General features: G+C 40.8%; 1 protein-coding gene across 1 annotated transcript; it reads right to left on the bottom strand.

The window, feature by feature from the left end:
* Positions 1-11,771: 11,771 nt before the first annotated feature.
* Positions 11,772-60,007, bottom strand: IRAK3 (interleukin 1 receptor associated kinase 3). Its single transcript, XM_059080282.2, has 12 exons — positions 59,702-60,007; positions 45,650-45,832; positions 40,158-40,222; positions 39,489-39,531; positions 37,877-38,028; positions 33,673-33,737; positions 30,322-30,436; positions 29,534-29,652; positions 16,378-16,576; positions 15,984-16,046; positions 15,725-15,889; positions 11,772-14,434 (listed from the first exon to the last, which is right to left on the bottom strand). The coding sequence occupies exons 1-12, from the start codon at positions 59,847-59,849 to the stop codon at positions 13,919-13,921; spliced, it is 1,833 nt and encodes a 610-aa protein (XP_058936265.1). The 5' UTR covers positions 59,850-60,007; the 3' UTR covers positions 11,772-13,918.
* Between the last annotated feature and the right edge of the window lie 10,245 nt (positions 60,008-70,252).

Genomic DNA, 70,252 nt, shown 5'->3' with positions numbered 1-70,252 from the left:
ATTTCTGCCTCTTCCACTGACAAGTTCTTGATTAGTCACTCAACCCTTTTAGGTCTTGTTGTCATCAAACAGGGCTGGCAATGAGGTGGAAATATAATTGTCCTTGGAGTTAAATTAGTTAAATCTATACACAGTAAATATGAACAGGAACAAACCAGAAGAGTGTCCATTATTATATAAATGGGAAGAATGGGAACTCAGATACAAACAAAGCTTTGTCACCAGACATTTAGTGAAATTTCTTTAAGTCCTGTCTGGGCCAAGAGATGTTGGTTGACCAAAGCTGCACAGGAAGTGGAGAGTTAGTTAGCAGACATGTTGAAGGTGATCACCCAGGCCCTGCCCAGGTGTGGCAGTCTTGGTTAAGCACCAAATTTCCTCGGAGAGACTACTTCTCTAGTGCATGAGACAGTCTCAAACTTCCTTCATTGAGGAATACTTAAGATCAATGAATTCCCCTGGGCCATATCATATTGCTTCAAATATAACTTGCCTCCAGGGGGACAATGCACTAATAGGTTGACTTGAGGATTTCAGTTCTCTGGACAGTTATATTTTTTCATTAGAAAGTAGAGAATTAGTATGTTGATTTTTATAAACCTCCATGGACCTGATCAATGCAGCTCTGCCACTGAGAGTAAGTCTATTCCAAACGGACTGAGGAATTGAGGTCTCTGAGATGGCAAGGCTAAGCTGGATCCCAAAAAACTCACCAATGTCAATGCCATCCTTGATGGAAGCCAGTCCTACTGGGCATGACCCGCTTTTTTTTTTTTTTTTTTTTTTTTTTTGCATTACGTGGGTCTCTCACCGCCGCAGCCTCTCCCGCCACGGAGCACAGGCTCCGGATGAGCAGGCCCAGCGGCCATGGCTCACTGGCCCAGCAGCTCCACGGCATGTGGGATCCTCCCAGACCGGGGTACGAACCAGTGTCCCCTGCATCGGCAGGCGGACTCTCAACCACCGCGCCACCAGGGAAGCCTGTGACCTGCTTTTTAAAAGCTGTAACAAGCAATGAACTAAATATTTCATTATGTTTTTCATTTATTCAGTAGATATCAATCAGTATCTAACTTCATACCTGGAGGAGGTCAGCATCTTAACACTGAAGAGAGACATAAATAATATGGTAAAGATTACAAACAATAAGCAAAATGCAAAAGTGGACAAACATCTAAATGACTGAGGGAGAACAGAGGAGTGGGTGATTAATCACCCAGGGAAGTTTGGGAAGGATTCATGGAGAAAGTGATATTTATGCTAGGTCATGGATGGCGTATAAGGATGCACCTAGCTGAAGGTGGAGATGGGAGAGGAGGGTATTCCAGATAGCTGGAACCTCATGTGCTAAGGCATGGAGATGAGAAGGGACGTGGTATGCTTCAGGAATCATAACAAGTTTAGTGGGACTAGAATGAAAGATACAAACTCTATGGAAAGAAGGCAGGAAGCAGGTAGTGATGGGATATAAATGACGGAAAAATTGTTTGGGACCAGTTTGTGAAGTCCCTCTTGCACTACTTAAAAAACTTGGATCATATCTTGCATTCAAGATAGAGAAGTAATTGGAAAATGAGATGAAATCAGAGTTCGTTGAATTTATTCCTAATTAAAAGAAAATTATTGGAAAGACATTAACCTCAAACCTCAGAATGTGGTACTCTGTGGAGTGCCACATGGTTCTGAAACTGGCCTTATCCTGTAGAGCACTTTTTATCAACAATTTTGTGCATAGAGAAATCAATCTCATCAAACCGGCCAAGGATACAAGTCTGAACAGAACTTAAAGGTTGGATAATAAAATTAAAATTGTTTTTATTTATTTATTTATTTATTTATTTAATTTATTATTTTTATAAAAATTTTAAGAAAATATTATGATATCACTTATATGTGGAATCTAAAAAATAATACAAATGAATTTATTTACAAAACAAAAACAGACTCACAGACATAGAAAACAAACTTATGATTACCAAAGGGGAAAGGGGAGAGGGATAAATAAGGGGTATGGGATTAGCAGATATAGACTACTGTATATAGAATAAACAACAAGGTCCTACTGGGAACTATATTCAATATCTTGTAATAAACTATAATGGAAAAGAACCTGAAAAAATATATATTTATAAAACTGAATCACTTTGCTGTACACCTGAAACTAACACAACATTGTAAATCAACCATATGTCAATTACAAATTTCTTTAAAGACTAGCTAGTTCATGTATTCAAAAAATGTTTATGGAGCATCTGTTATGCTTCAGGAAATTTTCTAAGTGTGGCAGGGATCCATCGGTGAACAAGCGAAAGTCCTTGACCTTATGGATTTCATATTCTAGAGAAGATTGATGATAAACAAACAAATATATAATGTCATGCACTGACAAATGAACTGAAGGAAACAGATACGGTGTAAAAGTGATAGAGAGTAATAGCAGAGGGAGAAATTCTTGGGGAAGAGAGTTCCAGGCAGGGGAACAGCGAGTGTGAAAGTCCCGCATGTGAACGAGCTTGGCGTGCAGCTGACTGCCGAAAGGCAGCGTGATAAGCTCAAAAGGTGGGATCAATAAATCAAAACAAACAAGATGGCACTGAAGCACGAGGCATATAAAGTCATTTAAAAATGGTTGGATAGTGTTATAAAAATGCAAATGTAATATACTCTGGGTTTTATTTCATAAAAATCAATTACACAAGGAAAGGATGAAGGAGAGGTGTGCTATCAGCAGTTTATGTGAAAAAGACCTCAAGACCTTGGTAGATCCACAAGCTCAGTGAGAGCTAGTATAAAGTGATGAATTCGAGACACACACACACACACACACACACACATACACCACAGACAAGCACATACACACATGCATATGTGCATGCATGTATCTCCACCCAGCACAACCTTGGACTAAATTAACAGTAACATACCCAAATTAAATGACAGAATAAACTAATATTCTTTTTACCTACCATATTGAAAGGATTACATTTGATTTGACTATATATTTTAAGAGAGTTATTGATGATTTAAATTTTTCCCCAGTTTTCAATGACCAGGATGCTATGAAAAATAAAAATACCTGCTCACATTTTTTTTTTTTTTTTTTTTTGCTTCCCATCTCTTCTTCCCAGACTCAGGACTCTGCTAAATTAAAGGTCCTGGATCTCAAGTGAGAAATGATCCCTGTGGACACAACCATGGTTTCACTGAACTGGAAGTTGAGGGACTGTCTTTTGGGGCTCTTTGTGCCACTGAACCAAGAAGAAAGAAGTAGGTTATTATACTGACTCTGGGGATTGATTGCAGTTTTCAAGGGGAAATCAGATTGGTGAACACAATGGGGGCAGGAAGGTCTAAGTTGGGAATCCAGGGAACTCTGCTTGCTAATAGTTCCATATCCAGGGGTAAAAGTTAATGTGCAGTAGTTACACACTAATAAAGGCAGGGTCACTGAGGAATGACCCTTCAGGAATGAAGGTTTGGTGCACGCCATCAGGGGAGGAAACGTAGACAACCAGGGTGCTGGCTGAGGGCAAAGGGAACATGGAAGGAGACTAAAAAAAAGCACATTGTTGGGGCTTCCCTGGTGGCGCAGTGGTTGAGAATCTGCCTGCCGATGCAGGGGACACGGGTTCGAGCCCTGGTCTGGGAAGATCCCACACGCCGTGGAGCAACTAGGCCGGTGAGCCACAATTACTGAGCCTGCGTGTCTGGAGCCTGTGCTCCACAACAAGAGAGGCTGCGATAATGAGAGGCCCGTGCACCGCGATGAAGAGTGGCCCCTGCTTGCTGCAACTAGAGAAAGCCCTCGCACAGAAACGAAGACCCAACACAGCCATAAATAAATAATAAATATATCATTTTTTTTAAAAAAAAGCACATTGTAAATACAAATTGCAGCCTCGTGACAAATTATAGAAACAAAGACCACAGCAGCCATACATATTTCCTTTGTTTTGTATTTCTGTATATTAACCAATTTTTATTTTTCCCTCTCATTTCTTCTGTACAAGAAATGTTGGTGATGATTACCTTTATTCTTAGAAAATCCAGGTGGAAGATAAATTAAGATCATCTAGAAACGGAAATGATGACGGATGAGACCTTGTGTCTCCTCTTTTGGGAGAGTGACAGCATCTTGAATTATTTAAGGGTTATTTGTATGATACTATTATTGTTACTGCAAGGCTAAATATAGGGTACAAGGGTGAGGATAAATGCTGAACAGCTGAAGAGTAGGATTTGTCTTTTGGCATTTAGCTCCATGCTTGCCTGCCTGTGCTTTCCACTATAGTTCAGACAAAACTGTATTTCTAGGACTTCCTTGGTGGCGCAGTGGCTAAGAATCCTCCTGCCAACTAAGGGGGCACGGGTTCAATCCCTGGTCCGGGAAGATGCCACGTGCCGTGGAGCAACTAAGCCCATGCACCACAACCACTGAACCTGTGCTCTAGAGCCCATGAGCCACGTCTACTGAGCCCACGTGCTGCAACTACTGAAGCCCGCGCACTCTAGGGCCTGTGCTCTGCAACAAGAGAAGCCACCGCAATGAGAAGCCTGCGTACCTCAATGAAGAGTAGCCCCCACTCGCCGCAACTAGAGAAAGCCTGCGCACAGCAAAGAAGACCCAAGGCAGCCCAAACAAACATCTGTATTTTCTAGATGCCCTTGGCAGCTAACTTCTCATAATGGGATGTGGAAGAAATAGAGATTTTTCTTTCTCTGCTTCTTACTGGGCCCCTGGCAGTGACAGTGGCAGCAGCACAGGTGGTGGTTCTGTCCACATTCCTGCTTTTCTCCTTGGCAACACTATTCCAGAAGCATCGGCAGCAAGCTGTCAGCAGCCTCAGCAGTACAGTGGTCATGGGCTCCTAGTAATAATTTTTTCCTTTTTTCTCTTTCATCCATAAGAGTGAGAATGGCTTCCTGTAGTTATTAATCTCTGGATAACTTCACATTTTCCTCTTTTCGCTCTTCTAGGCTTTCCAACCCTTTGATAGCCAATTCCCAATATTAAATTTCATCTGTTTGAAACACCTAGTAAGGGTTCTATTTCTCCATAAGCACAATCACTGATACAGATGAAAGCATGGCCCAGCCTATGCAAAGGAAATCACATGGAGCAGATGGGAGAGGAAGAGGATGGTCACTGATAGGCCCAGACGAAATGGAGAGATCAGATAATGGGAGGTCTTTATAAAGTCAAGGACAACATACTGTGATTTCTGATGTGTAGCAGCTTCAGGTGGCGATAGGGTCCAGTGTGGCCATGGGAACAGTGGCTGAAGGGAAGTTTAAGTGTGGCTTCACTGTAATCAATGAGATCTTTTAACTGTGATGCAGTAATGCTACTTGGTTCACTCACATGACTATTGAAATCAGGAGCGATGATGCCAAGATATGAGATGGGGAGAAAGAAGACATGTCAGACTATGCCTTCTAAAATATGGTGATAATATTTTTATTAGGGAAATACATTTTAATGGCCAAGACAGGATACTAGCAATCACATGAATTATTCCTCCTGCTTCAAACTGCCAGACAAATGCATAATGAAAATGTCAGAGATTGCTCTGCCTCCCATCACAAAGCAAATGGCCTTAGAGCTGCAGGTAGTGAGTTAACATAAACATGCATATTGGGCTTTGTAAGCATACTGGAAGGTAAGCACACACTTTCCTCCAGGTATATACAATAAAAACAATAAAAGGTCATTGATTAATATTTGCCCTGGGCTGAAGTCACTGCAGCCCTTTTTAAAAATCCTGTTACAAACATTTAAAAACATCAAAAGATCCAGTGGTTTAATGGTCCTGCAAGTACACCATAATTTGCCTGTACACTTTCAGAAGGACATGAAGTTATCATTAGTGAATAATGGAACTAAGAAGACCACCAGAAGTTATTTCTACCTCACTCCAACGTGCTGTTCAGCATGATTCCATTTTACACTGTATTTATGTACTGGATTCCTTAACTTCTCTTTTATTGAAACCTTTGTAATGATGGTACCATTGGGATTACCTGGCATTTCCCTTCTAGGAAACACAAGAATAGCACCAACACATTAATTTAGTATAAAAGAACAAAATTTGTGGCTATGTTATGCTCTTAAGAAGCCAACATTCATTTATCTTTTAGCTGGATTTGCCTAGGAAGTGTTTTTATCATATTTACACACTCCATAACTTCGTTATGCCCACAACAGTCCCAGATAGAACTCATCAGAATTGGTATTTTACCCTAGAGTATACTTTGCTTTTTCCCTTTATAATTCATGTGTTATTGTGGATCCCGTTAGCATTATATATAGCCTCCATCTCTATCTGCTGGAGAAAAGCACGGTATTCAGCCATTCTTTCTCTGCACTGTTGCAAGTTTTATTTTCAGTTGATAATGCTAACCAGAGTCTACTAAATTCAGCAAGTTAAAATTTTTGTGTAGCCTAGAAATGTATAGTGGGGCACAAGTCTGGGGTATGGATACTTAAGGGTAAAAAATTTATCTCCCCAAAGATCTTTAATTTAACTGTAGGTTGCTTCTTGAAGTACCTGAAGCAAATATAGATCTTAAGGGTAACTTTTAAAGATTTTACCAAAATCAACTAATATTTAATTACAGATATTCTCAGTTGTGTACTGTGATCTCTTCTCCACTCTTCTGTATTTCAGCTTGTCTGGTTTTCGCCTCTTGGACTGCTTTATTATAAGCCCTCTCATAACTTGTTACTCAGGGGATACCAGACGAATCTATGCGGGAGCTTCAGTCACTAAGGCTGGAAGACAGAAGTAATAAAGGGCATTGGAATAAAAGCATTATTACCAGTTTCCATTTGTTACCAAGGGCACAGCTGAGCGAAGAGTCAGGCAAATGTAGAAATCTGGAGAACATTTTTTTCCAAAATAAAAATAGCTTTATTGTTTTCTGATAATAAAAGTGATACATGCTCATTATAAAAACTTCAAATACATAAAAGTCTAAAGAAAGTAAAGAGCACCCAAACGCCACAGCCCAGAAAGAAACCATCATTAACTTTCTAGCGAAGATTTCTCTATGAAACACATATTATTTTAAAATATCTAATGTTATAAATGGGCCCATATTAAACATACTATCGGTAGTCTGCTTTCTCATTCAATAATATTTCAGGGACACATTTTCTATAGCAATAAACACAGATCTAAACAATTTTTAATTAGTTGCATACAACTCAATTGTATATTTGTGCTGTAATTTATTTAACCCATCTTCTATTGAAGAATATTTAGGCTGTTTCCAATATTTTAATATCCAAACATTAAAAAGTACATTTTTGCCCTCATGTTTACACACTTGTGAAATTTTTACTCATTAGGATAAATTCCTAAACAAATTGCTGGGTAAAAGTGTATCACCATTTAAAATTTTGGCATACTACCTTCTAGAAAGGCTGTACTAATCTCCACTCCTGCCAATAGTGAATAAGAATGCCCATTTGCCCATATTCCTGTCAATTGGTTTAATCTTTGCCCATCTGTGAGGACAAAATTAATAATAATGAAAAATAATAAAAACATTTTTTAGCTGTTTTCATTTTCAAATAGGGGATACTTTTAGTTTTTTTAATTTACTCCTTTTCAGAGCAGATATTTCCTGGGCTTAAAGAATTTTCAGTTTGTATCCCCATCAGTGTAACTCAGAATGAGAGTCAACTTCTTTGAACCTCATTTTCCTTGATCTTATAGTAACAGAACCCAGCTCAATAGCTTAGATGATGTGTGAATGCAGCTAGCATAGTACTAAACACACCAATATTAACTGAGTCTGAATCTCCTGGAAGTACACTCTTCCTACCTTCTTACCCTCTATCCCAATTAACTAATGTTCATCTATAAGAAAATTTTAAAACTAAGGAGCCACTGAAAAACATTGTAAATACTTTCTTGCTACTTATAGAGATGACCATAAAAATTTGCAATTAGGCAGATGACATCAATAAGAAGGCTCTTAAGTGAAAGTCTGGTGGGTAATGCAGGTTTGGTAGGCATCTTTGGAATAAAAATGCCTCCCAGGGAAATACCTGCAATAAAATCTAATGGACCATCAAATACACATAAATAATGTGGGACAGAAAAATGGAAACAAAATACAACAAACATCAGTTTATTCCCTGTCAAAATGTTGGCTTAGCATTGTGTAGACATGGTTTGGGAATGTTTTTCACCATGAAGCAAATTTATAAGCAACATATACAATTTCTAATTCCTCTTTTCAAAGATATCACAGATATTAATATTTGAAATTAATAACTTTCATCCAAGAATGGTGAAATGGAACCATTTAAGCAAATGACTGATGACAGTCTGGTATTAGAAAGACAGACATTGGGTGCAACCTAGATGACCGTGTTGAGACACTAGATACCAATGACTCTGAAGAGGTTTTGAAGGATTATTCAATTCATTCATTTTACAAATATTCGTTGGGCCATAGTATGTGCCAGGTACTGTGCTAGCTGTTAGGGATACCAAAAGGAACAAGATATAGCCTCTGCCCTCAGGGAAGTTTCAGTTTTATGGAGCAGAGAGAAGTCAACAGGCAGTTCCAGCTTGGGGTGATGATGCAGTGAGGCATGTGTAGATGCTTCAAATTTCTTAGCAGAAGCCTGCTGAAGATGGCATTAGTAGCCCAATGAATGCCCTGAAGAAGTCATAGGTTGGTGGAAGAACAGGTGCTGTCATGATTGCCACAAAGTATGCCACAGACACAAACAGCGAAGCAACAGGCTAGCATGGAGACATGAGCTATACCACAGGACAAGGAGAAAACCTCTCTGAACCCTGACAAAAGAGCTGGCAGAGAGGCCAGGGTCTATGTCTGGAGAATACTCTTGAGACGACTCAGTTTGGCTGGTCCCACGGAGATCTGCTGGTTAGTGTTAGAAATGAGATTACAACTCTCCTACAGCATTTCCTGTTCATCCACTCACTCACTTTTCACTCACATGTTAAGTTCCATGAGGGCAAGGATTTTTGTTGGTTTTGATCTTCACTGTATCCCCAGCTCTTAGAACAGTGTCTGACACAAAGGAGGCCATCGATAAATATTTATTCAATGAATGAATGAATTCATTGAACTCATATCAAATGACTGCAGAGGTGGGTGCCTGAAGCAGAGGAACAGATTAATGAAAAAGGCAGGAAACGTGGTGAGGCTTCTGTGCCTACTGAAAAGTTTTAGAGTCAACAAATGACCTTTGAATAGGGGCTTGAACCTGCAGTGGCTTCTTTGTGTCATGTCAAGTACAAGAAAGACCATGGGCTTTGAAGTCAGACAGATGTGGGTTCAAATCCTGGCTCCTCCAGATCTGGGACGACCTTAGGCAAGTTACATACCCACCCTGAGTCAGTTTCCTCGTCTATAAAATGGGATTCGTACCTTCAGGTTGGCTGTAAAGGTTAAACGGGAAAAAACATCCACAGCTCTGGACCCAGTTCCCTTCGCCCTCATGCTTAGCCCCAGAGATGGGGCTGTGCAGAGGTCTGGTACAGCTGTGGACCCCTGGTTCCCTGGGTATCCATCCTGGAGTGCTTCTTGGGTGTTCTTTTCTATTTCTCTTAACCCCTTCTCTCTTTCCAGGAAGCTTCTCCAAGACACCTTCCTCGTCCTCTCGAAAGTGCACAGTAAAGGGTAAGCCTCCTTCTCACCCTTTCAGCTCTTACTTTCGGTTCCAATGGTTTATGGTTCAAATAACAGATGTCACTGAACAGTTAACTTGGGTAGATGCCTTTTCGTCCTTTCTAAAGTGTTTGCTCCTTACTTGGTACCCTAGTAGCTAACACAGTGCCTCGATTCTTCATAAATGCTACTCTCGTAACCCTCACTTCCTAGACTCATAATACCTCAGGTCATAAAAGCTGTTTTACACAAGCTGATGTACCACCTTATGACTTCACAATTATGCAGTGGGTCACAGATCATTATAACAATTATCCAGAAGCCAATAAAATTGATTATGTCAGAAATCCCATACCTAATTTCAAAAACAACAAAATACTTTCTTCATGTTTTGGGGATTGTAAAATGGCACAGAAACCTATCAAGTAAATAGGATCTGCCTGGAGGATTGCCCATGGTGCTTATAAGGATGAAGGTGAGTGAAATTCTTTACTAATTCACCTTTGCTGATCAGAGGAAACACCTGGGGGGCTCATTATTGGTTTATCCATGTGTCTTAGTCTTTACATCATGAAGCCACAAAGGTATCCTCTTATTGCCTGTAGCAGGATGCAAGATTTAATTCCTATCAGTTAACATTAACGCACCCACTAGAAGGCAAATCTAGTAAGGACTGGATCACTCAATAGAAAATTCTGGTAATTTCTAGCCACAGTGGTATCTGCTTACCATATCGTTAATTAGGTTATTGCCAGCTAATCTGACTTGGTCTTTAAGATGTCCGAAATAGTCACACCCTAGCAAGGTGATCTAGTTAAAAAGATCATTGACTAATAGTATTTCTAGAGCTTCTACTCAGTGCTAAGCAAAATCCCATGTAATAGGTTGGGAGCTAGCAATCTGTGTTTTTTTTTTTTTTTTTTTTTTTCGGTATGCGGGCCTCTCACTGTTGTGGCCTCTCCCGTTGCAGAGCACAGGCTCCGGACGCGCAGGCCCAGCGGCCATGGCTCACGGGCCCAGCCGCTCCGCGGCATGTGGGATCCTCCCGGACCAGGGCACGAACCCGCGTCTCCTGCATCGGCAGGCGGACTCTCAACCACTGCGCCACCAGGGAAGCCCTAGAAATCTGTGTTTTTAACAAGCCTTCCATGTCATTCTGCTGCACATTAAAGTTTGAGAAACACTGCTTTAAGTCAACTAAGCAAGTTCAAATCAACATCATACCAATGGATTACACATGTGATGAATAATGGTGTGAGCCTGGTGTCAATCAGAGCTTCCTTAATGATCTCTCTTTGAAGGTACTGGGGGATTCAGATTCAAAGTGAAGAGCGGTTTAACACAGAGTCAGTTCTTGATTATCTTGATTACCTCGTTTGAATTATTAGTGGCAACTTCACACAATTCCAGGCTTATTTGCCCGATTCAGCCAAAATACTTTCAGACTACATAAGACAAGCTAAATCGGCCTCAGAATGGTTGGCGATATATAAGGCCAAATGTTGAAGACTTTTACTGATTCCTTGATTAACACGTATAATCAAGAGTTTTCAAAAGGACAGGTCGGCCTTCCCTGGTGGCGCAGTGGTTGAGAGTCCGCCTGCTGCTGCAGGGGACACGGGTTCGTGCCCTGGTCCGGGAAGATCCCACATGCCGCGGAGCAACTAAGCCCGTGAGCCATGGCCGCTGAGCCTGCGCGTCCGGAGCTTGTGCTCCGCAACGGGAGGGGCCACAACAGTGAGAGGCCCGCGTACCGCAAAAAGCAAACAAGCAAACAAAAAACCTGGACAGGTCACAAGAGGTAAAATCACATGAGTCTAGTGCAACCCCTGATAGTCTTAGCACATGGGCAGTTAGGGAGCACTCTGAACACATGCTTCATGCTCAGATGGGGAAGACAGCACTGGGCAGCCAGGTCCCCCCAGAGCAGCCCTCAGGGAAGGCCTCTCCCAACTGCTTGCCTGGAGTTTTTATTTGGCTTGTCAATCAGGCTAAGGCTTATTGTGTTTTGAATCTCACTTCCTGCCATGAGATCCTTTTTCCCAGAATTGTAGCTCCATGTTTCTGACCTTGGTCTGTTAACCTGACCCTGATTTCTGACGACGACTTTCTTCTTTGATTAATTGTTCTTGAATCTGTACTCCAATCTGACTATGATTAACTCAACCGTACTGACTTACCAAAAAAAAGAAACCTACAAAAAACAAGCACAGGCCTATTCCTTTGATGCAGAGAAAACTAGAGGTCTGCCCTTTTATTATAAACATCCTGGAGAGGGAGATTCTGTAAATCCTCTGGAAATGGTTTTCGAGGAGTGTTTCTGTCCATCATCATAAAGACAGTCATTATCCCCACTTTGTTCATTTACTCCGGAATGTTTATTATAGCTGAATTTTTGATTATGTGGGTTCACAGAGATAATGTAACTCAATTTAACTTATAAGGAAACACCTGCTCTGTATAGGATAACATGCTAGGCCCTGAAGAGATGGACCCTACACAGTCAGGGAATGTGATAGACAGAGTAATGGCCCCAAAGATGTCCATGTCTTAATTCCAGAAACCTGTGAATATATGACTTTAGAGGAGAAAAGGGACATTGCAGGTGTGATTAAATTAAGGATCTTAAGATGCAGAGATTTTCCTGGATTATCTGAGTGGGCCCCATGCAATCACAAGGATCCTTTGGAGGGCCAAAGAAAGAGGAAGTGGTGATGAAAAAGAGTTCAGAGGGAGAGGAAGAGAGAGATCTAGATTTAAAGATGTCATGTTGCTGGCTTTGAGGATAGAGGAAGAAGCCATGAACCAAAGAATGCATACATCGCCTAGAAGCTAGAAAAGGCAAGGGAACGAATTCTGCCCTAGAGCCTTCAGAAGGAATGCCAAGGACTTCTGACCTCTAGAACTGTAAAATAATTAATGTTGTTTTAAGCCACTAAGTTTGTGATAATTTGTTATAGCGACAGTAGGAAACTAATACAGGAGTTTACCATCTAGGAAGAGAGATATGATAGCACAGTCAACTTGGATATAATTCAGAAAGTGACAAATATAAAACAGAAATACAAAGAAATTGCTACAGATGATACAAATGAACTTATTTACAAAACACAGACAGATTCACAGACACAGAAAACAAACTTATTGTTATCAAAGGGGAAAGGGGGGGGTCAATTAGGAGTTTGGGATTAGCCGATACGAACTACTATGTATAAAAATAAACAACAAGGTCCTACTGAATAGCACAGGGAACTATACTCAATTTTCTGCAATAAACCATAATGGAAAAGAATATGAAAAAGAATATGTATATATGTGTATAACTGAATCATTTTGCTGTACACCAGAAACTAATACAACACTGTAAATCAACTGTACTTCAATTAAAAATCTTTAAAAATGGAAAAAAAAAAGAAATTGCTATGGAAATGCTGATAAAGTGAGTACTATTGGCTGGAAAGATTAGGAAAGCTTCCTGGAGGATGGCAGTTATGGTGGGCCCTGAAAGATTGGGTAGGATTTCAAAAGGTGGAGATCCAGTAAACACCGGGAGTAAAGGCACAGAGTTGGAATCAAACAAAAAACTGACCTAGGCCTTTATGACCAGCCATTTTCTTCGAACAAAAATTGCTTGGTTAAAATTTCATACATTCTACTCAGGATATAATAGTCTCTATGTAAAAAAAAATTGTAATAATAGTCAATATTATATGAGATGAACTATCTTAAGAGTTTAAATACAGAAATACAGATCTTGGGCATGTCATGGCTCATGTTCAGATAGGCAGACTTGACAGGCATGAACAGAAATATACTAAGAGTTGACTGAAATAAGCAAAAAGGCAATTCTTTAAAAAGGTATGGTATCTATTAACATTTACAAGTTAGACATTTCTGACGACCTTCGCAAGCAAGCTAAACCAAAACAATGGAATCCAACTGAACTGAATGTGCTTGGCAGACTGGAGGCTCTAAGGATTCACGTGGATGTTGATGGAGAAGACATCTGATTGTTTTGTTTGTCTGAAGTCAGAGTCTACGATCTTAAGTAAATCTGAATGGTTCTAATTTAGTCCAGGTATGATCATGAGGCAATGATCGTGCTAAAACAAAATTTTAAGCCACTCTGTTCTCCAAGGTGGAAGGAATGGAATGGAATTGTTCAGATCATTGATCTGCATTACCCCAATTCACCATCAATCATCCTCTTGGCACTATCGATAAAGACAATGTCTTCCCAAGATGAGACCTGTACTCAGGTGCCTCAGCAATACTTGCTTTCTTCTTTATCTTCTGGTGAAATTGATGCCTTTTTGTACTGTTCACATTCATTCCAGGAAAATTCAGAGGAACAGCTAGTCTCCACTGGCATGCTCCTGTAGGAATGACCTGGAACTTCTGCAGAAGGGTCCATATTCACACCAGAGGCCCTCAAGTCCTGGGATGGAGCTGCATGCTTTGGAGACCCACTTTTTTCACAAGGAGAACTGGGCACATTGAAAGTATCCTCATTCCTCCCACTCCCTGTCTTTCTGTCAAAGCCCAGGAATGTAACCTCAGACTGACTGCATTCAAAGGGAGTTTTCTGAGTCGTTCTCCCTTTTCTCCAACCTTTATCATGAGGCAGCAATGGATTATTCTGGTTTTCATCATCTTCCACTGGAATACTTGGTACATTATCGAAGAACAGAGGAGAAGGACTCCTGAAGGACTTCAAGGATGTGGGAGGATCTTCCGCAAAATACAAGCTGGCTTGAGTGCTTTCAAGAACAGTTAGGACCTGATTAACCAAGAAGCCAACACACATTGAATGAAGTATGAATAACCTCTCCTTTTACCTTTTTTTTTCTGTCTACCTATTAAGGAATATTCTCTTATTTTCATGAAATAAGTTCAACTATAGAATTTGAAATGCGAAGGAATTAAAGATTAGCTAAACTCCTTCATGTTAATAAGTTAATTAAGTGACTTGAAGCAAAGTAGAAAAGAAAATGATTATCAAGAGACCTGACTTTAGGCCTAGATTTGCCACCAACTACTTTGTAACCTTGGATGAATCTCTTATCATTATTTACTTCAGCCTTAATATGTGGAGGATTGGAAGGGGTCAGGGGATGGTGAACAGTTCTCAAATGCCACACTACCTAGGGAAGCTTTCTTAAAATACAGATCCCTTAGCCCCAACCTAAAGATGGTCATTCAAAAAATATGGACATGGGGGCCCAGGGATCTGTATTTTAAAAGCTTTGCAGTTGATTTGGATATGCAGCTGAATTGAGAACCATTAACCTGATATAAAATAACATACATTCACACACACACGTAATTAAAAAAATACATATAGAAAGCGGGACGTATTCTGACTCTATGCTCCCATATTGGCCTGTGTTCTCATCTATCATCATGCTTATCTTCTGGTACCGAAACTTCACGTTTATAGATCTGACTCTCCCTTTGGACTGTGAGCTGAAGGACAGCAATTCAGTATTTTGATCACTGTTGTATCACCAGCACCTAGTCCAAAGTCTGGCACGTGCAAAGCAGGTACTAAATATTTGTTTATTGTAAACAAATGTCTAGATGATTAAATTGATGGACAGATGAGTAAATTAAAAAATCAATAAGGGAAATACATGCTGCATTAAAAAAAAAATTTGGCTGCACCACGCAGCCTGTGGAATCTTAGTTCCCCAACCAGGGTTTGAACCCAGGCCCTGGCAGTGAAAGTGCTCAGTCCTAACCACTGGACCACCAGGGAATTCCCGTATGCTTCATTCTTAATGGACCAGATCTCTTCATGAATGCTGAATAAAATATTCTCTCCAAATTAGTCACTTATGTCTTTTCATTAAACTTTTTGTGGTTGCCCTGGTCCCACCCAGTAATACCCTCTTTCAGAGTACCAAACGATGTGACTTTCTGATCTGGAAAAAGCTATCTATTAGGTGAGAAGTCTCTGTTGGGAGCTGCATTTGTCTCATTGATAGTCACATAGATACACAATTTATTCAATTTAGATTTTCCATGGTTCCATGGACTCAGTTTTTAATAAAACCATGGGTATACGCACTTCATCCATCGAGGGTCTTAATTTTGCCCGTGTTGCAGCACACTGGCCTGCCAAAGAGAACAGCTTGGCAGAAAAATTCCGAGGACAGGGATGTACTTTCTTATCTAGAAATGAGATACATGAATCGAGGCCTCTCTTCTCCAGCAATTCTATAAGGAGATCCCTCTAGGAAGAAAAGGAGACAACCTCATCATTGAGAACTCAGAATCTATCCAAAAAGTGACCAAGAAATAGGCACAGAGATGAAGACAATTCTCACCAGCTGGATATGCTTTGGCTCAACTAACACCACTTTACAACCTGTCAGAACTTCCATTATTACCTACAAGGAATATATAGAAAATCAGCTACATGATATTAATATTATACACATAGTAATAATTACTAAATTATTATAAATATTAAAATATTACAAATATTAAATATATACACATAATTAGTCGTGACTATTAACCTCAATACTGAATACAGTTCATTCTAATTAATGACTTTACATTTCATTACTTGATTGATTACACAAAATTAATGTATAAGACAATGAGTAACAGAAAATCAATAGGTCTAAAAGCTAAAGCCTTTAAAATAATTCTTAGAATTTAGTGTATTCTTGGCAACAAACTCTTCTACTTTGTTAACTGGTAGTTGGTACTTACAATTCCAAAGCTGTAGACGTCTGTTTTAACAGAAAGTATGCCCTGTCTGATATACTCTTCTGGCATGTACCACAAATGCTTACTGCTGCCGCTGGTCATGTTTATGACAGAGCTCTGAGGTTCTAAGTGAGGTCGGACGTGTGCCATGGCAAAATCAGTTAGTTTGGGTTGAAACTGATCATCCAGAAGTATGTTTGCACTGAAATTGTGATCAAGGGCAAACAAGACAAAGACATCATCAAGGTATTTCGAAAACAGGACAAGCTCACCATTAGATCTGATCAATTCTAAGTAAAGCCGTATGTTATTTTCCGTGAACTTTTTAAAGGACATTTTCTCATTTTTCTTAAAGTATAAATCCAAGTGTTGTATAAAACCTAAAACAAAAACCTGACCTAGGAACAGTAGCAGTAGGCATTTCAAATTTACAGGCACATATATGGAGTTGGTGGATAAAGCTGATGCTTTGTCAACAGGAGAAACTAAACTTAACCAAAGCAGCTTTCCTTGTGTTCTTCTTATATGCATGTAATGAGAACATTAACTGAGTTTTAATCATATTATAATTAAGTGTCTGATGCGCACAGGGCTGTGCTGTGGAATGCTCGGCTTAGAGCTACTGATCTGCAGTAATTTGAGGAATCTTTGGTAGCCCCTGCCTTGCTAATAACCCTATTCCATTGTTCCACCTCTATGGATTTTTTGTCTTTGAGTCTTTTTTAAAATATAAATATCTGCAGAGGCAAAGGCAAAGTGCTCAGAGTCAGTTTTAGCTGCTTGGCACATAAAAACCTTAATAGTCACTTAACATCTTAGCTGAGAATAAGCAGCAGCTTCTTTTATCTTTGCAGGGTGGTCTTAGCAGGGGTGGGAAATGATAAGCTTTTCACAGGGCACACACCTGGGAGCAAGTCCCAGCTCTGTCTCTTCCTGGCTCTGTGACTGCCGGTGGGTTATCTCACCCTGTAAGCCTCAATGTCATCTTTCCTCACATGTGAAATGAGGAAGAAAATAGAACTCACAGAACTGATATGGGGCATATAAATAGCCTGGCATACAGTAATGCTCAATACTGGTAGCTGAGATGAAGATTAGCAACCCCTCATAAGACAGCAGATGGATATTGATAAAAGAGGTGGATGAATAGTGAGAAAGTCATCTACTTTTCCACTTTACTTAGGGCTATCTAGAGCTTGCTTTTCGTCCCCTGAAACCAAAGCTTCCAACAGTAGGCCTGCCCATCCAAAATGCCACATGGGATATTTGTAGTAAAAGTGGTAATAGCTATAGGATAAGAAGAAGAAATTCTTAGTCTAGAACAAATATTGGACCTTATGAAAGTTCTAGAAATTCTTGCTGTATTTATACAAGTAGGCCCACAGGCAGACCCTAGTTCTAAGGTCTGAACTACAGGTCTTATTATGATTCAGAGTATTCAGAGTCCTAGTTCTATTTAGAGGATTTGATGCTAATGTCTTGAGAATTCTAGTCCAGACTTTGTGTAGGACTGAGTTGACAACAGACAAAATGATGGGACTCCACAGGGCCCTTTAAGGATAGAGAAAGATGTGCTCTAAACTTTATTTCACTCTCCCTCCTCTAAAGGTGGCAGGAGAGTTTCAAGGTCCAAAGAGCCCACCTTGTCCATAAGCTGAGGGCCTTTACCTGTTGCGTGATCCTTGTACCTACAAGGAGAAAGTCAGAGAAGGCCTGGCTCTCTAGACTTGTATCAGTAAGCACAGTCCTCATTATTCTCCTTGCCTGGTCTTTCTCCCCAGATATTTCAAACCTGGAAGTTTCTAAGGCTAGCTGGGGTCTCACACAGCACCATCTGTGCTACTCCTTACCCGTTCTTCCGTTTTCTCAGTTGGAGAACAGTGGTAGCTACCCTGAACCTCTGAATATGGGGAATACATTAGAGCCAGATCCTGCCTTCGACCCAGCTCTAGATAAGAACAGACATTTAGTTCTTAATGACTTCATACGTGTACACTTCACTTGTTCAGATCAAGGCTGGGGCTTCCAGAGATGCCCTGATCATTTCAGAGTCCCAGGGCATTTAATGCAGGAGTTTGCCAGGTGTGCCAGGAGGTGAGGTGGGCAGAGAATTTCATTAACTCTCATTACCAGGACCCAAGCTTCTGCCACCCTGAGAGCCTGGCTCTCTTCTGCCCCCCTGCCCTACCACCGTCCCCCACCCCACTTTATTTCAGCATAAGAGGAGAACAGCAAAGATCTGAATGCCAGATCTTCAAGGTCAAACATCTCATCCTCTTCTTCCTCCACCCTAGCCTTAAAGATGGTATAAAACCGTAACTTAAAAGAGAATGCAAAAAGCTGAATTGGTGAAACAGAATTCCTGAAGAATAGGTCTTTTCTAAGTACAAAAGGAAAAAAAGAAACACCACCACTCATAATCTAATCCATGTATTTGATCCTCAGAAAAACTGGGGAAGTTTTCAGCAACTGGTGACTCATGCTTCTGTAAGAGTTAGGCAGAGGTGAGCTAAGTAACCACAGCATTACACAGCATTACACAATAAAGGACTTTGGGTTACACAGAGGACTTTGGGTCAGTGAGAAGCCATCAATAAGAATGTGAAATTGTTCCAGGGCATGGCATTTACACTGTGAATAATGAAAGTGTAAAGACAAATTGTTTACCAGCAGACTTTAGTGTACAACATAAATTATGAGTCCAGTGATTTACTATGTTCTAAATAAAGGTTAATTGTAGCTGAGGAAGAAGGATGTTCTCTTTCAGGAAAGTGGGAACTGCAAAAGGCCCTTCAACAATCAATTGTAGCTGAATTTTTTCCCTTCCTTCAACCTCAAATAGAATGTTCAAACGTAAGGTGCCTTCAGCTACCTTGCAGGTCAACTGAATGCATTCACCCTACAGGAGTAAAAAAAAGACTAACAAAACAAAGACAACATAAAATAACTAAAATCATGTAACAACAGAATGCAACAAACAGATGAGAAACGTCCAATGGCCCAGGCCTTCAATTTAGTGCTTCTACCACCTATTTCTTCTCTTCTCTCCCACAAGGCTACTTACTGTAGCAGACAGACCACCACCTCTCTAGATAACTCTTCTAGCAGAAGGACTAGTAGTGGTACATTAAGGTGATGGGGAAAATCCCACACAAAGTGGTGAATTTGTATTCTGATTCTGGGGATGTTACTTCATCTCTCTATTGCTAGGGGTCTCTAGGACAATTCTTTTTGGGTACCTTTTGCTCACGTTGTCTCCTAATTTAAAGCTGAAGCCCTTGGGCCTTAAATATAAAGCAAGATGATACACCTAGATTGTAACGCAGGATCTGAATTTAAGTGCAAATATGTTTGACATGTAAGCGCATGACTGGTTTTTAAAAATCTGTATCTATATTTTGATTTTAGGGGGAGTTGTTGGTGCTCAGTAGCCCAGTCCCTGAATACCTGGCAACTCTCAGGAAAACTCTAGACTTCACTTAATTGGCCCCAGAGATAAAGTACACCCAACTGGCTCTCCATGACAGCCTGAGCCAACAGGACAGCTTGCTGTCTGTATCACTGCTGTTGCAACACTAAGACACTCCTCACCAGATGTCTTGTCCTCCCTCACCAGATGAGGGAAGACCCAGTTTCTCCGACAACCTGCAGATTAGGAAAAAGGCATACACACCCTCTCCCACTTCAGCATGCAGTGTACCTGGCCTCAAATGATGCGAAGCTGAAACCCTTCATGCCCCTCTTGGATCATACAGCTTTCCCTTTCTTTCCCATTGACCTAGGCAGCACTCAGAGACAGCATTATGGCTTGTTTTTGCTTTATTGGTGTCTTGTGAGTCCTAGGCCCAGACGATAAGGGGTCTTCCTCCTTTAAATGTGAAATTTCGTCTCTGACCAAAGCAGCACAACTTCCATAAGCCTCAACTTCCTTGTAGGTTAAAAACATCTGATAATGCTTACCTCACAGGGTTGTTACAAAGACTAAATAAGAAAACATAAGCAGAGTGCCTGATTTCCAGGGAGAGCCTCGAAACATGCTTTCAAGGATGTAGGCTGGCCACTGTCCATCCTATACCCACCACCTTACCTTAAAATCCTACAGAAATTGGTTAGGTGTCTCTAGAAGTTCAAGGACACCAATTTGATGTAACAAAGGTACAAAGGGTTGCAGGATAACCCTGGAGATCCGAACACCCTTGGGTTAATCAGTTTCAAGGCATCAGTTGTGTTTCAAAATAGTTCCAGAGAACTTCTGGAAGAACCTGACTAAACTAATATTCCCAGATATTTTAAGACCATGGAGAGAAAAATATACATATTGTTTGGTATGTATGTGTGCATGCATGTATGTATTCCTGTATATAAATAAACATTGGGGTTTAGAGACAATAGTGGTAAATAAAATTAATAGGGAAAATTTTAATTTACATAATATTTGTTTTGGCATTCCTTAGGGAAAAATGAACATATTTGGGTATTTTAGAAGAAGGCAGGCACTAGGGGGAAAATAGGAGAAATCTGAGGAAAAAGAATTGCTGTATCTAAAATGTTTCTGAAAAATAAAAGTAGTCTTTTTGGCGGGGGAGGGGAGTGACGTCAGCCAGGGAGGAGACTGGTTAATTAAACCATCAATCAAACAAACATTTGCATTCCCTGCACTTTCGGTCCCTGCTAAACGCTGAGCTGGAGCCCAGTGGCCTCGCCACACACATCAGATCTTGGGGGTAAAGGCAGGAGGAGCTTGGGTCCGTGGGCAAGGGTGACGCAGTCACACTGAAGGAGCCCATCTGCGGCTGCCCACCCTCCTTCCCAACTACTCGGTCTTTCTAGTCCCTCACAAAGGAAATTCCCTACGCACTTACTACGACCATATATATTTGATCAATTTCCATTTAAAAAAAATTCATTTTTAAGCAGATGGCTTTTTCCTTCCTTTCTTTCCTAGACCACCTCCCTTGTATGAAAGACTGTTTCACTTGGCAGGAGACACACGGTCATACCATTAAGAGAACATGATCTTGTAGGAAACATTAGAAATGTTCCCCAAGATTATCTCCTCACTTTGGCAACATTAACAAGAATGAATGTCTGGGATGAAAAATGCCGGGGATAAAATGCATTTCAATTTAAAATCATTCATAAATGTGAAAACAGTTAAGCTCGCTAAGGAATAAGATGGAAATAACAAGGTTTACTGCCTTCAGATGCTTTTATGTGATCCCATAATTCAAAAACATCTTCGTTTTCCCCAATAAAAATGTGAGGGTCTTTCACCAAGAACAGAGACTTCAACTCTTTAGGATTCTTTTCTTTCAATCCTTTTCCTCCTCAAATTCCACCATCTGGAAATGGATTTTGTTTTTATAACATTCTCTTTGCAGAGTTCAAATTACTAAGACATTTTGGGGGTAACTAAACCAGCAGACTTCTTGAAAATACCTTTGAAATGTGGTCTCGGCTTCATCTTTGGTGTTCTGCAGCTGTGTCCTTGACAGTGTCTTCCTTCGAAGACCATTTACTCTCTCTCTCTGCTTGCACAAGGCGAAGATTCCGAATGCAGACCACCAGGCCTAATCTCCCCCCCAAAGTCGGCCGCCTGCTGCCTTTTTCACTAGGAGTCCAAGGTCAACATTTCCAAATTTGCACATACTAATTATGTTCTCCTCTCCTGTCCCATTTCCCTGCCTCTGCTGATGAAGCCGACATGCTCCCAGGAGTCCCGGCTAGAAAGGCTTAATTACCTAGTAAGAGCATGACTGTTGGACCCACACAAGCGTGGAACCCATCTCCTCAACTCCATCTACAGACATGTGACTGAGGCAGGTTACTAACATCTGTAAGTCTCAGCTTTCTCCTCTGTCAAACCAATGATAAGACCAAAGGATGCGTCAACTCAGTCCCCCGGCTTTCACTGAGCTCCCTAATACGTCTGCAAGCCTATCAGCCGCGCTGAAGGTACGAACACTTACCAGTGCAGTCAGGATAGACTGGGCTTACTGCTGTCTGGGGGCCTTCTTTATGCTGCTCCCCTTATACCTGCAAAGTACTCCCTCCTACTTATTGTCATCCAAATCCTCTATGCAGCTTGATTCACTTCCTCCATGGAGTTGCCACTCGACTCCTCTGAATTCCAGCGGCCCTCCTTTCTCCAAGTTCCTACTGTACAGCCTGCACTCTTCGATTTGGCACTCCCTCAGAGACCAGCTTCTGCTGTTTACAGAAGCCTAATGCTGAATCTCTAGAAGATACCAAGTAAACATCTGATCATATAATCAGTTTGTAAATTAAGAGAATTTGAAACGGTAAGCAGCCTTAGACCACTGGGCCTATGGCAGATATGTGGCCCAAATGTTGCCAAAACATCCTCCCACATTCTTGGCAGACATCACTAACTGAGTTCAGAGCCACCCACCCCAGATTCCCTTTCGACAAGGCACACGTGAAGTCATTACCAACCAATCAAAGATGGAATGTGAGACGAAACAGATTTGTCAGCGCTGCTAAAAGTATAACCACGTTTTTTCAGATGGGGTAAATGAGGCCCAGCTGGTTGAAATGACTCATTCTATGCAAAATAGCTTACACTAAAGTCTAGCCCTCCTATTTCCCTGTTCAGTGTTCTCTCGATTCACTATAGTTAACTGAAAGAAACATCTTTTGATTCAGCTATTCATAAAAGATCATTATCTCTTCTTTTTAGTTGTATATAGATAATTCCGGTGCCAAAATAACGGCTAATGGGCGAGTCACATTTTGGAGCAGCGCAGAGAAGTTCTAATAATTAGAGCTGCACCCAAATAGAGGTCTAACAATGTGCTGTGCAGGGGTCCAAGGACAGGTCAGATGAGATACCTGAGTCTCCATTAGGTGGGAGGAACTAAACTCACTGCCAAACCCTGGGCTGTGCTTCACAGAGATAATCTTATTTCATCCTCACAACTCTGGGAAGAAGTACCGTGGTTCTAGTTCCATATAAGGAGACTGAGCCTCAAGGAATTGAGTAATTTACCCACGATCGATCACACTGCTGGAAAGTAGTAAAGCTGGCGTTTGTACTGAGACCTGGGAGACCCCACAGGCCACACCCTTAGGCAGTGACAAGAGACAGGGGCAGCAATGAGATCACTGGGGTGGGTGCTGGAAAGGGGGAAGGACAGGGAAAAGATGGGGGAGGGGTGTTTCTGGAAAACAGGCAAGTCAGAACTCTCCCTAACCTGCTCTAGGGTGAGCAGGTGTCTGGAGGTGCCTCCTGAAACATATCTGAGCTCATCCTCACTCGGAAGCTGATCATGGGAAAGCTTGGCCAAGATCTAAGAAAATCTGGTGTCACGTCATTCTCCAGCCACAACCCCCTAGATCTGTGAGTATAAAGCTTTAGAGGATAGATGAAATAGAGTATAGTACAAAAACAAGCAGGTGAAATGGCACAGAATTTGAAAGCAAAAAGAGGTCCAACTCGAGATTATCCCACTTGGCTTTGATGTACAAGTGAGAAAACTGTGGCCTGAGAGTGGGGGGCAGGGCCTGGACTCCAACCCAGACTTCCTGTGCTCTTTCCATGTCACCCCCATGACAGCATTTTGTGTTGCCCAGACAGAAGGTGCTGCTCACACTTTGGGCACCAGGCTGCTGAAGGATGACCTTACAATCTTCATTTATTAAACTATTTTTAAAACAATGAAGGTGTGAGATTATCAAGCTTCTTTGCAGACAGAATTAATTACAGAGAATGTAAAGAAACTTTGGGATATCATTCAGCAGCTAAAGACTCCTTCTTGAAATTTCTGATTCCCTGGTTTGAGATAGAAAGGTCTGATGCTGAGTTATTTTTTTTTCTAATAAATTTTATTTTTATTATAAGAGTAGACATAATCCTTAAATAATTTAATATCAAGTAGAAGTAAAAAATAAGCCATTAAATGAAAAGCCATAGTCTCTCCATCTAATTAAAGCCTTATTGATATTTTGGTATGCTCCACTTTTTTTTTTTTTTTTTTTTTTTTTTTTTTTTTTTTTGCGGTATGCGGGCCTCTCACTGTTGTGGCCTCTCCCGTTGCGGAGCACAGGCTCCGGACGCACAGGCCTAGCGGCCATGGCTCACGGGCTTAGTTGCTCCGCGGCATGTGGGATCTTCCCGGACCAGGGCACGAACCCGTGTCTCCTGCATCGGCAGGCGGATTCTCAACCACTGCGCCACCAGGGAAGCCCTGCTCCACTTTTAATCTTTTTTTTTAAATTCCTGAAGTTGTAGTTCTACAAGGTTATAATTGTGTACTGTTTACTATTTCAATTTGGCTTTTTGCACTGTCACTTTATGTACACTGTATGTTATTTCATACTATTAAAAACAATATTTAATAATGTCAAATGACGTGTGATAACTCCTCGGTGATTCATCAGTCTGAGGCCCAAGTGCAGAAAAGAAAATAAAGGTTTTCCATTTCTCACTTCAACAAAAACAGAGCCCTGACTTACCCACAGAAAAGGTCACTGTTTTAACACATTCTGAGATGTCCTCTTTTGAGCCAATTATCAGAGCTGTGCCATAAAATGATATCTCTTCAAGAAGCTGCCTTTCCTCACAAAGAATTAGAAAATTAATATGACAAAGGCCAAATAGTAGGGATTTCAGACGTCCCTGAAAGCACAAGGCTGTACACAGTGGGACCAAGAATCGGGGAGGCCCAAGTTTAGAGCGAAGTAAAGGATTCATTTAAAAGAGATTCAGGGGCTTCCCTGGTGGCGCAGTGGTTGAGAGTCCGCCTACCAATGCAGGGGACCCGGGTTCGTGCCCCGGTCCCGCGGAGCTGCTGGGCCCGTGAGCCATGGCCGCTGGGCCTGCGCGTCCGGAGCCTGTGCTCCACAACGGGAGGGGCCGTGGCAGTGAGAGGCCCGGGTACCGCAAAAAAAAAAAAAAAAAAAGAGAGATTCAGGAGGGTGATCTAGGTCAGCCAATTCACATTTGGTCAAGACTGCAGGGGACTGAATGTCATTACCATCTGACAGATGTTCAGTGCCCTGAATGAAATGAGCTGAAACTTCACCAAAGGAAGTGGGGAAAGTCTACTGTTATAGTTGGCACTAATTTACACCTTTGCTGGCAGGCTCAGCAGAAAGGCCAAGAGTGCAGTGGCTGTGGAGGGGGCTGATTTGCTCTGGAACAGACGGGGACACACGATGAGCCCCTGTGAAACCACAATTCTCAAATCAATGCCCAGAACCCCAGAATTCCACACCTTGACACATGACTGGGTGGGTGTGATCTATAGACGGTTATTTTTGAGCCCCTGAACCCTTTGGAAAACCCAGAAAGGCAACAATCAGCAGCAGCCCCTTCACCAACAACAACAAAAAAATAAAATACACTGCTAGCTTCATTTCCAGCTCAATCCTGCCTCTTCCATGAAATTCTACCTTTCTCTGATCAGATCTCTTTTGCTAGTCGTATCAATATTACCTGTTGAGCACTCTGTGTTATTTAAGTGATTTTATAGCTCAGCACATCCAAATACCTGGGATACTGGCCTGAAAGAAATAGCCTCCTTTTAAATTGTGAGACCACCTAAGAGACTTCAGAACCTTTCTGTTCCCACCTATACCCCAGAGAGAAGAAGCCTCAGAGTCCGTTGTAAGAGCCTAGCTTATCAAACCCAGGTCCTCAGCCTAGGAAGTGTTCAAAGCTCCATCCAACCCTCTCCCCACAATTTTCCTTATTTTTCTCCAGTCTTTCATCTTTCATTATTCTCCAATCTCATCCTTTCCTCTCCAATCAACCAACTTGTCTTTTTTTAAAAAAAGTGTTTATTTATTTATTTATTTGGCTGTGCTGGGTCTTAGTTGCGGCATGCAGGATCTTTAGTTGTGGCACATGGGATCTAGTTTCCTGACCAAGGATCAAACCCAGGGCCCCTGCATTGGGAGTGCGGAGTCTTGGCCACTGGACCACCAGGGAAGTCCCTCAACTAACTTGTCTCGATTTCATTATACACCCAGCATTTCTTTACTCTGTTCCCTTGAATAAATTATGCCTCCACCAGGAATATTCTCTTCCCTTCTTTCAACCAATCCACTGAACAATGACCATCTCCTCAAAGATTTGGCTTGGAACTACCTAATTAGAATTAGCCTTCTCAGACCAACCAAACATTAGGCATATATAGTGTCGCACTATATATTTTCTGTGTTTTCACTATCTATCTGATCACCAGGTTGAAGCTTCAAGGTCAAGACTATGATTGCCAATGTCTTCCCCCCACTGTGGTCTAAGACAATGCTCTGCACACAGCAGATGTTCCATAAATATTTGTGAACTAAAATGAATGTGATTCGCAAAATGTTCAATAAACATGTGCTAACAAAGAAAAGATTTTTATTAAAAGAGAACTTATTTTGTAGGTCCACTTTTCAAACACAATAAATTGATGATAGAGGTAAGGGCTATGGACTGAATATTTGTGTCCCCCCTAAATTCCTATGTTGAAATCCTAACCCCCAATGTGATGTTATTAGGAGGTGGGGCCTTTGGGAGGTGATTAGGTCACAACGGCTCCCCTCATGAATAGGATTAGTGCCCTCATAAAAGAGACCCCAGAGAGACCCCTCACACCTTCCACCAGAGCAAAGACGGCCATCTGGGAGCTCTCATGGGACACAGAATTGGCCAGTGCCATGATCTTGGATTTCCCGGCCTCCAGAACTATGAGAAATAAATGTGTACTGTTTATAAGCCACTCAATTTACAGTATTTCTGTTAGAGCAGCCCAAATGGACTAAGACAATAAGTAAAAGGGTGATAAGTAAAAAGGCTGACTGGCCAGAACATCTCTTAGCCTCCGCCTCTGCTACTCCTACCACTTCTTGACCATTGTAACAGGAGCCACCATTTAGTGAGTGCATCCTCTTTGCCAAGCACCAGATAGACTTTCTGCCATTTAACCCTAAGGGGGAGAAGCTATCATTCTCTTATTAGCACTTTGCAGAGGAAAAAACCTGAGGCGTAGAGGAGTCAAGCAGTTGGCTCAGAATCGCACTTTAAAGCCAGCTTCTTAAACCAGATCTCTCTGATCTAAACAATTGTGGATACTGAACTAAGAGGACAGGATGGCAAGAAGGTGGGGAGGAAAGAACAAGAAAAAGAAAATCATTTGGTCACATTTTGCAGAGCGCCATGCAGCCGACTTTTCCTCCCTAACTGTGGCGGCTGCAGTGGTGTGGCGCCATCCTTCCTTCACGATCCATGGAGGCACTCGGTCCCCAACAGGGAGGCGTGGCTGCTGAGGGCTCCCAGCTGAGCCCCAACCTGGGAATTGCTAGTGGGAGAAGGGAGCTGCCTCACCTCAATACAGCCCTGTTCAGGGCTGGCTGGATACAGGGATGCAAAAACCCAAGCACCTTGCCTCATTTGGGGATAGTTTCGAAGGGCCACCCCAACTTCAGCAGTCCCCGTGGCATCTGCCGAGGCCTCTACTTCCATATCCCAGCTCAGCTTCTCCAACTGCCCAATTCTGTCTTCCTCCTCCTTCCCTTACTTTTGTTATTCCCGAGAGCATTCTCAAAAAATTCCCCTGCAGGCAAATCTCTGCCTCTGAGCCTACTTCCTGGGAACTTGCCTGAAGACACTTGCCAATCATGAGAAAGCAGAAATCAGGGTCACAGCCTGTGCTCTGACCTAAAAGCAGGAGAGGCATGCTGGAGGGGCACATGCAAATCTCCCTGCCCAGTGTCAGCTGTGGGAAAGCCTTGTGACTCAGGCAGAGCCGAGACCCTGACGTTCCCTTTGCTCTGGTCAGTGGCCTTCCCTGTCCCCCTCTCCCATCAAGTACCAGGACCTCCACACTGTCTCCCTTCTCACCCCTCTTTCCTATCAAGCTCTGCTTTCAGGAAAGGAGGTGATGAATCAGTCACACAAAAGGGACATGTTTTAAATGAATGGATTATTTCATGGGGTTAAAAATAAGTTCAAGCCCGCTCTAAACCAAAGAAAGAATATGTATAGCAAAATGCCAGGTATTTATTTATCTATCTACCCAGGTAGAACATATATTTAAGCACCTACAGCGCTGAGCTGGCTGAGAGCTGAGTTGAAGAGGGAGGTTCCACTAGCTGGAACCTAGTGGTTGGTTCCACCGACCGCTGAGACTTTCACTGTCCATCTCTGTCTCAGGCCCCATGAGGGCACACAAATTTTATGCCGATTCCACTGGCAGTTGATGAACTGCCACACTGCAGCAGGAGCAGATGCCTACGGGTTGTGTCCCCTCCACCCTACCCCCACCACTCCCCCAGGACAAAACAAAATCTAGAGTCTTTTGATATGAAAGTCACTTCACCAGAAAAACAAAGTAAGCAATCAGTTCCTCTTCGGTTCAACTCGAAGGCTCACTTAAAGCTCTTCCCAAGATATGAGGTGATGGTTCACAAGAGGCAGAGTCTTTTAGATTCAGTCTCCCCTGCTATTCAGCAAAGGTGTATTTACCTACTTTTAGACAGGTTCATGATGAAGGGCACACGGGAAAAATGCACAGCAGGGTGGGGGGTGGTTTGCTACAGGGTATACTCTTTGCCTGAATGATTCTTTATGTCTGCTGAAGAAGAAAAAAGACGGAAGATGTTGCTTCTAATTTCCTCACGCGTCTCAAAAATGAACACTGGGCTTGCCGCTCAGCTTGTCACAGCTGAGTACCTACAGCTAGGAGGCAGCGGGCTCAGTGGCATGGCAGGAGGCTGGAGACTCAAGGAGGAAGAATTTAATTTGCTGATCACTACTGTTATCTTGTGAGGAGTCCCTGTATAAGCCACTTAACCTTTCCGGAGACCTCAGTTTCTTTTTTTTAAAAAAGTGAGATGAATACAGGTTCATTTCACAGTTTGCTGTCCAGTATAATTAATAAAATACACAACACTGTCTATTCTACACTGTTAATAATTAATAATTCCCAAAGATAATACAAACTCTCCGATTGGCAATGTAAGTGCAGCCTTTAAAATTTGGTAGACTTGTTTTCATTAAAAGACAAGATTTTAAATACTTCAGTGAGATTTCTTAACACATACACATACCCACCAGGGAAACTCTAGCCAGAAAATAGGGTGAAGTCCGACTCACCCATGATGATGAAAGGGGCCTTCAGCTGTAACCTATAGCTCTGGGATAATTTACCTTGATATACTGCCACAGATGACGGAGCACGGTTCCGTGTTGTGCAAGTACTGAACGGCTTTGGTTGTTCCTATTAATATATTGATTCGAATATGCCAAGAGAGTGGGGCTGTGTCACCCTGAAAAGACAACAGTAGTTGGTTTGGTTGTATTTTCTGAGTAAAAACCAATAAACGCTAATGAGGAGGCGGGGAGAGGGGGTAAATAAACATTGTAGTTTACCATAACTTATTTTTAATTCAAAATAGGTTTTCCTCTACTACCAATGCTGGTTCTAGGCCCCTTTATAGGCAATGGAAATACCCAATAATTTTAATGTTATCTTAATTGAAATATGGCTAATAAGACATTTAAGAGTTCATTGAACAAGATTTTAAAATTATGTGGCACAACAGTGTGGGTAATTGAGAATAATCTGTTTTTATTCTCATCTTAACTGAAATTTAACCAATTTGGAATCAGTTTGTAAACTTATCTTTCAGAAACATCACAAAAGAGAAACCATGGCATTTATTCAACCTCCTCCCTTCTCTTTAAGGTGTCTATCACTTTTATGTCTATCCTTTGTCTTGAATGGTACTTTGCATAAAGTTATGCAAATAAAAATTATCTGAGAAATAAGGGTAGTTGATGTAAACCCATTTGAGACATGGTATCAGTGAGCAGTAAGGACCCAGAAACTCTTCTGGCCACCATGTTGCACAACACACAATAGCTCAGGTATTTCAGCAGCTGCCCCAGGGCTTTAGAGTGTCAGAGTATCAGGCAGAGTAATAGATATAACTTACTACACACTGTAATCTGTCAAAAAGTGATCCATTTCTCATATATGGATAAACCAGGCAAAACTTCTCACTCTCTGTAAAATATGCAGCCAACTCCAATATGTTTGGATGTTGGAACCTTGAAACAAAAGATTTTTTAAATCCATCAAACTGTTTATTCAAATAGGAAATGAATAACACTGTTTTGGGGATGGTAGGGTGGGTTGGGGAATAGGTATAAAGCAGAATATAAATTTGGCCAAGAGAGAAGGAATTTCAATGGACACATGATACAGATGTGCCTTCCAAATTGGTCTAAAGTGTTCTGACAAATATTAGCCAACATCCAAATATAAGACAGACATTTTAAGAAAGTAAAGAGTTCTTAAGATTTGGGGTTTTGGGAACTTTACAACAAATAGAAAACAATATTTGATATTAACTAATTTTTATCAACATGAAACCCAATATAACTTATTTATTAAAGATAATACAACTGAAATTATCCATTTCATTGCTTTAGGTATACATGTGTAACTAAAATCACCAATATAGAAGAGTTCGGAAGACTGTTGTCATTCATCCATTTACTGAATGCTACCATGTCAAGTGCTGTACTAGGCCCCAGTCACACAGTTAACAGACATCCAATGCCTTCAGAAAGCTTGTATTGTTACCTAAAATCCATGTGACTAGTAAAGTTTGATGCTGAAAAATACATCACTGATTTTTAAATCCCAGAATTCTATGTCAGTATTGTATACATTTTTCAGGTGCTTTTTAAAAAAAAACTCTATTTCTTGAGGGCATGTGTCATCACTGTGAAAACCAATGGAACCCAGTAACAGCTATGAAATATAAAACATGTGAAATTCACCACACATACTGTGAACTCAGCTCAATTCCACAATTATTTATGGAACACCTCCTATGTCTTAGGCATGTCTGGTGATATTAAAATAAATAAAGCTATTTTTCCATAAATGGTGTTATATATAAAGTCCTATTATACATTTCTTCAGTAGCAAAACTTACCTATAAAATACACGTGTGTGTGTGTATGTATATATATATATCCATATATATATATATATATATATATATATCCCTTCTGAGTCCCTCTATTCCTTCTTCCTCAAGAAAGGCAATGTGTGAGTGTGTGTTAAGTGTATATACATAAACACATAATACAGTCTCAAGTGGTTCCCTTAATATTAAACAAAAAAAACTCATCCTCAGGTCTCAGCTTAGATGTCACTTTTTCCAAGACACCTACTCTGCTGCCCACTCCCCTCCCCAAATTAGCTTTTCCTCCTCCCTCAGCGCTCTGTACTTGCTTGTCTTATTATTTAACTTACTGAAATTGCCTGTCTGCTTGTGCACTTCTCTCCTAAACCCACTCCAGACAGTATGTTCTAAGAGGAGAAGCCTGCCTCTGACTTACTTACTAGTAAATGTCTGAGAAGAGGGAGATTGAGTATGATTCAGGAAATAAATTGGATCTTGTTAAAAAAAAAAAAAAATTACGCTCTGCCTCAGTTTCCTCATCTGCAAAATGGGGATAATAGCAGGACTCACCTCACAGGATTGTTGTGAGGATTAAAGAATTAATACATGTGAAGTACTTTGTATAGGGCCTAAAACTAAAGAAATATTAGCAATATAAATGATAATGATGGCACACCAGGAATATTCAATGTCACAGAGTTGTTAATTCTCTCTAAAGTAATACATAAATGCCTCAGCAGAATAAATCCAAATGGATCAGATATACAAATGTAAAAAATGAAAATATAAAAGTACTTGGAAAAAATGGCATAATTATTTTATAACCTCTCAGTGGGGAAGGCCTTTTAAACTATAATATAAAACCCAGAATCCATTAGAGAAAGTATAGATTAAATTCAACTACATGAAAACTGTTTCCACATGGCAAAAACTAGAATAAGCAAAGACAAATGAAAATGTGGTAAAAAATTATTTGTATCTTGTAACATAAAAATAGGGCTAATTTTCTCTAATATATAAAATGCTCTTACAAACCATTAAGAAAAAACCCAACAGCCTAATAAAAAAATGGGCAAAAAACATTAACAGATATTTCATGGGAAAGGAAATATATCTCTTAATATGTGAAAAGATTCATTCATCACAGAAAAAGAAATTTAAAAACTACACTGAGAAACCATTTCCACTTAGCAGATCAGAAAAAACTAAAAGAATAAACGCCATGTTATCAAGAATATGGGGAACCAGGCACTCTAACATATGACTGGTATAAGTATAAATTGGTATAGCTTCTACTGGAGGACAATGTGGTAACGTGTAACACATACAACCATTTGACCCTATAATTTTATTTACGTGAAGCTTTCTTAGTTTTCTAAGCGATATTAAAACTTAGATAAGTTTTCCAACAGGTATGAAATAACATATATACACATAAAATATCTCTGAAAATATATACAGGAAACTGATTACTCTGTCGCCTTTGGGAAAATCAGCTGGGTGGTTGGATGAGAATAGTGGAAGAAAATCTCTTGGCTTACCCTTTTGCCCTTTTGGAATTTTGAAGTGTCTGAACTTATTATTTATTCATAAGCAAAGAAATAAAGTTTAAATATAAAAACCTTATTACAATTTTGGTTTTAGTTTTTTGTTGACTAAATGATATATTAAGTGTTTATACTTAGCCTCTAACATTTTGATTTCTGGTCCTGGGTATAAACGGAGAAGGATTCAGGATAATACCTCCCTCCCCTCAATTCATGTATTGGTTTAGAAAACATCTGAAAAGAACATTTTCTGTTTGTAAAAGGTGATGACTGAACTCTATAGGGTTAGGGGCCTTCAGTGAGACAGGCTGCACAGCTGCAGATATGAATACATATGAAAATGAAGTCATTTTAGTTTGTCTCCAAGGACTTTCAGGCTCATGAATGAATTCCCAGAAAGTAATGTGCACATCGAAAGCACTTGATTTCTTTGTCTAAAACTCTCTTCCAGAGAGGTTTATATTGATGAAACAGTTTCTTGACTGGAATGTCTCTAAGAAAGGGGGGAAATGGTAAAATATATGCAATTCTAAAGTTCTAAGAATTAGTTTACAGTCAGTCATGTTAGTCACACATGATTTAACCCATTTCCTTGTGACAGTTTCTTGTTAAAATATGTTCAAGTGAATTATGTAAATGGTCTATTTTAAAATGTATTCCAAGGAATATACTAAAGCAGATGTCAAAATTTTACCCAATGTTCTAACATCCAACCCACATTTATTAAATGCCAACCATGCCAAGCTCTGTGCTATAGAACCAAAGATGAACAGAGATGAAAACCAGGCACAAGTGGAGAAATCCAAAGCAATATACTCACAGCAGTAAAACTTCAAGCTCAGATAAAAACCGCTTCCATTGTTTCTTACATTGCATTTTTTTCCCCTAAATATCATACAGAAAAACAAGAAAAAAATAAGGAAAGGATCTCTCTATTTCTGGGATTCTGACCTAGGGTCTATAGTCTCCCTGAAATTAGATACTTTATGGTATAAATGCATATGAACATTTTTCTGGGGAGAGGATCCTTAGCTTGCATCAGACTTTCAAAAATCCATTAACCCCAAAACAGATTTAGAACCACTGCTTTTGAATTAGAAGTTTTTCATGCAATGTATCATACTGCTATATTTTATATTCAAACGCTTTCACCATATTTTGGACACATTTACATGAATTCAAAAATATGTATTCAAAGAAAATCCCATGACAGAAACTCCCCACTTGATCTCAAAGAATTCTGGTTGTATTCTGATTGTATTGTATTCTGATTAGAATTGATTTCAATAATTTGGCATTTATGACTTGGGTCATTTGGCTGTTGGTTCAAGTTTACCTTTGTACTAATTTTGAAAAAATGGGCCCACTAAGAAAATGAAACATATAACTCCTTACTTCAAAGAAGAGTCAGAAGCTAGCAGAGTGCCTGACATATGAATAAATTAATGAATTCAATAATATTGTATGGAGTACCTCCACTGTTCTTGATGGCTTCATACACCTGACATCATTGCATGTCTCTGAATCTCAAATTCCTAACTTCTACCATGAAAGGGTTAAAGTAAGTGTGCTCCAGTTATCGGTTGCAAATTGCCAGACAGGGCAGAGTTCATTTTGTTTTTGTTTTTAATATTTATTTATTTATTTATTTATTGGCTGCACTGGGTCTTCATTGCTGTGCGTGGGCTTTCTCTAGTTGCACAAGCTCTAGAGCGCAGGCTCAGTAGTTATGGCTAATGGGCTCTAAAGCACAAGCTCAGTAGTTGTGGCACATGGGCTTAGTTGCTCCGCGGCATGTGGGATCTTCCTGGACCAGCGGTCGAACCCGTGTCCCCTGCATTGGCAGGCGGATTCTTAACCACTGTGCCACCAGGGAAGTCCAAGGGCAGAGTTTTTAGAGCTCTCTGTCCTCAGGAACAAAGGGAGAGAGATCCAACAGGAATCTTGGAAACTATTTTCCAAGTTAACCCAAGAAGTCAGAAACAATAAACTAGTCTAACAAATATCATTTGCAAGGACTACATTATGAGAATTTACATTTTAAAAAACCACTGCCCTGGGATCGAGTGGATTGGGTCTCAGGCCCAACTCTAACACTCATTATTTGTGACTTATTGTCACCAAACCTCCCTGGGGTCCTCATTTTCTTAATCTGAAAAAGTGAAGGGGTTAGTTTTTGTGTTCATGCTATCCTAGCACTCTTGCTGCTCAAAGTGTGTTCTGTGTGTGAGGAATACCACCTTCTCTGGGAACTGGTGAGAAATGCTGAGTCTCAGGTCCCTACCCAAAGTGCTGAATCAGAATCTGCACTGTAAGATCCCCAGGTGAGCTGGATGTACTAATCTAACACACCTAAGTACAGTTCCTAGCCTCAGTTCCTCTAAGAAAGGTTACTGAAATTAATGTTACAAAACTACATTTCTAGTAAAAAATGCTCTGTGGCTAAGCCTTCATTAAATTATCTCATTTTTCCTGATGTGTATGTGTATGTGTGTGTAGGACTTTGTACAATCTCTAGGTCTTGAGTAACTTTGTTACCTCCTGTCTTTTTACTAATACTGAATAGCAACTAAATTGATGAAAACAGCCTATGTGCTTCATTCAATTCACCCAACAAACATTTATTGAGCAACTACTATAGGCCAGGCTCTGTAATAAGGCACTGGGATACAAAGATAAATAAAAGCTCCTTAAAGAAAACCATCCAGTCCACTGGGAGAGGCAGATGAAGAAATCAATACTATGAGACAGTGGTATTTTGCTGCAACTATACACACAGGAGGGTCACCAAAACCATCCTGGAGGGGTCAAAAGCAATCAAGGAAATGATCATTGTCTTCGGGACAGAAAGGACAAAGACATCCCATTCTAAAGCCAGACCCCTGGAAAGAACACTCCCAAAAGAGAGTGTGAGTTGGTGGCAGCTGCAGAGAGAAGAGGAAAGTAAACGCATGGAGTCTTTGGGGAGGTGGCCCTGGGGCTCAACCAGAAGAAAATGTATAAATGGGGCCAGGGACGCACTGGCCCTAAGAAGCAGGCTTCAGTTAGGACACCTCTAGAGTAACCACATTCTTCTTGTTGAATGGTTATAACAATAGATTGTTTCATTTCTTCATTAGACATTCATCTTCTCCAGAATCTTGAGATGTCTATACAGAATTAGTGGGGCAAATGCAGTTTGAGGAAACGGACAAATTGGGTTAATAATTCTTTTAAAAAGGCCCTGTAATCTAAGCTGCAAAACTGGAACCACCTCAGATCCCTCCTTCTCCCCTATTTCCCCAGCCCTGTCTAACAGATCACCAGATTTGCTCCATTTCACCTCATCTTTCAGACATAGTACCCTCCCTTGCCATCCCCACTGCCTCTGCCCTGGCTTAGAGTGGTTACCAACACTGGTCACACATCTGAACCACCTGGGGAAGCCTACCACCACCACTACTCTGACCCAAACAGATGCTGCAGAGCTCAGTTTTTAAAACACTTCCTGGGTGATTCTAATATTAAACCGGAGAATACAGGTTTCAGCCCTATCCACTTCAGTTTACTCATCTGAAATATCCCTCTGCCAGGTCTTTCTACCTCTAGTCTAATTCCTGCCGTCCTTCCTCCAGTGCCCCATGCCAACTTCCAGTCCATCATCTGACCGGTAATCAAAGTGATACTACAAAACACAAATCTTGTCCTTTCACTCTCCTACTTAGAAACCATCCACGGACTTCACCTATCTTTCCAGTATCATCTGATGCCACTACGTGCCTACCCTCTCACACTAAACTCTACTCCACAAAACGAGCTGGTCTTCGTGAGTAAGACACAGGCTTTCATGCATGTGCCTCTAGGCCTGAGCACCTGTTATCTCTTCCAGCTAGAAAGTACTTCCCGGGGCTTCCCTGGTGGCGCAGTGGTTGAGAGTCCGCCTGCCGATGCAGGGGACACAGGTTCGTGCCCCGGTCCGGGAGGATCCCATATGCCGCTGAGCGGCTGGGCCCGTGAGCCACGGCCGCTGAGCCTGCGCATCCGGAGCCTGTGCTCCGCAACGGGAGAGGCCACAACATTGATGAGGCCCGCGTACCGCAAAAAAAAAAAAACAATAGAAAGTACTTCCCTCGCTGCCTGGAAAATTCTCCTTATCCTTCAAAATCCAGTTGAAAGGTCACTTCCTTTCATCCACTTTTCCATTTGTTTACTGAGGAAATGTTTATTGCACGGTTACTCTGTGCCAGCCCCTCTCTGCCTATCTTCTATGTGATCCCATGACCTTTGAGGCAAATCTCTGCTAAAGTACTTACCACACTGCAATTTAATCTTTTCTTTACCTGTTTTCCCCATAAGACTGGGAACTCTTGGAGAATGTAACTATGCTTTATTCATCTCCACCCAACATGCAGCCCATAAAAGAAGTTTAGTAAATGTTTATTGGCTGTTGACCAATAATGAAGAACAGCTCTTTGGGTATGTGTGTGCAGACCTATCTCCTCCTGACTCCTGAGTCGGACCCCCAATAGCCTTTCTGCTTCCCTGGCTGTACTCAGCTGTATTCTAACCTCCTGCTCTGATCATTGCCGTGCTGCTCCTACCAAAGCCTCCTCTTTCCTCCTCTCCTGAACTGTTGATTGAAGACGATTCATAAAGTAGCACCGAATATCAGTCTGTGGCTTAGCCTGTGAAGCTGCCTGGAGAGGGCGCTGCCCATCCTAGAAAGCCAGGAAAACTGGAGCAGACCAGCACAATCCGACCATCTTAAGCAAAGTCCCAATGGTCCTAACAACGCTTTTCAGAAAAGCCTTTCTCAGGCCATACATCTGGGGAGGGGAAGGATTTAACTTCCACATTCCTGCAAGACAGGCATTCATTTCTCAGTCATTTCTCCAGTCACCAGAGGTCATATATCTTATTTCCATTTATGAAATTTTATTTTCAAGTACCCCTCCTTTCAATGTTGATGAAAAATGACACAATTTAATGTGAAATATGAGCCAATAAATGGAATGGATATCCTGTGATAGTAATTCTTTCCATACCTGTTTAAATAATTTAATGGCATATGTTCGGTTTTGGATTTCCACTCTGTATACCTCAAAAATTTCCCCTTCTCCGATTAAAAAGTCTTTGTGGAAATTTTTGGTTCCTTCTATGATGTTGTGAAAGCTGATGGAGGATTTAAACAATATTCCTTAGGAAGGAAAGTAGGGAGAAGATAAGTTACTTTTTCTCTTTTTAAGAATCAATCATCATTATAAAGAACCAAGACTTCCCTATTAGAAACAAATCAGAGCCCAGTGAAAAGTCAAAAGAGAAAGGCCCAGGAGCAAAAACTGAAGCCCACCATGTGTTCTCTGTACATTTACTTGGGCCTGGCTCCCACCATCCCACAGAGCAAATGGCTTTTTAGATATTCAAACAAAAGCACTGTGATTCTATCACCTTTCCAAAGAGATCAGCCAGACAACTTAGTTGGGGAAACTTTTCCAAGACTGTTTCCCTGTCATTAGATCAACAGATTGCTGTTGACCTACTATGAACTAAAACCAGTAAAAATAAAAACTATAGAAGTGGAAATTTTGATATGACTAAATAATATTCTCTAAGCATGACTGGTAGAAACGTTTTTCATAAGCCAAATCCTCTAAATGGCTAACTTGCTCAGAGTAAATTAGGAAGATGCTTCAGCTTTTTAAAAAACATCATCTAAAGCAGAGATTGGGAGGAAACATTTCAAAGGTAATCAAATACAAATTCAAAGTGAAAAGCTTGGCTAAATGCTTCAGAGACCAATTTTGGCTATATTTACACACTTAGTCTGTTTGATTTAAACCTTTTTTGCTAAACATTAAAGGACCACAACCTTATCTAGCTATTCTAATTATCTTTTGAACCAAAGAAGCATCGGATCTAGTGGCAAAGATTAGGCAAGGCAGCCTTAAATAGCCACTGAAGTTTATCAGAATGATTCCCAGATAGAAGTAAATTATTCTCCCTGCTGATAAAGTAGAAAGTCGGTGTGGAAAATAACTGATTTTCATAGTGACCTTCAGCACTGCTCTACAATCACCTCTAATGATTTCTCTGTAAGTGCTATGAAAATTTCTAAAACTGTATAAAACCCAACATAATTTTTAAATGTCTTCCTATGACACATAAAAATAGCAAATGTCGGGCTTCCCTGGTGGTGCAGTGGTTGACAGTCTGCCTGCCGATGCAGGGGACACGGGTTTGTGCCCCGGTCCGGGAGGATCCCACATGCTGCGCAGCGGCTGGGCCCGTGAGCCATGGCCGCTGAGCCTGCGCGTCCAGAGCCTGTGCTCCGCAACGGGAGAGGCCACAACAGTGAGAGGCCCGCATACCACAAAAAAAAAAAAAAAAAAAGCAAATGTCATGAAATTCTCCTGAGACCACAATTATGCTCTTTACTGGTCAATGAATTTTTAATATAACAATAATATATCACCCATCAGAACTATGTGTCAGTCAAAATTGAGAATATTTTGATATCTATGAAAAATTTATCTTGAATCTGCATATTAATGAATAGTTATTATGTTTGTTGGATCTTTCTAAATTTCACTTAAAAGAATTCATGAATTCATTTAAAGGAAAACATGATTTAAAGAAAAGTTGTTCTGTTTTTCTTACCTTTTTCATTATGTTCAGGAACAAGAACAGCACTAGCTGTTTCCTAAGAGAAGAAATACATACTAAAGTATAATTCAATTTCATAAAGTCTAGAAAGAACAGAACCTCAACAGAAATCCAAAGTTCCCCCTGGCACTGTACAGTGCAACAGGGTGGAATCTAATTTAGAAGAAAGCTAGTAGAATGTAAAGTTATTTTATTTTATTCAATAGTATTCACTGCTATATATATTTAAGGCTTCCATAACAATGGTAAAAACTCAAGTATCAAAGTCATAGTTACAGTCAATTTTAAATGACTTCTATTGCTGTAAAAATGATCACCGCTAATTTTCTTTAATAAAAACTAACAGTAACATGCAAAACACTAGAACAGGAAAACTAAAAGCTGAGTTAAGACAAATGCGTAACTACAGTACTCTTAAAAGTTCTAAGACTCATCTGTGACAGATCACTGAGAGGACAAAGCTCTTAACTCTTCAAACATTTACAAATCTCCAATTTCCTGAATCCCCAAATAAATGAACAAGAATGAGACTTTTTAAAAGTCTCCAGGCTTTAAAAAAGTACCTGAAAATACAGCATTTTTCTGCCTGATAATTTCATTCCTTACGCTCAATTATATATGCAACAGGGTTCAAGGGTCATTGCCCATGTGCACACACTCTACCTTGGATAACATGATCGGAAATCCTTTTCCCTGATGACTCTGCTCTGAAGGATTCAAGGATGCCCCTGAAAGAGAAATAAGGGAAGCTAGATACAAAAAATGTTATGTCGTTAACAAACTTTTTTTTTCTTTTTTACACTGTGAAAATAAATACCTTGCTAGTAAGGTTCATTTCTAAAGCCCAGTTTCATTCCCATTGAATGGTTACAAATTTCCATATGTGGAAGAGCTTTCTAATGATCAAATATACAAACATATCTTTGTTCACTTAAAACATGAGCACCTACCTTTTTTTCTTATTTGTTTGTTTGTATTTTTGTTTTTTTAATTTTTGGCCGTGAGGCGTGGCACGGGGGATCTTAGTTGCCTGAGCAGGGATCAAACCCGTGCCCCCTGCAGTGGAAGCTCGGAGTCTTAACCACTGGACCGCCAGGGAAGTCCATGAGCACCTATCTTAAATTATTGTTAGACATCATTAAAAATATTAAAGTATGAAGGAGAGAATTGACAGGAAAAAAAGCAATGTTGTTATCAGGTTTTTGTACATGTATTTAAAATTTTTACGATTATGGGATTATACCTCTCTCGGTTAGTTCACTTTTTAATCCCATTTTGTGCCATAAGGTATTAGAGGGGTGAGTGAGTGTGAGTGTGAGTGTGTGTGTGTGTGTGTGTGCATGTGTGTGTGTGCACGCATGCGCGATCAATCACAAATGCCCACAAATGCTGCCCAATTGAAGACTATTACTTCTGTCTGAACTAAGGAAGTCTATGTAGCTTCCTACAAAAATTAAAACTCTGCAATATTTTGCTGTTACTTTTGACATTTTGATTCAGACTTCAGGAGAGTTTTATTTCATCTTCTAGTTTTTCTTAGATTGTATTCTAATGGTTCCTAGATTATTTTGCTTAGAAGACTAGCAACAAAATACAATCAATTAATAATAAGCCACCTTGAACAAAACTATAAAATTAGACCGAACAGACATCTACAGAACATTCCATCCAAAACAGAAGAATACACTCATACTTTGCAAGTGTACGTTGAACATTCTCCAGAACAGATCACATGTTAGGCAATAAAATGAGCCTCAATAAATTTGGAAGGATGAAATCATACAAAGCATATTCTCTGACTACATGGAATTAAAGTAGAAATCAAGGGCTTTCCTGGTGGCACAGTGCTTAAGAATCCACCTGCCATTGCAGGTGACACGGATTCGAGCCCTGGTCTGGGAGGATCTCACATGCCATGGAGCAACTAAGCCTGTGTGTCACAACTACTGAGTCTGTGCTCTAGAGCCTGCAAGCCACAACTACTGAGCCTGCATGCCACAACTACTGAGCCCACGCACCTAGAGCCCATGCTCCGCAACAAGAGGAGCCACTGCAGTGAGAAGCCTGAACACCGCAATGAAGAGTAGTCCCCACTCACTGCAACTACAGAAAGCCTGTGTGCAGCAATGAAGACCCAATGCAGCCAAAAATAAATAAAAATAAATACATTTTTTAAATGCAAAAAAAAATAAAGTAGAAATCAATAACAAAAGGAAATTTTTTTTTTGGAAATTGACAAATACATGAAAATGAAACACCAAACTCATAAATAACCAGTGAGTCAAAGAAGAAATCCCAAGGGAAATTAGAAAATACTTTGTGATGAATGAAAACAAAAACACAATATGCCAAAACATATGGTATGCAGCAAAAGCAGCGCTTAAAAGGAAATTTATTGCTGTTAATGCCCAACTTTAAAAAGAAGAAAAATATCAAATAAATAGCCTAAACTTTTGCCTTGAGGAACTAAAAAAGAAGAAACAACTAAACCACAGGAAACAGAAGGAAGGAAGAATTAAGACTGGAGTGGAGGGCTTCCCTAGTGGCGCAGTGGTTGAGAATCCGCCTGCCGATTCACGGGACACGGGTTCGTACCCCGGTCCGGGAGGATCCCACATGCCGCGGAGCGGCTGGGCTTGTGGGCCATGGCCGCTGAGCCTGCGCGTCCAGAGCCTGTGCTCCGAACGGGAGAGGCCACAACAGTGAGAGGCCCGCATACCAAAAAAAAAAAAAAAAAAAAGACTGGAGTGGAAATAAATGAAACAGAAGAACAGAAGAGAAATATCAATGAAACTGAAGCTGGTTCTTTGAAAATATAAACAAAGTTGACAATCTTTTAGTTAGACTGACCAAGAAAGAAAGAAGACTCAAATTACTAAAATTAAGAACAAAAGACATAACTACTGACCTTACAGAAATAAAAAGAATTATAAGGGAATACTGTGAACAACTATTTGTCAAAAAACTATATAAATGATAGGGACAGATTCCTAGAAAGACACAAACTACCAAAACTAATTCAAGAAGAAATAAACAACATGAATGGGTCTGTAACAAGGGAAGAGATTTAATTAATATTTTAAGACTTCCCATAAAGAAAAGCCCAGGCCCAAATGGCTTCACAGGTAAATTTTACCAAACATTTAAAGAAGATTTTAGACCAGTTCTTCACACATTCTTCCAAAATAGAAGAGGAGGAAACAACTCCCAAATCTTTCTTTGAGGCCAATATTATCCTAATATCAATGCCACACAAAACAGAACAAGAAAACTACAGAGCTATATCCCTTATGAATATAGATGCAAAAGTCCTCACCAAAATACTAAATCCAGAAACATATAAGAAACATGAGGTACCATGACCAAGTGGGATTCATCCCAGGAATCCAAGGTTAGCTTAATATCTGAAAATGTACCACATTAATAAAATGAACAAAACTCATAAAATCCAATAATCTATCATGATGAAGCTCTAGGGAGAGAAAAAAATTTCCTTAATTTGGTAAAGGGCATCTGTGAAAAACGTACAGTGAACATCATACATAATGGTGAAAGACTGAATGTTTTCCCCTTAGATCAGGAACAAGAAAAGAATGTCTTGGTCTTGCCACTTCTATTCAACATTATACTAGAGGTTCCAGTGAGGGCAATTAGGCAAGAAATAACAAACATCCTGAATAGGGTACTGTTGTGTAGAATAAAATTTGAAGTTTGGGGGCTGCAAGGGCACTAAACGCCATTGTCCTTTTGCTGCACATAAAAAGAGAGACAATACTTCACTGTCATATAAAATGGAAGATTCAGAACGGCTTGACTGGGCTTCCCTGGTGGCGAGTGGTTGAGAGTCCGCCTGCTGATACAGGGGACGCGGGTTCGTGCCCCAGTCCGGGAGGATCCCACATGGGCCCATGAGCCATGGCCGCTGAGCCTGCAGGTCCGGAGCCTGTGCTCTGCAGCGGGAGAGGCCACAACAGTGAGAGGCCCGCGTACCACAAAAAAAAAACAAAAAAAAAAGGTTTGACTAAGGTGATTAAGGTGAAACCATCCCACCAAATGGAACAATTTTAAGTAAAGCTAGGCAAAAATAGATTATTTAGATAAGTGATAACTCTGTTCATGGTAGCGACAAAGAAAGACTAAATCTTTTTGCATTTCAATTAGGAGCTCCAACTCCTGACTTCAGTGAGCTGCTGTCATAGGAAACACCTGTGCAGCAGGTTACATTTAAATGTTTCCAATGAATCATCATGTGGCTGCTTTCAACAAGCTATACAATTAATGTTTTTAAGATCATAATTCAAAGCATTAATTCAATAAACTGCAGATAAATAATGCTATTTTCCTTAGCAAAGGATTCAGAACAAAGCACTATCCTCCTTTTCATCTCAGATGTATCTATCTCCTGGTATTAGGGCAGTAAATAATTGCCTTTCCACAAATCAACTAATCCCACATTGTAAAAAATAAATTAATTTTCCATGTGCAACAGACTAGGAGTCAACCAAGGATGTGGAATTTTTGTCCATATAATTCCCCGCTGCATAAATAAACAACATAAAGTGTGAAAAGACACCCTGAAATCTATTCCAGAACACTGAAGTATAAAATATACCCGTGTCCTATCAAATTGGTGTGAGTTTATACTGTGAACAAGTCACGTGGGTGGTTTCAGTGGCTGGAAAAGGTTCAGATAATGAAAAGGCATTACATTTACAGCTCCCAGAGACTCACTGCATTTTATCTGATCAGTCAGCTTCAGAGTGAAGCATTCTGCCATATAAAACTAAGTCAAGGGACTTCCATGGTGGTCCAGTGGGTAAGACTCTGCACTCCCAATGCAGGGGCGGGGGTTCGATCCCTGGTTGGGGAACTAGATCCTGCATACATGCTGCAACTATGAGCTCACATGCCACAACTAAGAGTCCGAATGCTGCAACTAAGAAGTCCACATGCCACAACTAAAGAGCCACATGCTGCAGTGAAGAACCCCCATGCTGCAACTAAGACCCGGAGTGGCCAAAATAAACAAATAAATAAACATTAAGGGAAAAAAAAAACCTAAGTGAAGAAATAGTGTGCAACAGAAAAAAGGGATTAGCCAAGTTATACAGATAATATCATGGTGGAAGCCTATTGGGAACTGTCTAATACCTTATTAATGTGAAAAACCTATAAAATAAAAGTCATTCTGAAGCTACAGTTTTCTGGTACAAACCTCTTGGGATTTCTTCTTGTGTGTGCAAAGCTTCTTTAGGTGATGAGGCAGTGGCTTGAGTGGACAAAATATATTATAAAAGAGCATGTGTGCAAATACACAGAACTAAAAATATGCCTGGATGAAAAAGCCAAAGAATAAGCCTGCTGATTTAAAGGAGTTTCCAACCTAAGAGCCCTGAATCTATAACATAAGACCCAAGATCACTCAAGATCATTCTTGTTGAAGTCAATGAACCTAAAGTGGAATAAACAGAACAGGTGACATTGGGAGATTATTTTATTGACAAAGAATGAACAGAGAAAACTTCATACGCTTTATTTATCAGGTTACTATAAATGTAATGCATGACACAGCATCAGAAAGAGAAGACAAAGAGAGGCAAGAATCAAGTCACTGTGAAATGTACAGTAAACAGGTTAGAAGTTAGAAAGCCATGGTATAAGAACAGCAGTGAAGATAATAGAGAAATCCCATGGTTATTCTGGAGGTATCATCTGCACTAAAATACAGAGGGGAACCCAATTATTTTTAACTTCTAATCATATGGTAAAACAAATTATAGCATTATTTGTATTTTACTCATATTGTGGTTCTGGTTATGTTTATGACTCAGAGAGTCAGATTTCTGGACAGAGAGCTGATTCTCTTAACTAAGTGAGAATGAAACATTTTAAGAAGTGTAGCTTGTAATAAATATTTTTTTAAAACCAAACTATAAAGTGGTAGAAGGGAATGTGTTGTATAAGTTAGGCAATAAGAAAAGAAAGTGTCAGACACAAAAATGGGAAGCTGCAAACCCCACTTCAGATAAAAGTCACAGGTAAGGAATCACTGACATACAGCACGACCAGTCAATGTCTTAGATAAAATACAATATTTACAAGTTACAATTCATATAAAATTGAGTAAGAGCCATATCGTTAGGATCAATGCTTACCATAAGTTGCAATTAAATGGATAGCTCGATGATGCCCCATCTCCTGGAGAATCTGTAAAAGGTCACCAATTGTCTTGTTTTTCTGTGCCCAGGACCAAAGTAATTCTCTTGTTCCACTTTTACCCTGGTCTACATATTTTTCAATGTGACGAACATCCAGCCAGCTGCTTGAAAGTCGCTCCGCTGTAGAAATTGTAATAGGAAGAACCAAAGAATAGTTTACTTTTATTGGAATCCCTGGTTTTTTTGTGTACCTTATATGTTCTGTTGCATTTTATTTATATTTTTATTTTGAACTAATTTTAGCATGTATTTCTCACCCAACTTCCCCTAATGTTAACATCTTACATAACCACGGTACAAAGATCAGACCTAGAGATTACTAAACTGAAGACCCTTATGCTAATTTCACCTGTTTTTCTACTGATGTCTTTTTTCTGTTCTAAGAGCCTATCCAGTTTCTCACATTGCAATTACTTGTCCCTTCTCCTTCATCTCCACTAATCTGATGTTCCTCAGTTTTTCCTTATCTTTAAGGACAGTGAAATGCTGTTGTATCCTTCTCGGTGCATAATATCAAGAGGTTCATGATGTCCATGTCTTATCACTGGTGATGTTAACCTTGATCCCTTGGTTAAGGTGATGTCTGCAGGTTTCTCCACTATAAAATTATTATTAATTATTTTAAACTAATAACTATGTTGGAGGAGATACTCTGAGACTATGGAAGCATCCTGCTTCTCAGATTTTGCCTAAAAATATCTGCACCTAACTTCTATGGTTCTTGTTTATCATAATTATTACTGTGGGGTTTGCTTCAATGGTTTTGTTTTTTTGGTTTTTTTTTGTGATACGCGGGCCTCTCACTGTTGTGGTCTCTCCCATTGCAGAGCACAGGCTCCGGACACGCAGGCTCAGCGGCCATGGCTCACAGGCCCAGCCACTCCGCAGCATGTGGGATCTTCCCAGACCGGGGCGCGAACCCGTGTCCCCTGCATCGGCAGACGGACTCTCAACCACTGCGCCACCAGGGAAGCCCAATGGTATTTTTCAATTTTCCCTTTTTCCTTCTATGTTCATTAACTACAACTCTTCTGTAAGAAAGTATTCTCCTCTTCCCCATTTATTTAGGTAATTAATTTATTTATATCAGTGTGGACTCATGGATATTTATTTTACTCTACAGGTTAAAGTCCAATACTATCATTATTTATTTTGTTGCTAAAATTGCTCCAGCTTTTTCCATTCAGGCTGCTCCTGCATTCTTTTGACAAGCCCTATCATTTTGGGAACCCTTTATTTTTCTGGCTTTACAAGATGCTCTAGGCTCATTTTGTATTTCCCTTGCCCCGGCCCTTGATATAATTACTTTTCCAAGGAGTCCTGATTCCTTTTATTGGATAATGGTGTTTAAAAAGCAAGAACGTAGATGCTATATGTGCTCACTGCTGCCAGGTCCTTCAAGCAGACAGAGGTGAGAAATATATGTATGTGCTCTCACCCAGGCATCTGTATTCCTGTCTGTACACACATTAAAAAACCATGATTTTTAACTGATACCTCTGCTCCAAGTCAATACCATATGGCACGTTTTAGACCTTTCTCACTCATATAACTTCATTCTCACACAGTGAGAAACTTTGCTCTCATTATTCACAATATATTTGCTTGTTTGTTCAGTTCTACTACGTACATAAAGTACTTTCAGAATTGCTAACTTGTTCAGTTCTACTACGTACATAAAGTACTTTCAGAATTGCTAACCCATAGCCCTGTGAGGAACACATTAACTAATCAAATTACAGCATTTGTTCACATTTGTTTTTGTCCTCAGGCTAAGGGTATTCTGGGAAGAGCCTGTTTTCCAAGGTTACTTAGGTTAGTTCTTTTCTCTCTCATTCTCTTCAGTATGGTTACTCATTGATAATATAGTTAGGTTCATTTGTTGAAGCTTTTATGAAGTGCTGTTTAAAATTTTTGTTCTATGTAAAATAGCTACTGGGAAGCATCCGCATAGCACGGGGAGATCAGCTTGGTGCTTTGTGACCACCTAGAGGGGTGGGATAGGGAGGGTGGGAGGGAGGGAGATGCAAGAGGAAGAGATGGGGACACATGTATATGTGTAACTGATTCACTTTGTTATAAAGTAGAAACTAACACACCACTGTAAAGCAATTATACTCCAATAAAGATGTAAAAAAATTTTTTTTGTTCTAGACAGTCTTTGCTGAACATTTTTGAGCAATTAAAAGTTATTACCTGGGTAGGGTCAGGGAAATGTTCTACTGGGATAACAGGATTTTATTTACTCGAAAACAGTGTATCTGACTGATTTAGGGTCCTCTGTAAATACCTTAAAGCTGTACTGAAAGTATATGACTTTTTAAATAATTTTTATTGGAGTATAGTTGATTTAGTATATGAATTTTTATGGCACCCTGAGATAATAGGATTCTTCAGGTAAAATATTACACAGCCTTTCTGCATAACTCCCAAATTTTGAAGTGTATTTTAAGGCAAAGGAGGAAGAAAGCAAGCAAATGACAGATGGAAAGAATAGCTTTCTTGTCCCTGGGACAGTACTCCCGGACTAGTCCAGCCATCGTGATTACTGAAATTAGCAATGTGTTTTAGGGCTGGTGATGGTGATGGCAGCATCCCCTCATACCTTTATCCTCCAGAGTCTTAAAAATTCAGGCAGCCAGATACAGATCTATAGATAAAATCCAACTGTCACCGGAGAGTGGTTGTGGGGACCTGCAACACATCACTGTCACTGGTTGTGGGAATCAGTCCCTCTCCCTCTACCACACACAAAATACGGAAGCTGACCTCCAAGAGGAATCAAGGTAACCTCATGGAAGGGCTCACTTCTCCAAAAATGATGTTCTCCAAAGGCTGATGTCCTTTTATAAGACAAACGGGTTCTCAGCTCTGAGAAGAGCAATAAGCCCTAGGGAACTATCTTTTGTTCAGTCTGTTTCAGACTCCACAGGTTTTGAAAATTTCTTAAGGAACTACTACACCAGTTACAGTCTTTGAACTAAGACATCGGAAAGGCAAATGTCTTCTGTTTAATATGGCATCCCTTGCCCCCATATTTTCAGTCCTACAAGGGTTTGCTGGACTATTCAATTTCCTTCAGTTTTATGTTGCTGCTGAGACTGTAAGTAAATCCTAAAAGCTGAAAGAGATCACAATATGATAGCATTATTGCCCCTATTTCGGAGCGAATAAAATGGACTTGGTAGACATTGTTAGTGCCCACCAATATTTCTAGTCCTCTACCCCATCAGGAAAGGATGATATTTTCTTGCTCTAGGTTGGTTATGCCTATGTGTCTCTTCCAGCCAGAAACACTGAAGAGCCAGGGTGCAATTCACCAGGCTCCCATCGCTGTCACAGCAATGGTAGAAGCACATGTCAAGATGGGGGTGCCCCAAGATGCTGGAACACCACATGGAGATCAGCTGCCCTAGACTCTCAGTGCTCTTCCCATGAGCCAAAAGTAAGCTTCTGTTATGCTAACCACTGAGATTTAGGTAGTGGTTTTTTTGTTTTTCGTTTTTTTTTTTTTTACTGCAGTATAACTTAGTCTAACCTAATACATACAAAGTTTTTTATCTTGAATGTTTTATTTTTTAAAAATGTATCTATTGATTTATTTTTGGCTGTGTTGGGTCTTCATTGCTGTGTGCAGGCTTTCTCTAGTTGCAGAGAACGGGGGCTACTCTTCGTTGCAGTGTGCGGGATTCTTATTGCGGTAGCTTCTCTTGTTAGGGAGCACAAGGCTTCAGCGGTTGTAACACGTGGACTCAGTAGTTGTGGCTCACAGGCTCTAGATAGAGCCCAGGCTCAGTAGTCGTGGAGCACGGGCTTAGTTGCTCCGCGGCATGTGGGATTTTCCCGGACCAGGACTTGAACCCGTGTCCCCTGCATTGGCAGGTGGATTCTTAACCATTGCGCCACCAGGGAAGTCAAACTGTTTTTGTTATTTCAGTCGCATCTTATACCCGAAAAGAGTGAAAGGAAGTGGCTGCTCTGGTAAGTACATGTCAAACAAGGGAAGATAAAGTTGAAACATTCAATCGGAATGCCTGCTTAGCCTGTAAGGGGAAAACAGTTACCACAAAATATGTGATATCATTCATTAAGTTGGAATGTTTTTGCCCTTCTTCCGTATTTTAAGTTCTGGCAAGAATATCTTCCTTTTACATCTCTTTGTAGAGATGATGTCTCATGAAGAGGCAAGGACTATCCAAATGCCAATATGTTTTAGATAGAGTAGCACTAAAAAAAAAAAAATAGAAGGGAACCTTCAAAGCAAAAATAGTTGGCAAGACACACTAACTCTATTTTAAAGTATTTTTGGATGATGTCATCTGCATATTTGGTTGAGGCACATTTTTATGAACACTTTAACTCTTTCTAAAAGCTCTTGGAAGAAATACTGTAAATCAGTGTAATTCAAACATTTGTTGAGCATCTACTGTGTGCAACAGTGCAGTAACTGCACATAGCAGTTACTGCTATGAGTGGAGCACAAAGAAGGGTCCCTAACTAAAGATGGGGCATCATGGAAGGCTTCCTAGAGGGGTGGTTTCTGGAGCCTGAGCCAAGTTTAAAACTATGAGTATTTCTAAAGAGAGGCCAATTCTTAAGGAATAACTGGATAGGGTATACTACCCTGGGGAGAAAAAAAATCACTCGAGTTAACAATTTGAAAACAAGACAAAAGAATGAATTCTGAGCCCCATAGACTATGCTGACTTCTAATGAGAAAAGTCACCAGTCCAGACATCACTGTGGCCCCCTGGATATATGCAGGAACACGTGGGTTTAGTGGTGGATCTGTCACCAACCTATAGTACAACTCCAGACAAGTCACAGCCTCACTGAGCAATCTCAAACTTCTCATCAGTTAATGTCCTTTGACAAACAGTCCCTCCTAAAACAGAAACTAAATTTAGTTGCCCTTCGCTGGCCTGCTGATTACATAAGCACTGACTTGAAAACAGCTCCAGTCTTTAAAACACTTCCCAGTCTCTAAATTAACGGTCCAATAAGGGAATGCTAAATATCAAATTTCAGCAAAGGGAAAATTTAGATTTCTACTTTGTCTGTTAGTAAATCAACTGGCTAACATTTATAGAGGCATAATGTACCATATAAATTAACAATTTATGTAACACACAGCAGGACTTTTTTTTTTTTCCTTATTAAAACAGTTCCCTTTCCACTTTGACGCTGTGAGATAAGACATGCACATAATTTAACAGGGGTGAAGAAAGAAGATGTCCGTGTGGGCTACCACAGCCCGGGAAGGAGCATGTGGTGGGACATCAGCTGACTCTGCAACAGCAGGGGCCTGAGGCAAGGTTTCAGTCCAATGAAGGAGGAGGGAAGAGCCTGTCAGATGGAGAGTTGTTCCAGAAATGAAGAAAAGGGCACGAGGGGGCAAAGAGGAGACCACCACACTTAGAGCAGAGGGTTCAAGTTAAAGAAAAGGTGAATAAGCTCCATGAAGTCTCCGTGTTACCTGCATAGGAATGTGCTTAGCACATAGCAGGCGGACTCAATACGTATCTGCTGAATGACAGACAGAGGCCCTGAGTGTCCGTGTAACTTAAAATTTTACCCTGAAAGTAAATGGGACCAATCTAAGATTTCTGAGGAGGTGATGCAAAGATGGAAGCTTTAGTTTTTGGAAGATGCATCTGGTGGCAATAGCAGCAGGAGTCTCATAAACAGTATTTGCACATAAAAAGGTATAAACATTTCATGGCTCACAATTCTCATAGTAGGAAAGGAACAGTTTATAACTATTAAGGAAATCTGGAGTTAACCTTTCAAGTTCCAGGGGATGTCAGATTTCCCACATAATTCTATTCCCCATTTTTCTTTTTCTTAATTTCTGAATTTCCTTTCTAAACGTGCAACAGGCCATGATTCCCTTGAGCATATCTCTGAGATTTAGCTGGAGGGTGAATGAACAGATGCCAAATGAGCTGAGGTTTTTACAGTTCCCTAACACTGACCCCAGGGGCAAAGGTTTCTGAGTTTGCACTAAGTCTAAGGAAAGCTAGATTAGACAAAGGCGTTTTTCCAAGAGTACATAGTTGACAGTGCTGAAACTGACCCAGCTCAGTGAAAATGGATCCTGAAAGCATGGGTTGCTTCCAGGACTGGAAATGAAATGCTTTCTCTTTCCCTAACTGGTGATTCACAGTACAATCTTAATAGCTTTTCTCCAATGATGATGCATTGGGAATAGAAACACCACTAAAAGAGTATTCTTAGCATCCATAAAATGTATAATTCATTTAGATCAAATTCTGTAAAACAACAGCTTCAATATGATGCAACAGGAATGCAAACTCTTAATTCCTGTTATATTCTTCAACGTGCAAAGTTTTCTCTAGTCCTTCCTTACTTGTTCCTTCCAGAATGTAGAACTTTGTTTATTAATAGTCCTAAACAAAGGGTGAACTTCCCAATGACTGTTGTGTTGTAAAAGTGAAGAGCCTTCTACATGAAAAGATAAATCAGGAAAAATATGCTGTACTTAAACACAGTTTAAAATCATTTTTTGGAAGGCAAATTTTTTGTTTGAAAGGCACCTTGGCATAATATAAGTCCAAAAAGTCGACCTGAGAAGTCTAGAAATAAATTGATCTGAAAATAGTGACAGATTAATAATCATTCAATGCTCAAAGGTTCTCAGGGCTCTGTTTTGAGAGGGCAGGACTATCTAGGAGTGCTAACGCTGGGGAATTCAGCTGTAGAAATCACTCTCCACATGCAAATATGTCTCTGAAGGGGTTTTTTAGAATAACGCAACATACCCTATTTGGAATCTTTGTATTTGCATATAACCACATGCCAAAACCCCTAGGAAATTGTCTGTGTTCTTGCAAAGTTTGTTTTGAGATAACAAAATGGGAAGAGGAAAAGATGGCTTTTTTCCCCCCCACAAAGCACACAAACAAATTAGGCAATTAAAAAAAAAACTTGAGGATTTAAAAGATATTTTTAATTCCTAAAAAAGTAAAACAAAACTCAAAAGCATAATTTAGCTCAACTCCTCTTACAGACCATAGCATTAACACTGACTAGGTCCTACATTTTACAAGAAATAATACTTGTCCATACTTAAGCTTATGTGTACTTTTTACCCTCTACATGTGTAGGACTCCTATTTGATAAACAGGAAGGCCTGCGCATGATTTTTCAGGGATCTTTCCATCTGTCCTGCTCTCTCAATCCCAGACCCAGGGAAGGATCAAACTTTAATGACTTCTGGGAGACAAGTGAAGAACAGTTCACCCTCAACACCAGTGTTTCAGTCTGGAACTCAGAAGCTGTGCAATTGCACACTCAGGTAATGATCAGTACTATTTTCCCATACTTTCTTCCCTTGTTAAACTTTATAGCATCTCTATTGTTCTGTTGCCTATGTTAAATTGGAAAATCCTTACAGGCAGGGGCCATGGGATTGTATCTAGTATACTACTTTGTCTAAGATTCTGCCCAAAAAGGTTTTGGATGTTTAACAGACATCTGTTCATTAATTCATTCAATCAACAGATATTTAGTGCATACCTTCTCTGTACCAGGTACAATATTAGATCCTAGAGGAATAAGCAGAAAACAAGGCAAACAAAAATCCTTGCCCTCATGAAGCTTATTTCTAGATGGACAATAAACAAATAAATATATACATATGTATATGTATATATATAAAGTATATGAGGAATGATAAGTGATACAGAGAAAAATGAAGCAGTAAAAGAGCATAAGGGAGCACAGGGGTATCAATTTTAAAAGCACAGTTAGGGTATGTAATAGTTAATCAAAGTCATGAAGGATGTGAAGAAGTAAGCCTCAAGGTTACCTACAGGAAAAACATTCCTTGAATGTCCATGGAGGCCAATTTATCTGGAGTTGAACAAAGAAGAAAGAAGTGAGAAAAGCAATGTAGGGCTTTGGTGTTAACTGTGAGATGGGAAGCTACTGGACGGTTCTGAGTAAGGATAATGGTATAAGATGCTTCATATGTTAAACAGGCTCACTGGCTGCTGTGTTGAAAAGAAACTTGAGGCCGGCAGATGCAGTAGCAAGGAGCCCAGTTAGGAGACGGCTGAAATTAACCAGGTGGAATCTGACGGTGGTTTGGACAAGAGTGAACAGCATTTGCTAAGACACAGGATGTGGTTTATGAGAGAAAGCAAGAAGTCGCAGAAGACTAATAATTTTGTCCTGAACAAATGAAGGATGGGGTTGCCATTAACTAAGATGGGGAAAAACTCTGGGGGAGGGGAGCACTTCTGGACTGTTAAGTTGGAGATGTCTGTCAAGTAGGCAAATAGGTGGACTAGGTAGATGGTGCTGATGTTCAAGAGAGAGACCCAGGCAAGAAATCTGGGAGTTATTAGCACATAGATGGCAATGACAAGATAGTGGGTAGAGTAGATAAACAGAAGAGAAGAGGTCCATGGACTAATCCCAGAAGCAGTCTAAGAGATGAGAGAGAGAATGAGGAACCTGTAAGAACAGAAGAATAAAGAGTGTAATGTTCTAGAAGTGAAGTAAAGCTTTCAAGAGAAAGGAGTGATCAGCTGTGTCAAATAAGATGAAGACTGAGAACTGACTGTTGGATTTAGCCACGGTGACTCTGGACAAGAGGAATTTCAATGGAGCAGTGCAGTGGGGGGTGAAGGCCTGATTGGAGCAGGTTCAAGGGAGAATGGAGAAACTGGAGAGTAAACAGCCCTTTTGAGGACTTTTACCATAAAGTGGAACAGAAAAAGGGGTGGTAACTGAAGAGTAGAAAACAAATTAAATCTAGCTAGAACATTGTAAGATGTGAGAAATGACATGGTGGTCAGAAGAACATGGGTTCTACTCCAGTTTCAGGGAGGGGAGGCATAACTCTCTATTCCTAAGTCCTTAAGTGTGGGCCACACCTAGTAACTTCCTTCCAAAGAGCATAATATGGAAAGGGGTGGGAGGGGGCGCGGAGGAAGACTTGCTTTTATGGTGTGGAAACCTGACAGACACTACTCCAGCCATGGTTAATGTCAACAGTGATTAGTCATGTAAACAGTGTGTTCCCCTGATAGGATGTAATGAAAATGGCACTCTACCTCTTGTGGTCTGCCTTCCCCAAATCCACAACCTCAGTCTAGTCATGAGGAAAACATCAGACAAATCTCAATTGAGGGACATTCTACAAAACAGTAGATCAGCACTGATCAGTACTGACCAGTACTCCTCAAAACTGTAAAGGTCATCAAAAACTAGAAAAGTCTGAGAAATTATCACAGCCAAAAGCAGCCAAAGGATACATGATAACTAAATTAAATGTGTGACATCCTAGATGGGATCCTAGAAGACAAAAGGGACTTGAGGTAAAAATGAAGGAAATATGAATAAAGTATGAACTGTAGTTAATAATAATGTATCAATATTGTAATCAATGTACCATACTAATGTAAGATGTTAGTAATGGGAAACTGGGTACAGAGTATATGGGAAGGACAGAATATATGAGGACTCTTTGTACTGATACTATCTTCTAAATTTTTCTGTCAACTTAAAACTGTTCTAAGCAATAAAGTCTATTTAAAATTAAAGGAAGACAACAACATAGACTCTGGAGTCTGACAATCTGGTTAGAATCCCAGTCTGCAACATACTAGACTATGATTTGAGGTAGGTTACCTAAATGCTCTGAGAGTCAGTTTTCCTATCTATAAAATGGAAATAGGATGAGTACCTGTCTCAGAGTTTTTGTGATAAATAATGAGATAATCCATGTAAAGTGCTTAGCACAGAGTGTCTGGCAAATAGTATGCACTCAAAAGATGGTGGCAAGTATTAATATTATTATTGTTTTAAATCTTTACTAAATATTCAAATGCATATTTAATGTGATTTTACATTTAATTTGTTTTAAAGTGATTAATAATAATTTCTATGATAATTTTCTCTCCTTTTTTGAGAGGAAGAAAATTGAATACAACCTATTACATAGTATCTGTAAGCAGGGTTCCTCTCTCACTGTAAGTGTTGAGAGGTTTTACAGTGTGAGCTGCTCCAAACAATTTAAACAATAGTTCAAGGCAATGTAATGAAATCAGTTGTCACCAGAGGCTCTGCATATACGTTATGTCTTTTTTTTTTTTTTTTTTTGCGGTACGCGGGCCTCTCACAGCTGTGGCCTCTCCCGTTGCGGAGCACAGGCTCCAGACGCACAGGCTCAGCGGCCATGGCTCACGGGCCCAGCCGCTCCACGGCACGTGGGATCCTCCCGGACCGGGGCACGAACCCGCGTCCCCTGCATCGGCAGGCGGACTCCCAACCACTGCGCCACCAGGGAAGCCCAACGTTATGTCTTTGAGGTAGTATAAGATGAATGGCATTTTCTACAGTGGTTCTACTTTCACTATAAAGCCAAAAAATCATCAACATCAACCAGAGAATATATTATCTTCTTGTGATTACACCTTTTTCAATAACATAAAATATGTGATTTAATGATTAATATGTAGAATGTGTTTAAAGATAGAATTAAGTAGAGTAGTGAAAGACTACAGTAAAGTAACTGCTACAATAAGATGTTATTAAAGAAGAGAATTTGGCCTAAGCAAATGGCTCCCAAACCAGGCTGTGCATCAGATTCAACAGTGGGGCTTGGCAAAAAACAGAAGGATGCTGGACCCTTGACCCAGACCTACTGAATCAACAGCTCCAGGGGTGGGGTCTGGGCATTTGTAGCTTTTAAAGACTGCACAGGTGATTCCTGTTTGTTAACATCCTGTCTACTTTATCCTGTATACACCGATTATACCATATAGGCCACCATATGATCTGCCTTTGTCTGAACTGCCTTTGTAAACATAGCTTGATATTCACCATCATCAAGAATCATGATAAGCTCAAGAACCAACACTTAGTTTGGTTAATCTCTTCTACCGCTTTTCTCTTCTCTTGCCCATTACTATTACAGTTGCTTTCTATATCGAATTTTGGACCCTCTGTATCCTCAGGCTTTCAGCTGTCCTGAGCATAAAAGAAACTGTCTTCTTGATTCAGTCCTCAATATTCCCCCTTCCACCCTCTAAGGTCAAGTTTTCCCTCCCTGCACCTCATTCCCCACTTTTTCCTTTCACTGTGCCAATGGAGAAACTCAGCCTATTTAACACAGGCAGTTGCCCTCAACCACCTGGAACGGAGCAAGCCTTCCCTTTCTGCTGAGCCAACAATTCATGAAGCAGCTGGTCCGTTCCAGGTCTCCTTCTAGAGCTCTGGTCCAGACTGCAGGGGCACAACCCCCTACACAATGAATTATAGCTGGAGTAAGAAGGAGTAAACAGTTTAGATTCTTCCCCTATAAGAGAACAAATATACAAAGAAACAATGGCCAGACAGATATACAAACAGAACTCTAACCCACAACATGCATCAACCAGCCCAGGAAGCCAATGTTCTATCTAGAGTAACCAGTCTGGGAAGTCAAACTACTATTTGTAGCAACTAGTCCAGAAAGCCAAACAATAACCCTTATAGCAATTCGCCCAAAATGGCCAAGACTTCATTAATAGCTGATAGCTTTCCTAATTTTTGCCCCAATTCCAATTTAGGGCCAATTGGAGAAAGCCAAATATGTACCCTTAATTAAATAGAATTCCCCACTCCAAGTTGTCCTGCATACAGCTTCCCCATACCAACAGCCTCCAATCAGGGCATACATGAAGCCTTCTTTTTCAGCTATAAAGCTTTTCTAATCCTCTGCTTGCCTTTGCATCTCAGTCAAATACAAGCCATGGGAGCTGACTCCCTTGCTTTGAATAAATAGCCTTTGCTTGTTCTCATTTCGGTGGTCTTCATTTATTTCCACTACTAGGAAAATGGGTTTGCATGTTTGAAATGGTTCACTGAATGGTTCTTCCATGGCAGAAGTGGCTGTACTTTAGGGAGACTGTGAGATGCAGCTGAAAGAACACAGCAGTACTTGTGTCCCTGAGGAAGTCATAGAGGGAAATATAGACAGACTCCAGAGTCTACGTGTTTTTTGTTTTAATTTTAAATAGACTTTATTGTTTAGAACCTTTTTTTTTAAGATTTAATTTTTAATTTTTTTGGCTGCATTGGGTCTTCATTGCTGCACGCAGGTTTTCTCTAGTTGCGGCAAGAGGGGGCTACTCTTCGTTGTGGTACACAGGCTTCTCATTTTGGTGGCTTCTCTTATTGCAGAGCATGGGCTCTAGGTGCGCGGGCTTCAGTAGTTGTGGCACGTGGGCTCAGTAGTTGTGGCTCTCGGGTTCTAGAACGCAGGCTCAGTAGTTGTGGTGCACGGGGTTAGTTGCTCCGTGGCGTGTGGGATCTTCCCAGACCAGGGCTTGAACCCCTGTTCCCTGCATTGGCAGGTGGATTCTTATCCACTGCACTACCAGGGAAGTCCCAGAACAGATTTAAATATACAGAAAAATTTAGAATATAGTCCAAAGAGTCCTCATATGCTTCATCCTTCCTGTATAATGTGCTTCAAGTCCTCCCTTTGCACTTCCCAGCTGTTGACTTGGGCCAGTTACCAAACCAATGTGCACCACAGTTTCCTTACCTGTTCAAACACTGATGATGATAATTGTGCCTGCCTGACAGGGGCATTGGAAGGGTTTATGAAAGAACGCAGGTAATGAATAAATATCTGAATTTCAATGCTGAGTAAGAGGAGGGAGGGAGGGAGGGAAGGAGGGAGAGAGGGGGGTGGGAGAGAAAAGATTCAGCAACACTGAGCTGAACTTCCTGAAAAGGAGCAGTGACCTGGGGCTGAGTACTCACTGTTTCAGATGAGACATATGTTCGTATATTTTCATAGTCTATACCAACCTACTTCACACATTTATGATATCTACTCAGTCCATTCACTAACCATGGACTGGACTAAAAACATTTTTCACTTACAAATTCAGTACCTCTAGGAAACCAACGGGTGCAAAAACTGCCATGCCATCATCCATTTCAAAAAGATCTGGTGTGGGAGGGATATCTCTCAAATGCATACTAGAAATGTCTATGCTTTCCAGAAATCAGAGTTTTCTGATTTTTACTAAGGTGCTACAACATAAAATTACAGAGCCTATAATGAACAATCTTTATACAACTAGAAACCCAATGCCACATTCCATAAAGTGTGACCATACTGTTCATCAACAACAAATTAAACTTTTTTCCTCCGAGGTCTTCTGCTATTTTTGGTAAGAATAATAGCTATTTCAGAGAATTAAGGCTAAGCTGCTTTGACATATTTGTGTTTATTTTCAACTAATTTCAATTAATTGCGACATCATGGGGTATCAAATCTAACCACGAATGCACGTACTTACAGATATTTGCCTGAATTATTTCTGATCACACTCAACACTTCCAACAGGCAGTTGCTCAACTTTACAAGGCCTGCAGAAAATGAAGTCTTGGAGCCAACTTGCTAGACTAAATTAAAAAGCCACTCTCTAGCCTAAAACTTCATTCCACCAGATTGGGTAAATAAGCAACATATATTTAATTAAGCAGACTGGGAGCCACGTTAATTAAAAATAATGTTTTACTTTAGCATTTCACCTGAAGTGTAATTAAGGGGAGTGCATTGAAAACACCCACAGGATAAATATTTTAAAGGTATAAATATGTCTTCATACGAAAATTATATTCTGGGGGTCATTTTGAAAGGACAGGAAGACATCCCACAGGCGTTTCTTATTGAAAATATTCCGAACCAAGCAAGGCAGGAATCGTGGAGAAACATTAGATGGTTTCACGGGGGGAGCTGGTTTCCCCAAGGCTCCGCTCACTTAAATCTTACCCGAAGTTTCAGTGACGAAGGGGGAGTCGCTCCCTGTGCGAGCTAGGAAAGCGCCGGTTTGCAGCAAGGACCCCCGGAGGCCGCGCAGTTCGGACCGCGCGGGCCGCACGTCGGACGGAGCGTGGGCGCCGCTGCCCCGCCGCCCGGCCTCCCCTCCCGGCCCCCGTCGCCCAGGCCGCACTCACCGAGGCCGCGCCAGCCGAGCGCGCCGTCGCAGCTGTCCAGGACAGCGCAGAACTCGCCCAGCAGCACGGGCGGCATGTCGAACAGAAGCGTGTGCTCCGAGAGCGCTCCGCGGGCCCCGCGGCTCCCCGCCGCCACCGTCCAGGCCATGGCTGGGCTGCCGGAGAGGAGGGGCCGGGCCGGGGAGGAACGCGGAGCCCAGGCCTCTCCGCGGAAGCGCGATGCCGTTGCACAAGCGCGGAAATCCTGCTTCCACGACGGCTGCTAAGACGGCCGCACGCGCGGAGCTCGGGCAGCGCCTGGGCGGGCCCCACGTGACGCACAGCGACGCTCCCCGGAGAGGCCCCTGGGCTCTCCCGGCCCGGCGCTGGCTCGCCCGGCCCCCGCTTCCCCCTGCAGGTTGGCTTTAAGTTTTCAACAGTCCTTTCGTTCCTCCGGCTTTGGGACATGAGTGAAGAGAGCAAGCAAAGAGTGAGAGGTGGAGAAAGACCAGAAGCTCAGAACTGATGGAGAGTCCGCCACCCCTCGACCTGGCCTGGACGGATATGAGACGACCTGTCATGACTTCTTTTTACAAAGTTATTTCGTTTTGTCCTGTTTCCTGAGGAGCACTTAGAAAACCCAGAAAAACTGAAATTAGAAAATAATCACTCATAGCCCGCCCCCCCCACCACAGCTGAAGACAGCCACTCTAAACGTTTGGCACATTTTCCTCCCAACTTTTACCGAAGTTAAACAGGTAAATGTGTATGTCTGAAATAATAATTGGAAAAAGATGAACCTAGATACCAAGAACAGAAAAACATAAGAGAGAACGAAGTGAAATAAAAGTGTGGTCGTTTTCTTCTCGGGGCTGTCCTTTGTCCAAACTGCTATTTGGTTTTACTACCTACTCTTGTCCATGGGCTTTCCTGATGAAGCATTTTTCGACCACTTTTTCCTTCCTCAAAGTGCTTCACAGAATCTTCCTCTTGCTTTCAACAGAGAGTTTAAGTAAAATTGACTATTGTTTTGAAATCTTCTACCGTTTATGCTGTAATATCCCACCACAGGCATGATACGAATGCCACTGCCAAAAAAGAGGGGATGCTTCGAAAGTGGTGAGAAAAATTCCAGCCTGAAGGACTGAAGAGTGGACGATGGCTATCCGCTGAAAATATCAACACCTGTTTGCAACCTTTCAGATTTGTACTTTTGGGGAATGACGCCCTCTAGAGATCAACAGTGGTGATGCACCATCATTTGGTAGCTACCTGAATTTCCAGGTCTTTCTCAGCTAAAGTATTCCACAAAATGTACTTGAAAATTGGTAAAACCAACATCGTTTGGGCAAGAGTTTCTGTATCCCTGTTTTCAATGTTCAAATGGCTAAAATTTTACAGCCAATCTGAACACGCTTTAGAAGCCCTATACCCCTCAAAGGGACTACCTGAATAATGAGTAACAGAGGCTAATCTAGTAGCTCTTGAATTGCTGGAACAGGGGAGCCAGACTCAAATACGCCAGGGAGCCAGGAAATCACTGTGGCTGAGTGAAGCAGTCAGCACGGATTGCTTTGCCAGATCTTCTGATTTACAGAGAAGGAAGAATTTTATGTGAAAGCCAGACTATGCAAAATTTATGTATAGATTATGTGAAATTTCTTGCATTTTCAATGTTGGCAGTATCAGACCATGCCTCCTCCCTGTTCCCTAAAACTGTCTTTGACTTTTGAACTTTATATCATCAGGTTGTATCACTCACTACTCTTCACTGTTGCCATCATCCACTGCTCTCCCCCACCTCAATTTCTCCTCCTCATTTTTAGACTATATAGCTCCTGCTTACTGTAATTCTTTCCATTGCTAATTTCTTCTTAATCCTTGGTGATTTAGAATATATGTAGGATAGATGATGATCTTTCTCATACCCTGGACTCTCAGTTCCTCGATATGTCTTCTCCAGCGATTTTCTCCTCCCCACTATTTCAGCCACTTACTCATCCCCTAGAACTTCTCATTATCAATAACTGCACCCCATCCGTAAATTCTATTTCATTAATCTGCTCGATGGGCTTCCCTGGTGGCGCAGTGGTTGAGAGTCCGCCTGCCGATGCAGGGGACACGGGTTCGTGCCCCGGTCCGGGAAGATCCCACATGCCACGGGGCGGCTGGGCCTGTACGCCGTGGCCTCTGGGCCTGTGCATCCGGAGCCTGTGCTCCGCAACGGGAGAGGCCACAGCAGTGAGAGGCCCGCGTACCGCAAAAAAAAAAAAAAAAAATCTGCTCGAGATTCATTAATAGTACATCTCATCCTCTAGTACTCTGACCTCAACAATCCTTACCCCCATCTGGATACCAAATGCAAAATCTTGCCACCTCCTCTCTGGCCCCAACCTCTTGACGTTCTCACTTTTCTCTTTATCCATAAAGTCCACCCTCAATTATTATAATCCCTCCCTTGCACATGCTGTCCATTTTCTTGCTCCCCTCTCACTTTGTTGAATTCTCTTGGCAAATCTACCACACTGATGAAATCCAGTTTTCCAATTTTGAGCTCCACCCATACACCTGAATGTAGCTGGAAGGGGGAGGGAGAATAAAAACCCTGTTAATTGGATTCAGTTTAAAATCAAAGTCATGGCTCTCAAGTGGGTCCTTTATGCTGCCAGGCAGTCACACTTGTGCCTTTAGTCCATTTACTCTGCTGATCTCCTTGACAACTAGTATATGGCGTCTCTTTTCTCCTCAATCCCATCACCTTCTCCCCCATCCTCATGTTCAGCTGATGATCTTGAGAGCACCAGGAGAAAACTTCCACAGAATCTCATTACCACATCGACAGTGCCTACCTGCATTTGTACTAATATACACTCCCCCTCCCACCATGTTTTCCATGGATCAATTAGCTAGGCTCCTAAATCGAATCTCTTCACTTGGGCACTGGATCCTATATCCTGTCCCCTCCTCAAAGACATTAAGGGCAGCTGTTCGCATGCTCTGCAAAATCAACAGTTTCTCACTGTTTATTGGATCAGTTCTATCAGCATACAAATATGAAATTATTTCTTCCATCTTAAAACAAACCAAAAAACTTTTGATGCCATTGTCCCCTTTGATGCCACAAGCATCCCATTTCCTTGCTCCTTTTTGTAGTAAAGAGTTGACTATTTCATCTCTAATTTTTCTCCTTTTATTTTCTCTTAAATCCACTCTAACTAGGGCCATCTGTCCCACCTTACTCCATTAAAACTGCTCTCTTCAGGGTCACCTACGTCCATATCACTGCTGAAGATAATAGTCAAGTTTCAGTCCCCATCTTACTTGACCGAGTAGTAGTTTTTGACGCGGTTTATCACCCCCTCCTTCTTGTACACTTTCTTCATTTATCTTCCACATTCTCTTAAGTTTTCCCTGACTTCATTGGTCACCCTTCAGCTTCCCTTGCTGTTCCTCCACTTCTCCCTTAACTCAATGTCAGAGTGCCACAGGGCTCAGTTCATAGTTCTCTCTATTGACACCCACTCCCTTGGTGATCTCAGGTGGTTTCGAGGCTTTAAATAGCAACTATCTACGCAGCACTGCCCAGTGTACATGTTTAGTCCAGACCTCTCTCTTGAATTTCAGACTCATGTCCAAAGAACGCTTGATCATGCCTCCTGAACCTGCCCTTCAATATTCTTCCTCATCTAGGTTACTGCATCCTTCCAGTAGCTTGAACCCAAAACTATAGTGTTATCCTTGGCTCCTCCTTTTCTTCACAGCCCATGTTCAATCCAGCAGCAAATCCTGCTGACTCTATTCAGAATATATTTAGAATCTGACACTTTTCTCCACCTCCACAGCCGCCATCCTGGTTTGAGTCATCACTATGTCTTGTCCAAATCACTGTAATTGTCTCTTAACTAAAAGTAGCTTTCACTATTGCTTCCTACAGGCTTTTCTCAACACTGCAGCCAGAATGATCTTTTAAAATCAAATCTGATTATGCCTCTCCTCTGTTCAGAAACCAAGAATGGCTTCTAAATTCAGTCAGAAGAAAAATCAGATTCTTCATACGTGCTGCATTCTCTCTCCCACTCCCCCTCCACTCTGTTACCCTCTGATCACGATTCCTTGTTCATTCTGCATAGCCACACTGACTCCTTGCTGGTCCTTGAACACAGCAGGCAGAATCCATCATTAGAGCCTTTGTACTTGCTATTCTCTTGCCTGGTATGCTCTTCCCATGTGGCTAAGGTCTACCTCAACCTCCATATTTAAAATTGCTATGGTCCATGTACTCAGATTCAGGCTGGCACGTGACTGGAATTGGCAATAATTTATGGCCACAGGAACCAAATCTCATTCAGATTTCTCTGCTTCTTGATCTGAATAAGAACAGGCGGCAGCTCTGGCCATCTCTGGAACCACTTTGCAACCACACAGAGGTCTATATTAGAATGAAGTGAGTCTTAGGGATGGTCTAGTGAGAGAAAGAACCAGATGCTTGATAAGGTCATTAACTTGCTCATTTGTTTTATGCCTGAAGAATGTTCTGCTTGTGGACTTATAATTATATGACATAAATTCCCTTATTAAATCAGTTTTTAAACCAAGGATCTTGTCATTTGCAGCTATGTGCATCCTGATTCACTGAACAGACAATTTGGTATTACTCCCTGCTTTTGCTGAGGGCCTAAAACCTATGGGAGGGAAACTAACTCCTATCCAAAACTGGAGTTCAAATGTACATTTACAGCTATATCTGTGGGATGTGAGATAGGCATGGAAACTGGATTGCAGAGAGAGACAGCTGGGTCCCTGAGAGAAAATGAATGTTAGTAGAGAATGATTCTGGCAGTGTGGGTGGAAGCAATGTGAAGTTCATGAGACGTGCCTGAGACTGCGTTAGACGTCCATGAAGACTCAGACCCCCTGCCAGCATACATGCTTTCTAGTGAAGAGAGGGCTGTGGTGAAATTGCAAAACTGCTTCACACTATGACCTAGCCCTTTGCCACGGAATGCTCGCTAGTGCCACCCCTCCCCCTCAAGTTTTGGACACTAGAAGAAGAGTTTACACCCCACCTGGAGGTAAGAGAGTAATGGACTGCAAAGACTACAAACGGAGAGGCTGAGGAAACCCTGAAGGCCAAAGTGACAACGGCACAGATACATGGTATTATCAGTGGTGAAGCTCCAGCCTAAGCATGGGCATCAAAGTCTCAGAAATCTAAAAACAAGTGAGAGAAAGCAGGTGAGGCAGATAACAGCTCTTAATATGTATGAGACAACTATCTTGGTGGCAGCTATTTACCCAGTATCCCTAAGGATGAATGTTCAAAGGACACATAGGCTTGTGGGTCGTAGGGAATTTTCTGGTTTCAGAAATAATTTTTGAAACAAAGATCACAAACCTATCCCGTCTTTGAGTTTCATCTCATCCTTGAGCCTTATTCTAGAGGGTCATAGGTGCCCTGGGGTTCAGGAATAGGGTAAAGATCAATAATGGGGTGAGAACATTTGTAGTGTGCTTTACTTGGTAATTTTTAAAAGTGAAAGTTCAATGGTTTCTTGGGCTTTCATCAGAATGACCTCACGAGGGCTTCCCTGGTGGCGCAGTGGTTGAGAGTCCACCTGCCGATGCAGGGGACACGGGTTCGTGCCCCAGTCCGGGAGGATCCCACATGCCCCGGAGCGGCTAGGCCCATGAGCCATGGCCGCTGAGCCCGCGCCTCCGGAGCCTGTGCTCTGCAATGGGAGAGGCCACAACAGTGAGAGACCCCTGTACCACACACACAAAAAAAACCCTCACGAAAATAACATGCAATAATTATTCCCCCATTTCCTTCTCTTTCTCCTCCCCCCCCCTCTGTATTTTTAAAGAACATTAGGGTTGCATTGTCTTGTAACTCAACCTTTTCCTATTTAAGGTATCAAAACATTTTTCTAAAAATCTATTATTTCACAACATAATAAATTCTAAAATTTTAACAATTATCCTTTTAGGGTTGATAGAAAGGATTTGGGGGATTTTATTTTCTTACTTTGTGTTTTCCAAACTTACTAAAGTTAACATATTATCTCTATGATTAGAAAACCTTCAACTATAGAAAATAATTTCTTCTAGCACTTCTATGGTTCATCCCATTTCACTATTTCCTTTTCAAATTATTTTCACAGTATTTTTCACCCCAGAATGTATTTCTAGAATAACTTTTGCCTAACTTGCATGCACACAAACAGAGAGAGGGAGAGGGAAAGGGAGAGAGAGAGAGGGAGGGAGGCAACACTCTGGTGTCTCTTCTTAGAAAGACACTAATCCTATCTGATCAGGGCCCCACCCTGCATGGCTGTTAGCATAACTGGGCCATCTTGGGCCTGTTCAGTTCCTCCTGTCCTTCCACTGACCCTACCTAGGGCTGTCCTGTGTAGTGAATCTCTTTTCTGTCATCAAGGGCTTTGTAGTTATTAGATATTGTTTAGTGATCATTAATTAGGTCCAGGTGGCCTCTATGCTCTGTTAGTCCCCAAACAATGAAAAATGTTGCTGACGTATTCCCTGTGCCCTCGAGACTAGTTACCCCTTCATAAATCTTGTTTTAGGAGTACACATCCTGTTTCCAAGCACCTACCCCCATTACCCTATAAAATTGTCCCAATGGCCCCTCAGCTGTGTGGAGTGCAGCTTTGAATGCTTCCAGATTGTTGTCCAACTAATCACCCCCTGTGAATAAGTTACCTTATCATAAACTGATCCATCGAGTGTATGGAGCTGCCTGCCTCATTTTTCAGTCTCAAAATGCATTCTCAGTTCAGTGGATAAGTTTTGTCCCTTCCGTTCTCCAGCACACCCTATGACCTCATTAACCCTAATTGCCTCCTTAGAAGCCCCTTCTCCGAATTCACCCATACTGAGGGTTAGGGCTTCAATATATGAATTGGGGTGGGGGGAATGACACAGATTTCTGTTCATAGGAAACCCTCTGCACGTAAATTCAAGAAACAATGCCACATCATCAGGCTTCAGAGTACACATTCTAACAACACTTGGTAATTAGTTATCTACATCATGTAGCCTTTCATAGTGGCCATAGTTCCTCTTGTTCTTGTGCTGAATTTATTTCATTGTTCTGAACTTTTGAAAGAAAAATAAAAACTTGGATTTTAATCTGGTGTCTTGATAATGAAAGCAATAACAAGTCTGTATATGAAAATATCCAGCATATTTGGGTCTAAAGATACTAGTAATTTTTCAGATCAAATGGCCTCAGGGCTTATTCTGAGCATTAGTCTCTCATCACATCATCTTTCTTGAATTTTTGCCTTGTTTTCCTCTATGATGATGCTTGGTATTTTCTTCCTATATTCGTGATTGTTTCTTCTGTTTTCCTAACTGACTCTTCCTCTGGCCTGTACTATGCACCCACAGACTGAATTCTTGGATCTTTTTATTCCAGATGTTGGAGATTTCATATAATCTCATTTTCATCTATTATCTCTATGTGGACTACACTCATATATATATATATTTTTTTTTTGCATATGTCTTTTTTTTGAATTTTATTTATTTTTTATACAGCAGGTTCTTATTAGTTATCCATTTTATACATATTAGTGTATATATGTCAATTCCAATCTCCCAATTCATCACACCACCACTCCCGCCACTTCCCCCCTTGGTGTCCATATATTTGTTCTCTACATCTGTGCCTCAATTTCTGCCCTGCAAACCGCACGCTAATATTTGTGTCTTCAGCCCTAGCCTGCCCTGCAGACTCCCTTCTCACTCCTGTCTCCAGTATTTATTTATTTCATTTCAGTTTTTTTGCTTTCATCTCAAATCAACATGCCACAAACTGATCATTTTTTGAAAAATCAACTCCTTGTTTCTGGTGACATGGCCAAGGGAACTCAGTATTTTTGATTAATTGATTGATATGTTCAAAAGAATTTTCTGAGCAACTGTAGTGTCAGACATTGTGCTAGGTGCTATATTCGATAAGTCACAAAATTTTTTCTTCTGTAATGTCTCTCATAAGTGTCTGAGTCTTTTCCAATTTGTCTTTACTAGTTATTTCATGTTTGTGTTTTTTGAGTATCTCTTGCCTGGTGAACCCATATTTATCCACTGAGACCAGTTGAGAAGTCACCACCTCTGCGCTGTAAATTGACTTGTGTAATACCAAAATATGTACTTAAATCCTAACCCTTGGTACCTCTAAATGTGACCATAATTGGAAATAAAGTCTTTGCAGATGCAATCAAATTAAGATGGGGTCATACTGGATGAGGGTGGGCCTTAATCCAGTGACTGGTGTCCTTATAAGAAGAGGGAGATTTAGACATAGAGACACAGAAGGTAGAAGACCTAGTGCCACTGGAGAGACATGGAACAGATTCTAAGAGCTACTAGAAGGAACTAACCCCGCTGACACCTGGATTTCTGACGTGTGGCCTCCAGAGCTGTGAGAAAAGAAACATCTATTGTTTTAAACCCCAGTTTGTGGTAATTTGTTACAGCAGCCCTAGCAAACTAAAACACTCTGTGAGGCCATTTATAACCTCCCCAAAGTTAATCATTCCTTTTTTGGTTCTATAACACTCAATACTTATTTCCATCACATCACTTTTTGTTGTTGTTGTTGTTATTTCCCCGTGGGCTTGTTGAGGGTTGGAGTGTAGTCGGACAGCCCTAGTCATCTTTGGGTACCTTGCATACTGCTTGGCACAGGGTAATTACTCAACAAATGTCTAACAAGTGAAAAAAGTGATGATTTTGCCTCTAGCCAATAATAGTTACAGCTATCATTTATTGAGCACTTCCTCTGTACTGGGTGCTGTGTCAGTACTTTACATACTGTGTTCCAACTACAATATGCTGATACCAACTGAGTGTATTACAGGTGAATCTAATTCTAATACTCACTACTGGAGTTAGCCTGGATCCTACAAGTTAAGGTCAAAGGCCTTCATTTCTGACACTAACTACTCAGTTAATACAGGTCCTTCAAGTTAAGGGCTCAGTCTCACATGACTAACCTCACTTCAGATGCCAGCTGCAAGTCTCAGGTATCCCAAATCTACCTGTATTTCTGACTATTTGACTACACATTTGAGAGTTCCCAGAATCCAGCCCCCACCAATTTGATAATTCACTAGAACAACTCACAGAACTCAGGAAAATACTATACTTATGATGACCATTTTATTATGAAGGACACAAATGAATAGCAAGATGAAGAGGTAAATAGCACAACAAAGTCTAGAAGGGCCCTGAGCTTCCTTGGCCCCTCCAGGCGTACCATCCTCCCAGGACATGGATGCTTTCATCAACCAACAAGCTCCCAGAGCCTCACTGTTCCAGAGTTTTTATCTAGGATTTTGTTACATAAGCATGATCGATTAAATCATTGACCACTTGATTGAATTCAAGATCTAGGAGGGTGTGGCTGAAAGTTCCAACCCTCTAATCACAAGCTTGGTCTTTCTGGCTTGGCCAGTCCCTTCCTTGTAACTATCTCAAGGCCCACCTAAGTCACCTCATGAATTAGCATAAATTCAGATATGGAGGAAAGGGGTTCTTTGTGAAAAACGAAAGATACTCTGATTACTCCAGAAATTCCAAGGTTTTTTGAAGCTCTGTGCCAGGAACTGAGAACAAAAACAAAATACATTTTTAATTATACCACACATATGTATTCACATGAGGACTCCTTGAAGTAGGTATCTGTGCCATCTGCATCTTACAGATGAGGAAACTGAGGCTTAACCTCAAAACAGTGTTGCCTCCCTAGCCTAGCTTTCTCCCAATCCATTTTATTTCCAAATTAATCTACATTAAACAGAGGTTTCATCACATTACTTCCTTAGTGACTCTCTATTACATAATAAAGTCCTACTATTCAAGTTTCTCTAAAGTCTGTTTCATGGTGGTTGTGTTCACTTCTACCTCTGGCCATGCTTAATGCCTGCTTTCCCTCCCTCCTTCTAACATTCTCCCCATTCCTTAATAACTCTCAAATCCTAGCTATTTAGATTCAGTGAGGGTGAGATAGTAGAGCATCTGCTATCACAGAGTTAAGTGCTTTACACATGTTGTATCCAATGTTACGTATGTTAATACTCCAGCAAACCCACAGTTTAGGTGTTCTGATTCTTAGTTTACAGTAGAAAAAATCTGGGCCTGGAGATATAAGTTTGGGTGTTTGAAAGTTAGTGAGTGATTGAGCTAGGATTCAGACTCAAATTTATTTAGCTCTAAAAGCTCATGCTCTTTCTCTGTAATTCATGAGATTTGTAAACTTCTACTGTTCTGGTCCCTAAACTTGAGTTGTAGGTAAAACTCTAAAGATAAAAAAAAATTTTAAGATAGTAGCAGCTTAATTCTCTACTTCCTTCAATGTTGAATGCAGATTATTAACTAAAAGCCAAAAAAAAGAAAACGGTTTTCAAGTCAATCTAGGAATAGGATGGAATTATTATAGTCTGGGAATAATCTAGAAGAGATTTTAGCCTGTAGCTGGTAGAAAAACATATTAAATGAAAAGGAGGGGAGAAAGAAGAAGAGACAGTAAGAAAGAAGAGGAAAGAT

Source organism: Kogia breviceps, chromosome 12 (assembly GCF_026419965.1).
Source record: "Kogia breviceps isolate mKogBre1 chromosome 12, mKogBre1 haplotype 1, whole genome shotgun sequence".
Classification (NCBI taxonomy): Eukaryota; Metazoa; Chordata; class Mammalia; order Artiodactyla; family Physeteridae; genus Kogia; species Kogia breviceps.
The sequence above is the reverse complement of the archived record's forward strand: the minus strand, read 5'-3'. Positions and strand labels throughout refer to the sequence as shown.

Bases quoted from the DNA above. Each gene is read 5' to 3' on its own strand.
- IRAK3 (XM_059080282.2), bottom strand. From the start codon at position 59,849: ATGGCCTGGACGGTGGCGGCGGGGAGCCGCGGGGCCCGCGGAGCGCTC. The intron at 16,577-29,533 runs GTAAATTATCCC...TCACAATTTCAG, and splicing joins ATCTGTGGCAGTATATCAAG to TGCAAACATACTTCTGGATG. The intron at 15,890-15,983 runs GTGAGAATTGTC...TTTTCTTCCTAG, and splicing joins AGCCAAAGCATATCCAGCTG to AGGGATCTCCTTATAGAATT.